Genomic DNA, 55,053 nt, shown 5'->3' on the forward strand with positions numbered 1-55,053 from the left:
GGGGGTGGGTGGGGCCAATGTGGTGGGCGGGGCCAACGGGGTGGGTGGGGTTTGGGGGTGTTGGGGCTGCACTGGTGGGACGGGGAGGTGGGAAGGGGGTGGGCAGGAGGGGGCGGGGTCTGTGGGTGGGGGGGTGGGAGGAGCCTGGAGATGGGCAGGACTGGGGTGGGCGGGGCCAATGGGGAGGGTGGGGTTTGGGGGGGTTGGGGCTGCACTGGTGGGACGGGGAGGTGGGAAGGGGGTGGGCAGGAGGGGGCGGGGTCTGTGGGTGGTGGGAGGAGCCTGGATAGGGACAGGAGAGAGGTGATTGGGGGAATGGGGGTGGGCGGGGCCAAGGGGTGGGCAGGGCTTGGCCAGCTGGGGGAGCACCAAGGGGTGGGTGTTCTTAGGGGGCACTGGGGACCCCCCGAGGTGGCCTTGGGGACACCCCAACTAAGTCAGAGTCCCCTTGGGGACATCCCTGGGGGGCCCCCCGGGACCTTGGGGACACGGGGGACGTGTGTGTGTGTCCCGTGTGTCCCCCCAACCTCTCCCTGTCCCCCCCCCAACCTCTCCCTGTCCCCCCCCAACCTCTCCCTGTCCCCCCCCCCAACCTCTCCCTGTCCCCCCCCCAACCTCTCCCTGTCCCCCCCCAACCTCTCCCTGTCCCCCCCAACCTCTCTCCCCCCCCAACCTCTGCCTGTCCCCCCCAACCTCTCCCTGTCCCCCCCCAACCTCTCCCTGTCCCCCCCCAACCTCTCCCTGTCCCCCCCCAACCTCTCCCTGTCCCCCCCCCAACCTCTCCCTGTCCCCCCCCCCAACCTCTCCCTGTCCCCCCCAACCTCTCCCTGTCCCCCCCCAACCTCTGCCTGTCCCCCCAACCTCTCCCTGTCCCCCCCCAACCTCTCCCTGTCCCCCCCCCAACCTCTCCCTGTCCCCCCCCAACCTCTCCCTGTCCCCCCCCAACCTCTCCCTGTCCCCCCCCAACCTCTCCCTGTCCCCCCCCCCAACCTCTCCCTGTCCCCCCCCCAACCTCTCCCTGTCCCCCCCCCCAACCTCTCCCTGTCCCCCCCAACCTCTCCCTGTCCCCCCCAACCTCTCTCCCCCCCCAACCTCTGCCTGTCCCCCCCAACCTCTCCCTGTCCCCCCCCAACCTCTCCCTGACCCCCCCAACCTCTCCCTGTCCCCCCCCAACCTCTCCCTGACCCCCCCAACCTCTCCCTGTCCCCCCCCCAACCTCTCCCTGTCCCCCTCCAACCTCTCCCTGTCCCCCCCAACCTCTCCCTGTCCCCCCCAACCTCTCCCTGTCCCCCCCCCCAACCTCTCCCTGTCCCCCCCCAACCTCTCCCTGTCCCCCCCCAACCTCTCCCTGACCCCCCCAACCTCTCCCTGTCCCCCCCAACCTCTCCCTGTCCCCCCCCCAACCTCTCCCTGTCCCCCCCCCAACCTCTCCCTGTCCCCCCCCCCAACCTCTCCCTGTCCCCCCCAACCTCTCCCTGTCCCCCCCCAACCTCTGCCTGTCCCCCCCAACCTCTCCCTGTCCCCCCCCAACCTCTCCCTGTCCCCCCCAACCTCTCCCTGTCCCCCCCCCAACCTCTCCCTGTCCCCCCCCCAACCTCTCCCTGTCCCCCCCCCCAACCTCTCCCTGTCCCCCCCCCCAACCTCTCCCTGTCCCCCCCCAACCTCTCCCTGTCCCCCCCAACCTCTCTCCCCCCCCAACCTCTGCCTGTCCCCCCCAACCTCTCCCTGTCCCCCCCCAACCTCTCCCTGACCCCCCCAACCTCTCCCTGTCCCCCCCCAACCTCTCCCTGACCCCCCCAACCTCTCCCTGTCCCCCCCCCAACCTCTCCCTGTCCCCCTCCAACCTCTCCCTGTCCCCCCCAACCTCTCCCTGTCCCCCCCAACCTCTCCCTGTCCCCCCCCCCAACCTCTCCCTGTCCCCCCCCAACCTCTCCCTGTCCCCCCCCCAACCTCTCCCTGTCCCCCCCAACCTCTCCCTGTCCCCCCCCCAACCTCTCCCTGTCCCCCCCCAACCTCTCCCTGTCCCCCCCCAACCTCTCCCTGTCCCCCCCCCAACCTCTCCCTGTCCCCCCCCCCCAACCTCTCCCTGTCCCCCCCAACCTCTCCCTGTCCCCCCCCAACCTCTGCCTGTCCCCCCCAACCTCTCCCTGTCCCCCCCCAACCTCTGCCTGTCCCCCCAACCTCTCCCTGTCCCCCCCCAACCTCTCCCTGTCCCCCCCAACCTCTCCCTGTCCCCCCCCAACCTCTCCCTGTCCCCCCCCAACCTCTCCCTGTCCCCAGGCCGACCAGATGAACCGGATCGTGGAGGTGCTGGGGCTGCCCCCCCCCCACATGCTGGATCAGGCCCCCAAAGCCAGGAAGTACTTTGAGAAGCTTCCAGAAGGGGGGTGGGCCCTCAAGAGGAACAAGGAGAGCAAGAAGGTACGGACCAGTAGGAACCAGTAAGAACCAGCACGCACCAGAAGTTCTTAAGGGCCTCCCAGTATAGCCCAGTAGCCAATCAGGACCTCCCAGGACCCACTTGGTTGCTCCTGGGAGACTTCCAGGATGCCCCAGTGGCTCTGAAGTGCCTCCCAGTATGGCCCAGTGCCTCCCAGTATGGCCCATTAGCCCCTTAGGGCCTCTCATGGACACCCAAGCCCCTCAGAACCCCCTTGGGGACCCCCCAAACCATCCGGTCTTTCCCCAGAAGCCCCCCAAACCCCTCAGATCTTCTTCCAGAAGACCCTGACCCCACTCATTCCCCCCTAGAAGACCCCAAACCCCCCCAGAACCCACCTAGAAGCGCTCAAACCCCCTCAGAACCTGTCTAGAAGACCCCCAACTTTCCAGAACCCACCCAGAAGCCCCCCCAACCCCCCCAGAACCCACCTAGAAGCCCTCAAACCCCCTCAGAACCCACCTAGAAGCCCTCAAACCCCCTCAGAACCCACATAGAAGCCCCCCAACCCTCTCAGAACCCACCCAGAAGCCCTCAAACCCCCTCAGAACCCTCCTAGAAGATCTGAAACCCCCCCAGAACCCACCTAGAACCCCTCAACCCCCCTCAGAACCCATCTAGAAGCTCTCAAACCCCCTGAGAACCCACCCAGAAGCCCCCCCAGCCCCCCAGAACCCACCTAGAACCCCTCAAACCCCCTCAGAACCCACCTAGAACCCCTCAAACCCCCTCAGAACCCACCTAGAAGCCCCCCAACCCTCTCAGAACCCACCCAGAAGCCCTCAAACCCCCTCAGAACCCACCCAGAAGCCCCCCCAGAACCCACCTAGAAGCCCTCAACCCCCCCAGAACCCACCTAGAAGCCCCCCAACCCTCTCAGAACCCACATAGAAGCCCTCAACCCCCTCAGAACCCACCTAGAAGCCCCCCAACCCTCTCAGAACCCACCTAGAAGCCCCCCAACCCTCTCAGAACCCACCCAGAAGCCCCCCAACCCCCTCAGAACCCACCCAGAAGCCCCCCAACCCCCTCAGAACCCACCCAGAAGCCCCCCCAGCCCCCCCAGAACCCACCTAGAACCCCTCAAACCCCCTCAGAACCCACCTAGAACCCCTCAAACCCCCTCAGAACCCACCTAGAAGCCCCCCAACCCTCTCAGAACCCACCTAGAAGCCCTCAAACCCCCTCAGAACCCACCCAGAAGCCCCCCCAGAACCCACCTAGAAGCCCTCAACCCCCCCAGACCCACCTAGAAGCCCCCCAACCCTCTCAGAACCCACATAGAAGCCCTCAACCCCCTCAGAACCCACCTAGAAGCCCCCCAACCCTCTCAGAACCCACCTAGAAGCCCCCCAACCCTCTCAGAACCCACCCAGAAGCCCCCCAACCCCCTCAGAACCCACCCAGAAGCCCCCCCAGCCCCCCCAGAACCCACCTAGAACCCCTCAAACCCCCTCAGAACCCATCTAGAAGCCCCCCAACCCTCTCAGAACCCACATAGAAGCCCTCAACCCCCTCAGAACCCACCTAGAAGCCCCCCAACCCTCTCAGAACCCACCTAGAAGCCCCCCAACCCTCTCAGAACCCACCCAGAAGCCCCCCAACCCCCTCAGAACCCACCCAGAAGCCCCCCCAGCCCCCCCAGAACCCACCTAGAAGCCCTCAAACCCCTCAGAACCCATCTAGAAGCCCCCCAACCCCCTCAGACCCCACCCAGAAGCCCCTCAAACCCCCCTGAGAACCCACCTCCCACCCCACCCCAGGAATACAAGGTCCCGGGGACGCGTCGGCTGCACGAGGTGCTGGGTGTGGAGAGCGGCGGCCCCGGCGGGCGCCGGGCGGGGGAACAGGGTCACGCGCCCTCCGACTACCTGAAGTTCAAGGACCTGGTGCTGCGGATGTTGGACTACGAGCCCCGGAGCCGCATCACCCCCTTCTACGCCCTGCAGCACAACTTCTTCAAGAAGACCAGCGACGAGGGGACCAACACCAGCAACAGCACCTCCACCAGCCCGGCCATGGAGCACAGCCACAGCACCAGCACCACCAGTTCCATCTCCAGCTCGGGTGAGGACACACTGGGCAGCCCCACAGGTCTCCAAACGAGGAGGTGCTGGGTTTGGGGGGGGGTCTTGAGGGGGTCGGGGTGGGATTGGGGGGTGCAGTCCCCTCCCAGGTTCATCCCAGTCACAAGCAGACACTGGGTCTTGTGGCTGCCACAAGCTCCAGGTCGTCTCCTTGAGGTTCTGTGTCCTGTTGGGACCTCCTTGTCCTCTCCAGTCCCCGTCCCAGTCCCTCCAGTCCCCATCCCAGTCCCTCCAGTCCCCATGTCCCGGTTGGTGGTGGCTCCTGGGGTCATCACGACCTCCTTGTCCTCTCCAGTCCCTCCAGTCCCCATGTCCTGGTTGTTGGTGGTGAATGCTGTGGCCGCCACAACCTCCTTGTCCTCTCCTGTCCCCATCCCAGTCCCTCCAGTCCCCATGTCCCGGTTGGTGGTGGCTCCTGGGGCTGCCACAACCACCTTGTCCTCTCCAGTCTCCATCCCAGTCCCTCCAGTCCCCATGTCCTGGTTGGTGGTGGCTCCTGGGGCTGCCACAACCACCTTGTCCTCTCCAGTCTCCATCCCAGTCCCTCCAGTCCCCATGTCCCAGTTGGTGGTGGCTCCTGGGGCTGCCACAACCACCTTGTCCTCTCCAGACTCCATCCCAGTCCCTCCAGTCCCCATGTCCTGGTTGTTGGTGGTGAATGCTGTGGCCGCCACAACCTCCTTGTCCTCTCCTGTCCCCATCCCAGTCCCTCCAGTCCCCATGTCCCGGTTGGTGGTGGCTCCTGGGGCTGCCACAACCACCTTGTCCTCTCCAGACTCCATCCCAGTCCCTCCAGTCCCCATGTCCCAGTTGGTGGTGGCTCCTGGGGCTGCCACAACCACCTTGTCCTCTCCAGTCTCCATCCCAGTCCCTCCAGTCCCCATGTCCCAGTTGGTGGTGGCTCCTGGGGCTGCCACAACCACCTTGTCCTCTCCAGACTCCATCCCAGTCCCTCCAGTCCCCATGTCCCAGTTGGTGGTGGCTCCTGGGGCTGCCACAACCACCTTGTCCTCTCCAGTCTCCATCCCAGTCCCTCCAGTCCCCATGTCCCAGTTGGTGGTGGCTCCTGGGGCTGCCACAACCACCTTGTCCTCTCCAGACTCCATCCCAGTCCCTCCAGTCCCCATGTCCCAGTTGGTGGTGGCTCCTGGGGCTGCCACAACCACCTTGTCCTCTCCAGACTCCATCCCAGTCCCTCCAGTCCCCATGTCCCAGTTGGTGGTGGCTCCTGGGGCTGCCACAACCACCTTGTCCTCTCCTGTCCCCATCCCAGTCCCTCCAGTCCCCATGTCCCGGTTGGTGGTGGCTCCTGGGGCTGCCACAACCACCTTGTCCTCTCCAGTCTCCATCCCAGTCCCTCCAGTCCCCATGTCCTGGTTGGTGGTGGCTCCTGGGGCCACCACGACCTCCTTGTCCTCTCCAGTCCCCATCCCAGTCCCTCCAGTCCCCATGTCCTGGTTGATGGTGGCTCCTGGAGCCACCACAACCTCCTTGTCCTCTCCAGTCCCCATCCCAGTCCCTCCAGTCCCCATGTCCTGGTTGATGGTGGCTCCTGGAGCCACCACAACCTCCTTGTCCTCTCCAGTCCCCATCCCAGTCCCTCCAGTCCCCACGTCCCAATTGGTGGTGGCTCTTGAGGCTGCCACGACCTTCCTGTCCTCTCCAGTCCCCATCCCATCCCCTCCAGTCCCCATGTCCCAGTTGGTGACACCTCCCCAAGCCACCCCAGTCCCTCTGGGGACCTCCCTGTCCCCCGCCAGCGGGGTTGACGCCCCCGTTGCCCCTGGCAGGTGGCTCCAGCGGCTCCTCCTCCAACGACAACCGCAGCTACCGGTACAGCAACCGCTACTACGGGGGCGCCGCCCCCCACCCCACCGACTACGAGATGCAGAGTCCTCAGGTACCGCCCCTGGGACACCCCGGCCACGGCTGGATGGGGGGCCTGGGCCTCAGGGACCCCTCAGGAGCCTCTGGTGACATTTGGCTGGGGGACATGGACCTCAGGGACCCCTGAGGAGCCTCTAGTGACATTTGGGTGGGGGACATGGACCTCAGGGACCCCTGAGGAACCTCTAGTGACATTTGGGTGGGGGACATGGACCTCAGGGACCCCTGAGGAGCCTCTAGTGACATTTGGGTGGGGGACATGGGCCTTGGGGACACTTGAGGAACCTCAAGGGACATTGAGTGGGTGACATGGACCTTGGGGACCCTTGAGGTCCCTCTAGTGACTCTTGGGTGTGTGACATGGACCTTGGGGACACCAGAGACCATGAGGATGCGTTGTACCATGGGATGGTGACCTTGGGGACACCGGGACCTTGACATCGGGACCTTGGGGACACGGTGACCCTGAGGTGGGGACATTGGGGACCCTGTCACAAGGAGACCTTGGGGACACTGTGACCATGGGGACACCGTGACCATGGGGACACCATGACCATGACAACCGTGACCTTGGGGGACACTGTGACCTTGGGGATACCATGACCGTGACCTTGGGGACACCGTGACCATGACACTGAGACCTTGAGGACACCATGACCATGGGGACACTGTGACCATGGGGACACTGAGACCTTGGGGACACCATGACCATGACACCGTGACCTTGGGGACACCGTGACCATGGGGACACCGTGACCATGACACTGAGACCCTGGGGGCTCCTAGACCATGGGGACACCATGACCATGGGGACACTGTGACCACCACACTGACACCCTGGGGACACCGTGACCTTGGGGACACCGTGACCTTGGGGACACCATGACCATGGGGACACCGTGACCACCACACTGACACCCTGGGGACACCAAGACCATGGGGACACCCTGACCTTGGGGACACTGTGACCATGGGAACACCGTGACCTTGGGGTCACCGTGACCTTGGGCACACAGAGACCTTGGGGTCACCAAGACCATGACACTGAGACCTTGGGATCACCATGACCTTGGGGACACCGTGACCGTGGGGACACCGTGACCTTGGGGACACCGAGACCTTGGGGACACTGTGACCATGGGGACACTGTGACCATGGGGACACCGTGACCACGGGGACACCATGACCATTACACTGTGACCATGGGGACACCGTGACCTTGGGGACACTGTGACCATGACACCAAGACCTTGGGGACACCATGACCATGACACCGTGACCTTGGGAGCACTGTGACCTTGGGGACACCGAGACCTTGGGGACACCAAGACCCTGGGGACACTGTGACCTTGGGGACACTGAGACCTTGAGGTTACCAAGACCATGGGGACACCGTGACCACCACACTGACACCCTGGGGACACCGAGACCTTGGGGACTCCTAGACCGTGGGGACACCCTGACCTTGGGGACACCATGACCACCACACTGAGACCCTGGGGACACCAAGACCTTGGGGACACCGTGACCTTGGGGTCACCGTGACCTTGGGCACACAGAGACCTTGGGGTCACCGTGACCGTGGGGACACCGTGACCATGGGGACACCCTGACCTTGGGGACACCGAGACCTTGGGGACACCGTGACCACCACACTGAGACCCTGGGGACACCAAGACCTTGGGGACACCCTGACCTTGGGGACACCGAGACCTTGGGGACACCGTGACCACGACCTGTCAACCCTGTAGACCCCATAACCACGTCCCACCTCCCCGAGGCACTTTGGGGACCCCCACAAACAAGGGTGGGGGGTGGGGGTGGGGGGGAAGTAGCCCCCGATTTGGGGGTGACACCACCCAACCCACCCCCCCCTCACTCTGTCTCTCTCTCTCTTCCCCCCCCACCCAGGGCCCCCCAACTCAACCCCCCCGCCCGTGGGGGGACCCGATCGTCCCACCGCCCGCCGTCACCGACGCCTTCACCCCATTGGGACCCCCCAAACTCCCCCCTCAAGGACCCCCTGGAGGAGGAGGAGGAGGAGGAGGAGGAGGAGGAGGACCCCCCCCTGGAGCTCCGCGCCCACCTCACCACCACCACCACCATCATCATCATCACCACCACCCGCCGCCGCCGCCGCTGCTGCCGCATCATCACCCGCCAACGGTTCCTCCCAACCCCCCCTTGGGTCCCACCAACGAACGGATGGATTTTGGGGGGCCCCCTCCCCCACCCCCACCCCCTCCACCCCCTCCTCCTCCTCCTCCTCCTCCCCCTCCCCCCCCACCCCCACCCCCGCCCCCCCCGCGGCATCAGCCGGACTCTTTCAGCCAATCAAATTACCGGACTCGAGGGGGGGGAGGAGGAGGAATTGGGGGTGGGGGGGGGGGTGTGATGAGCTCAGCGGGGGGTGGGGGAGGGGGAGGAGGAGGAGGAGGAGGGGGTGGGGGGGGAGGGGCGCACCCCTACCACGAGGACTCGGCTCTTTTGGGGGTCTGTGTCCCCCAGAGTACGGCCGCCAGCTCTTGACACCCACCCCCCCCCCCACCCCCATCCCCACCCCTCCCCCCCCCCCCCAAAAAACAAGGTGTGGCCCCTCCCCCCCCCACCCCTCCCCCACCCCCCTGCGGCGCTTTATTATTATTATTAATAATAATTATTAATTATTATTCAGGGGGGTGGTAGGAAGTTGGGGGAGGGGGGGCTGGGGGGAGCACCCCTGGTTTTGGGGGGGGGGGGCTTCCCTGGTTTTGGGGTGCACCCTCTTATTGGGGGGGGCTCCCCTGGTTTTGGGGGCTCCCTCTTATTGGGGGGGGCTTCCCTGGTTTGGGGGGCACCCCTGGTTTTGGGGTGCACCCTCTTATTGGGGGGGCTCCCCTGGTTTGGGGGGGCTCCCTCTTATTGGGGGGCACCCCTGGTTTGGGGGGGCTCCCTCTTATTGGGGGGGCACCCCTGGTTTGGGGGGGCTCCCTCTTATTGGGGGGGCTCCCCTGGTTTTGGGGCTTCCTCTTATTGGGGGGGCTCCCTCTTATTGGGGGGCTCCCCTGGTTTTGGGGGCTCCCTCTTATTGGGGGGGGCTTCCCTCGTTTGGGGGGCACCCCTGGTTTTGGGGTGCACCCTCTTATTGGGGGGGCTCCCCTGGTTTGGGGGGGCTCCCTCTTATTGGGGGGCACCCCTGGTTTGGGGGGGCTCCCTCTTATTGGGGGGGCTCCCTTGGTTTTGGGGGCTCCCTCTTATTGGGGGGGCACCCCTGGTTTGGGGGGGCACCCTGTTATTGGGGGGGTCTCCCCTGGTTTTGGGGGGGTCCCTCTAGGGTTTGGGGGTCCCTAGAGGGGATCTGTAGGGTTTGGGGGGTCCCTATAGTTTGCCCACCCCCCCCCCCCAGCCCCTCAGTGCCCCAACCGGGCAGCTTTCCATCCAGAATGGGAGGAACTGGGGGCAACTGGGAGCACTGGGGTGTCAAGGGCAGTGAGGCAGCTGGGGGCAACTGGAGGCAACTGGGAGCACTGGGGTGTGGGGACATTGAGGGTAGTGGGACAACTGGGAGGAACTGGGGGCACTGGAGACACCTAGGTGCAACTGGGAGCACTGGGGTGTGGGGCCATTGAAGGCACTGGAGGCAACTGGGAGCACTGGGGTGTGGGGGACATTGAAGGCACTGGAGGCAACTGGGAGCACTGGGGTGTGGGGGACATTGAAGGCACTGGAGGCAACTGGGAGCACTGGGGTGTGGGGCCATTGAAGGCACTGGAGGCAACTGGGAGCACTGGGGTGTGGGGGACATTGAGGGTAGTGGGGCAACTGGGAGGAACTGGGGGCACTGGAGACACCTAGGTGCAACTGGGAGCACTGGAGTGTAGGGACATTGAGGGCAGTGGGGCAACTGGGAGGCACTGGAGGCAACTGGGAGCACCGGGGCATCAAGGACATTAAGGTAACTGGGAGGAACTGGGCCCCTGGGGACAACTGGGGGCACTGGAGACACCTAGGGGCAACTGGGAGCACTGGGGTGTGGGGACATTGAGGGCAGTGGGGCAACTGGGAGGAACTGGGTGCACTGGAGACACCGGGAAGAACTGGGAGCACTCGGGCATTGAGGACATGAAGGGCACTGGGAGCACTGGGGACAACTGGGAGTGTTGGGATGGTGAGCCTCTGAGGGCAACTGGGAGGAACTGGGACCAGTGGCTCGTGGGGCATACTGGGAGGAGGGGACTGGGAGTGTTGGGCCAGGAAGCTTTTGGGGGCAAACTGGGAGTTGCTGGAGGCTACTGGGAGCGTTGGGGGCTAACTGGGAGTAACTGGGGGCACAACTCCCCACCCACCGAATCTCGGCCTCCCTGCCCCCCCCCCCCAGGTTAATTAGCACCAACTAATTAACCACCGTGAGGACTTGGCCTGGAGCTCAATTAACACCCGAGCTCATTAAGGGACCTCCTGAATAAGCCCGAAGCTGATTGGCTGAGGAGCCACCCAGGGCAAGTCTGGACCATCCAGGGGCAGCTGAGTCAGCCCAGCCCAGCCCAGTTCAGCCCCAGTGACTGGGTTAGGGTTAAACTGGGATTTCCAGAGAACTGGGTGGACTGGTTTCCAACCAGTTCCCTCCTGGAACTGGGAGGTTCCAGAAGGTCTTCTGGGGTTGGGACTGGAAGGAACTGGGAGGGTCTGGGGGGTCCGTGGGGGGGTCCATGTGTCCCCCCCCCCCAAGGCTTGAGCTTGGGACTGTGGTGGGGGAGGAAGAGGAGGATGGGAGGAGGAAGATGAGGATGGGAGGAGGAGGAGGAGGAGGAAGGCTTGAAAGACCCAGAGGAGACATGGAGGACTTGGGGGGGTTGGGGGCTTCTTGGGGGGTGCGTTGAGTGTCCAATGAGGAGCCGCGGTGTCGGGGTCCTGCTGGAGGGACGGGGGGGGGGTCTTGGGGGTCCCTCATGACCAACTTCTCCAGCTCCAGCCGTGAGGAGCCGCGTTCTGGGGGCCAGACCCCCCCTGGGACCCCTCTGGGACCCCCCTGAGGTGGGTCCTGGTGCCCCTCAACCCCCCTCACCCACCCCCAGGTCCCCCTGCCCACCAAGGGGATGTGTTTTGGGGGGTCCAACCCCCCCTGAGACCCATCCTGGTGCCCACCAAGGGGGTCCAACCCAGGTCCCCCTGCCCACCAAGGGGACGTGTTTTGGGGTCCAACCCCCCCCGAGACCCGTCCTGGTGCCCACCAAGGGGGCGTGTTTTGGGGGGTGACCCCCTGAGGTGGGTCCTGGTGCCCCTCAATCTCCTTCTCCCACCCCCAGGTCCCCCTGCCCACCAAGGGGACACGTTTTGGGGGGGTGACCCCCTGAGGTGGGTCCTGGTGCCCCTCAACCCCCTTCACCCACCCCCAGGTCCCCCTGCCCACCAAGGGGACGTGTTTTGGGGTCCAACCTCCCTGAGGTGGGTCCTGGTGCCCCTCAACCACCTTCACCCACCCCCAGGCCCCTCTGCCCACCAAGGGGACGTGTTTTGGGGGGTCCAACCCCCCTGAGAGACCCATCCTGGTGCCCCCCAACCCCCTCCACCCACCCCCAGGCCCCCCTGCCCACCAAGGACCCCCACCACACTCTTCCTCCCACCATCCCTCCACCTTCCCACCCATCCTCATCCTCATCCCACCCTCCACCTTCCCACCCCAACCTGAGGTGCCCCCCTCGCCCCCCACCCCCAGGGCCCCCTGCCAGGCCGTTTCCTTGGCGGAAGGTGCCGGAACCTGGCCGGGATTAGAGGGGGAAGGCGGAGGAAGCCGCTTCCTCCTCCGGCTGGGGATAAAAACCCGGCGCTGGCAGGAGGAAGAGGACGACGCGCCCGCGGCCCCGGCGCCTCAGCACCCTCCCCACGGCACCTCCCACCCCCCACCCCACCCCCCACGGTAGGAAAACGGGTCCTTGGGGTGGGGGGTTGGGGTTGGGGTTGGGAGGTGACACCTGTTGGGTGGGGGAGGGGGGGGGTCAGGGGTTTGGGGTGGGGGTCAGGGCGGCTCCTTGTCTTCCCTCCTTCCTCACGGCCCTTCCCTCTCCCTCCCTCCCTCCCTCCCTCTGGGCTTTCTTGTTCTCCCTTCCCCCTTCCTCATCTTCCTCTCCACTTCCCGTCCTCTCTCCCCCTTCCCCTACCCCTTCCTCATCTTCCTCTGCCCTTTCCCATCCCCTTCCCCCTTCCCATCCCTTTCCCCCTTCCCTTCCCTTTCCCCCTTCCTCATCTTCCTCCTCCCTTTCCCATCCCCTCTTCCCCCTTACCCTCTCCTTTTTTCCTTCCCCCTCCCCCCTTCCTCATCTTCCTTCCCCCTTCCCATCCTCCCTGCCCCCTTCCCATCCTTCCTCACCATTTCCACCACCTTTTCCTGTCCTTCCTTCCCCCTTTCCTGTCCTTCCTACCCCTTCCCCCTTCTCTCATCCTCCCTTCCCCTTCCCTGTCCCCTTTTCCTTTTCCCTTCCTCCCCCCTTCCCTGTCCTCCTCCCCCCCACTTCCCTGTCCTCTCCTCTTCCTCATTTCCCTTCCCATCCTCCCTTCCCCATCCTCCTCCCCCTTTCCCATCCCCCTTCCCATCCCCTTTTCCTTTTCCCTTTCCCCTTCCTCATCTTCCTCCCCCTTTCCCATCCTTCCCTCCCCCCCTTTTCTGTCATCCTCCCCCCTTTCCCACACTTCCTTCCTCTTCCTCCTTTCCCCCCTTCCTCCCCATCCTCATTTACCTCCCGTCCCCACACCCCATGTCCCCAGAGTTCCACATCCCCACCCGTGACACCCCCACCCCACGGACCACCCACCCTCACCCCCCTCGCTGTCTCCCCGTAGCTTCCGGCCCTCCGGTATGAAGGTCCTGCTGGTGATGCTCCTGGCGCTGGTGGCCACAGGTAGGAGACCCCACGGGACCCCCGTGCCCACCCATGGGGACCCCCGTGCCCACCCATGGGGAACCCCCCCACACCCACCTTGGTGGCCCCTGTCGTCCACCTGGGTGACCCACGATCACCCACGAGACTCCTCAGGTCAACCTTGGGTGCTTCACATCTACCCCTCTCCTCCCCCAAAGACCCCCAGCCCCCACCTCCACCTGTGGGACCCCAAAACCTACCGTGGGGTGACCCGTGTCTCCTTGTGTCCACCCCACAGGCCCCACATCCACCCTGGGGATGGGACCTCCCTCCATTCACCCCAGGGACCTCCATCTGCCCCACGTGTGTCCCCCTGTCCACCCCAAAGACACCCCCCCCCCCACCACAGCCAAGCTGGGCCACCCTCCTCCTCCTTGTCCCCACCTCAGGGGACGTGGGGATGGAGCCACCAGACGTCCCAGCCCACCACCCACGTCCTGGCGGTCGGGGACATCAAGAGAAGGTTCCGGACCACCCCTTGTCCCTTGTGCCATGTCCCTTTTGTCCCCACAGCTTCGAGGAACGTCCTGTGGGTGATCGAGGGGACCTCCTGCGACCTGCCCTGGCAGGCTGCCCTCTTCAAGGGCGAGAAGTTCATCTGCGGGGGGACGCTGGTGGACAAGAACTGGGTGCTGACCGCTGCCCACTGCCACGTCCCGGGGTAGGAGGCTGCTGGGGCAGGGGGTGCCCGGTGGGGTTGGGTGTGGATGGGCTGGAACCCACCCAAAATAGGTGCCGGGTGGCACCTGGGTGTGGGGGGGTGGGGGGTGTTACTTTCCAGCCAGTCAGGTTGGGAGGGTTGATGGTGTCTCGGTGGGCTTCACCACCTGGTTGGGACCATGGACCCGGATTCATGTGGGTCCCTGTGGCCCCTCCCCATGTCCAACACGGACCCCCTCCCCCTGTCGCGCCACCAACCTTGGGCTCCATCAGCTTCATCAGCGTGGAGCTGGGAGGCCGAAGGCACAAGGACTCAGGGGACACCAAGCAGCAGCGCTACTCCTCCAAGGTCTTCAGGTACCCCCACTACAATGAGACCAACAAGGACGGTGACCTGATGCTCATCAAGTTCCTCCTGCCCGTCCACATCAACAAGCAGGTGAAGCCGCTGCCCTTGGCCACCCGCTGCCCCGTGCCCGGCAAGACCTGCCAGATCTCGGGTTGGGGGTCCACCACCAGCCCTGAAGGTATGAAACGGTTCACCTGGGGACCCCTCCCCCCCAAGATGTGTGTCCTGTTCCCCAGAAGTTCCCCTCCCAAAGTCCCCTTTGGTCCTACTCGAGGGGAACCCAGGGATTCAGGACACCAGGAAGCCTTGGAGATCCCACCAACAAGATGGGGGGGGGTGGGATGAACTCCAAGGCGAAGGGGATGAGGTATCCAAGCTGAGTCACTTGGTCTGTGTCCCATGGGTGACCTCCTGCCCTCCACCACCCGCAGTCACCTTCCCTGAGGACCTCCACTGCACCAAGGTCACCATTGTCTCCGAGGAGGAGTGTCGGCGCATCTACCCGGACTCCATCACCCCCAACATGGTGTGCGCGGGCGAGTCCCGCAGTCGGGCTGACTCCTGCCAGGTAGGTGGACATTGGAGGACCCCTGGATGGGAATGAAACCCCTTCCAAGAGTTGGGGGGACCCCCTGGATGAGATCCCTTCCGAAAGTTGGGGGGGGGGGGAACCCTTGGATGAGATTCCCGTGAGGGAGAGTTTACAGGCTGAGAACGGGCACAACTCGCTCCAGAGGACACTGTGGTGGGATTTGGTGGGTGGAGGTGCCAGGTCAACCCTGGAATGGCCCCGAATTTGAGGTGTTTCTGGGTCATGAGCCCCAGAACCTCACGCGTTCTCGTTCTTACCTCATCAGGGTGATTCTGGGGGACCCCTCATGTGCGACGGGCGGCTCCAGGGTATCGTATCTTGGGGTCCGGGCATCTGCGGGGACCCCAAAAAACCCGGCGTCTACGTCAACCTCTGCAAATACACCCGATGGCTCCAGGACACCATGAGAAGGAATTGACCCCCCCAACCCAAAGCCATCCCCAGCCCGGAAGGCCACGGGATGGACCCTCCCCCCCCCCAACAGCGCCTCCTCTTCCTCCCTGATGAAGGTCCCCCAGAGCCGGCAGGTCCGAGCGCTGGAGCACACGCCCTTGCAGGTGGGGCAGGGGTTGACCTCTGGGTCATCTCAACCTCTGGTTGAGATGTTGATGAATAAAGGTGGTTTTTTGACGTGGCTTTTCACCACGTCGCCATTGGATGGAACGCGGGTCAAGGTGTCCTGAGTTGCCCCAGACCTCAAAGGGGGAGGTGAAAACTCAACTCACCGTCCTGGGGAGCAGATCTGGCAGCCCAACCGTGGGGTAGAGCGATTGGGAGTTAGACCTGGTGACCCCACTGCAGGTAGACCTGGTGGCCCTACTGCGGGTAGACCTGATGACCCTATTGGGGTAGACCTGGTGACCCTACTGCAGGTAGATGTAGTGACCCTACTGAGGTAGACCTGGTGACCCTGCTGGGGTAGACCTGGTGACCCCACTGTCTTGGCTGGTTCGGGAGTCACCCCTGGGCCCTTTGCACCACCACGGGGTAGGATGGAGGGGTCAAAATCCATCTCGATGTCCCCTCAAAAGAACAACAAGCCCTTGTGATGCCCCAGGGCCAGAGCTTCCCTCTTGACGCCTCCATCCCAGGTCCATGGGTCAACGTCTGACCAGGGGAGAACTTCCCATCCCCAGAGGGGAAAAAAATTTCCCCATGACTCAGCGGGAGCAGAAGGGGCCAAATTTCCCCACCTGGGGTAACTTGGCAGCAGATCAGGATGGTTTTACCTCCCCAGAGGGGATCATCCACCCAACGCTGGTTGGTGAGCAAGAAGAAATCACCCACTGGAGGCCAAATTTCATGGGGAGGTGTGGGGTGGATGGTGGGGGCAGGGGGTTCCCCTCCGTGGGATCATCACGGACCTGTTTTGGTTGGTTGGGGAGTGGGATGGAGAGCGGTTCCAGCCTGGCTTCACCATGAGGTGGTCTACAGGAGGGGGTTGGTGGGTCTCCAAAGCACCTCGATGCTTTGAGAGGGGAACTGGCAAGGTCACGCCATCACGTGTCGTCCCCCGTGGCGCGACAGGGCAGGGAGCGACGCGCCGGTGGCCTTGCGCAAGGTGTCACCCTCCCTCTTCCCCCACGTGTCCGAGGCCCGGTGTGTTGGAGGGTGTGGGCCCTGTCTGGCCGCTGCGGTGGGGAAAGAGGATTTGGTCCAGGTCCAAATCCCCAGGGAGGTGGAGAAGGGATTGCTTGTGGCTGCTGGGGCCAACAGTGGCCGCTGGAGACTTCCAGCTCTCACCCAGCCTTTCAGTGAGGAGGCTCAACCACCTTTCGGCATCCCTCGAAGGAGGTTTGGCTTGGAAGGGTCCTTGGTGGTTTGGTGGGCTGCTTACCTGGGTTCCAGCGCAGGCAGCTTCAGCTTGTCCATCATCTGTGGTCAAGGTGCCTACTGGGATCTCATCAATGTGTCCCTGGGACTCTGGTTAGGGTGTCCTTGGGGCTCTGGTCAGGGTGTCCATGGAGATCTGGTCAGGGTGTCCATGGGGGGACCTTCAACACGCTGATGAAGGCGCAGTCAGGCACCCGCTGAGATCCACCTAACGTGTCTCTGGAGGCCTGACAAGGTCTCCTCGTGCCCATGGAGGGTTGGTCATCACATTGCTGGGGTCTGCACGAGGCGGTGGGAGCCCCTGGGGTGAAGCCAAGACGTTCGCGGTGGCGTAGGTGGCACCGCCAGCTCCATGGGGTCCAGGAGGTCACCGCGTCCATGGAGGTAGCGTTGACCCCACGCCAGGAACAGCTGGAGCGTGGCCACTGCCAAGGAACCCGGCACCGTTGGCACCCACCACCACCCCCCTGTGTCACCCATGTCCCCTGAGCCACCCCCTGTGTCACCCAGGGCGCCGCCACCCGTGGTGCTGCCAGCCCGTGCGTCACCCAGGGCCACCCCCCCCAGGGTCACCTGGGGCACTGCCACCCCCTTGTGTCACCCAGGGCACAGCCACCCACAGTGCTGCCACCCCCGTGTGTCAACCAGGGCCACCTACCACGTCACTTGGGGCACTGCCACCTCTTGTGTCACCCAGGGCCACCCTGGACCCAGGGCTCCCAGGGCTGTGAGGACATCTGGGAGGGGTTGGGGGGTGGTGGTGGCGTGTCCCCTCCCTACCACTGCAAATGGTGGAGGGGAGAGGGGAGGGGGACGAGCAGGAGGTCCTGGGTGGCCCTGGCAGTGGGTGGCAGGCCCAGGCTGGCTCTGCCTAAGCCCGCAGGGTAATTGGGTAATTAGCACTTAATTACGCCCTGAGAAGGGAGCTGAGGAACTGGGAGAACTGGTTGGACCCAACCCCAGCCCCCAGCGCTGCACTGATGATGTCATCACACACCCCCCCCCCTCCTTCTCCATCTCGTTCTCCAGGGGGGTCTGGGGCCCCTCATGGGTTCCTCTGTCCCTCCCCAAGATCTCTGTTCCCCTTGGGAGACCCCCTGTGTCACCTTGTGATGTCCCCTCCTCCCTTCATGTCCCCCAGGGGATCAGGGATCCTCAGGGATCCTCAGGGATCGGATCTCTCTGGACCTTCACAGCCAAGGACGTCTACAGAGCAGATCCCCATGGGTGGGATCTCTGTGGGTGGGATCTCTGTGGGTGGGATCTCTGTGGACCAGCTCTCTGTGGCTGTAGGGAGATGGGGGTCCCCAAGGGTGGGCTCCTCACGCTTTGGAGCCCTGCAGAGTTGATCTCCATGGTCTGGGATCACCGTGTCCCACCCCTTCATGGGTGGCACCTCCCTGGATACCAGTGGGTGAGATCTCTGCCCATCACACCTCTCCACCAGGATCACCATGGCCCGAGTGCTCCCTGGGTGGGATCCCCATGGACGAGCTCCCCAAGTGCTCCCTGGGTGGGATCCCCATGGATGAGCTCCCCACAGATGATCCCTGCAGCCGACCCCTCCACGGATAAGACCTCCACTGGTGGGATCCTTCTAGATGAGACCAACATGGACCAGGCCTCCAGCAGTGGGGTTTCCACAGCCCAGCTCTCCACGAGCAGGTTCTTAGTGGGCCAGATGTCCCTGGTCTGAGATCCTGGTGGGCTGATCTTCGTGCACTGAGCCTCCACAGGGAGGAGGTGGCCGTGGGTTAACCCAGGGGATTGGATCTCCACCGACCAGACCTCCACAGGCTGGGATCTGCAGGGAACGGCGTCCCGGTGAGATCTCCAGGTCTCCACAGAGGGCTGCCCAAAACCCACAACCTGGGCTTCCCCAAGGCCACAACCTCCTCGCTGAGGATCCCCACAAACCAAATCTCCACGGGGACAGCTGCCCTTCCAGGAGCTCCAGCTTCACCTCCAGGTTCAGGACCAAACCCAGCCCCAGGCTTCCTCTTGCCACCAGCAGAGAGCGAGATCAGCATCTCCAACCCGTGATTCATCCCAACCCCGGCCTTTCCTTTCGTCAGGACTCAGCTCCCCGGGTTCTTCTCCACCCTTAATTGCTCGTCAAGCTGTTAATTGCCTTGAGCTGCTCCCGATTTTGTCTCCTCTCCTGGCCCTGCTGGAGAAGGGGCCCGTTGAAGAGGCACAGAGGTGCCTTCAAACCACCCCCTGAAGCTCCTGCACCCGTGTTGCAGCTTGAGTCCCACCAGCATCGAGGATGGTTGGACCCATCGTGGCTTTAGGGGACCCATCGGTGCCACAGGGCACGCCAGAGCTGAAAGGAGGTTCCCCCAGGGGAGGAGAACCATCGGTGAAGATGGCTTGAGCCTCCTGGAAGGACGAGCCAGGGGCCCGGCGATCGCCCCTGAGCTCAGCAGGAGTTTGGGGCCACCCGCCCCATCCACCCAGCACCCGTCCCACACCCCAACACGCACATGACACCCACTCTGGGAAGGACTGGGAGACGTTGGGGGTCCTTCAACTGCTGCCACCACCCCAGGAGGAGAGGGTGGGGTGACGCTGGTTGCACCTAGGTCACCCTCTCTGGGCATGGAGGGTGGTGACCTCCCACCTCGGAGACCTCCCAAGCCCCTGTGTCGCTGGGGGACGGGGGGAGGTGACACCCCTCCAGGGTTGGGGGTTGAAGGGGGGGGGGGTGACAAGTGGCACCTCCATCCCCGGTGTCCCCTTGACTCACCAGAAGCGACTCGCAGGGCTCAGCTGGGTTGGCAGCGGGACGTGGCCTCGCCCATCGCTCACCCACGTCCGCGGTGTGACTCACCGGGGACGTGCCACCGGCGCCGGGCGCCAAGGGAAGGTGGCACGTAGGTCCCTGGGGACCTCCGCTCCGGTGACGTCCTCCAGGGGCGAGCGTCTTACCCCCCCAAATGTGAGGGTCACTCCTGGGAGGTGGCATCTCAACCAGCGTCCCTCGCTGGGATGGAGGGATGGAGGGAGGGATGGAGGGAGGGATGGAGGGATGGATGGACAGCTAACTGCAGAGATGGATGGAGGAATGGTTCAATGGACAGACGGACAGATGGACGGACGGATAGGAGGATAGATGGACAGACAGCTCTCCATCTCACTGGAAAGACAGTCGGACAGACAGAGGGACAGCTATCTAGGTGGACGGCCAGATGGACAGAGGTGGGTACGGACATGGAGGTGAAGGGACAGAGGCAGGAGCCGGCAGGTTGGCTGCTCGCAGAGGGACAGACAGACGGGCTGATGGGCAACGAGATGGAGAGGTAAATGGATGGACAGGCGGACAGGGAAAGGACGCAGGGATGGATGGGACAGGGAGACGGACGGAGAGGCTGACAGACAGGCGTGCTGTCAGATGGACAGAGCTAGGGATGGACGGACAGGTGGACGGATGGATGGATGGATGGATGGATGGATGGATGGATGGATGGATGGATGGATGGATGGATGGATGGATGGAGGGAGGGATGGAGGGAGGGATGCCCAGGCGGACAGACTCATATTGGATGGACAGAAAGGGAGATGGATGGGGGACAGACAGACAGACCTAGAGGAGTTGGATCCCCAGAAGAGCAGTTGGACAGATGGATGGATGGATGGATGGATGGATGGATGGATGGAGGGAGGGAGGGAGGGAGGGAGGGAGGGAGGGAGGGATGGAGTGACGGACAGGCAGGTGGGAGGCTGGACAGACAGATGAGCAGCCAGACACCCAGACAGACTCACAATTAGACAGACAGACAGGATGGGCAGCAGACAGCACTCAGGGTCTGACTCAGCACCCCGACACCCCCATCAAGCCTCGGGGGGGGGGTGTGTGGAGCAGTAGGAAGGGATGCCCCCCCCATTTGATCCCCCTACTCAACCAGGACACGTGAAGGGGGGGGGTTGAACCACCCAGTTCCCCCCCCCATCTGGGCTTCAACTTCAATTTTGGGGTGGGGTGGGGTGGGGTGGGGAAGGGAGGGGCGAGGACACCCCGTGTCCAGGGCGGCTCTGAGGACGGACGGACGGACGGACCGGGAGGATCGGGCGTTTCCCTCGTGCCCAGGAACCCGTCGGTGTTTCCTCCAGGACATCAAAGCCGTAATCACCTCCCGGGGCCGGGGAGACACCCACGGGCCACGCTCGGCCCGCTGCCGCGGCGGGACCCAACCGCTCTTGACTCACCTTGGCGGAGACACGGCCTACTTTCCACCCCGGGTATAAATATACCCCAGCCAACGGCTTTCGGCTTCCCGACGCTCCGAGCCGGCCCCGTCCTTCTCCTCTGGCAGGTGAGTCCATCCTCCCCCCTACCCCGTTGGCCCCAGGAAGGAAGACATCCCCCCCTGGGAGGGAGGGAGGGAGGGAGGGAGGGATGGATGGATGGATGGATGGATGGATGGATGGATGGATGGATGGATGGATGGATGGATGGATGGACAGACGGATGCTGCGGGGGTGGCGTGGGAAGCAGGTGTCTCCATCTCTGCGTGGATGGCTGCCACGGGTGGGAGCCGCCCATCCCCACGTGCTCAGCTGGGTTTTGGGGTGGGTTTGGTGGGAAGACCCTCTGGAGTGTCCCGGTTTAGCTGGGATCTCCTGGGTTTCGTGGAGGTCAGGAGGGGGGAGGTGGTCCTTCCTGAGCTCCCACGGGTGGGCTTGGTGCCACCGGAGAGCTGAGCTCAACCAAACCAAAGTGGAGAGGAGGGTGCAAGCTCACCCCCCAAGGGTGGTGTCTAAGGGTGAAACATCACCACCCAGCCACATCACCTTCATCCCACATCACCTCCATCCCACGTCACCTCCATCCCACGTCACCTCCATCCCACGTCACCTTCATCCCATGTCACCTCCATCCCACCTGGGAGGCCAACACCCCCCCTCCCCCAACCAAGGACCTTCCCCGCAGCCCCCAGCGTTGCTCTCCCAGGGCTGATCCCCTCACTTGGTTTCTCTCCATCCAGGAATGGCTCATGATGGCCACGGGTCCTTCAGCTTCATCCCCATCCTCATCCTGGCGGGCGGGTTGCTGCTGACCGCCCCGCCGCCTGCCCGTGCTCAGGCGAAGGGCAACGGAGGCAACGAGCGTAAGTCACAGCGGTGGCCAAGGAGGTGGGAGAGGTGTCCCACGGGATGGGATGAGGAGCTGAGGAGATGCCTCCTCTTGGCTCACGGGGATTTGGCCGGTGGGAAGGTTTGGGCAAGGCCCTGCGGGTTTCGAAACGTGTTTTGGTTTCCAGCTGAGATAAAGGAACCCCCCCTGTGAGCTGGAGAAATGAGCCCAAAAGGAGACACAAGGCGGGGAATTTTGGCATCCCCTTGGAGGTGGTGGTGGTGGTGGGGTCTCCAGGACATCTTCTGCCCTTCCTCTGGAAGTTCCTACAGGGATTTCTGTCCCGGGTGCAGACACCTCACCCGGGGTGAGGGAAGGGAAGCAGAGGCTTCATCCCCATGGGAACGGTCCCTTCCTTTCTCCTGGCCTCCAAAAGGATCTTCTGCTAGAGGACAACCCAATGGAGGAAGAGGAGCCCCCCTGACTGGCTGATTGTTGGGTGCAAAGTCCTTGGATCTGACCCCCCTACACACACCCACCCCCCATCTTGGCGCTTCTTAACCCAAACCTGCGACCCCGGAGCTGAATCCCAAACACCCAGGTCCTGGGTGGCTGGATAAGTGTCCCAGTGACCTTCCAGGAACTGTTTTCTGGTGGGCAGGAGGTACCATCAGCTTGGCAGGAGGCAGCTGGTTACCCGCAGCCTCTGGAAATCCAGGAGATGGATCCAACCTCCCTGACCCATCATCTCCCGTCGCTCCATCGCCCTTGACCGATTGATGGGAGGTTGGGGAAGCTGCTGAGGTGCCTCCAGGGAGTTCCATGGGATCTAAACCCGTTGGCTGGTCGCTAGAGACTCTTGGGTGACCTTTGGGGCCACCAGGGATGCTTCCCCGATGAGCCCTGGCGGGAGGATTGGTTCCCACCCTTCGGCTTTGGCAGCGCTGCCGGGACCGGCCAGTGGTACATTCCAGGCGGTTTGAAATTCGGGCGTCTCCCATCGCCACCCCGTCACCGGGCTGTAATCCCCACCAGCACAAACCAGTCCCACTGGTAAATTCCAATGTCCCAACCTGTGGTGGGAAAGGCAATCGTCGCAGGAGCCGTGGACCGAAGCCACCGCACGTTGGGATGGATGCAGGGCTCCAGCAAGGTGGCCAACAGCTCTTCCCAACCCCCACCCTTCCCAAAACATCTGGAATGCCCCAAAACACTGAGTGGAGGACCCCTGAGGACAGCTCGGGGAACAAGGACTTGATATCTTCCACTTGAAAGACCTGCTGGATGGTTTTTTGGGGTGGGAGGGAGGTGTTTTTCCTGGAGAGAAGAAGAAAAACCCTCCTGATTCTCCTTTTTCCTCCCTTTTCTCTTCTCTCCTCCCACTGGGACACAACCCAGCATCAAGGGTCAGAGGTGCCACCTGAGGTTTGGCTGGATGGAGCTGAAGGTGGAGGCTGGGAGGGACGCTGGGAGCACGTGGCAAAGCTTTGGATTCCCTCTTGTGTGGACACCCCGACAAGGGAGGAGGGGGAGGCCCCTTGTCTTGTGCCTGAGGGTGGCTTGGGGTGAGGTTGGGCCTTCAGAAGGCTCCTTCCAACGTCCCCACCTTGGGCAGCCCCAGCAGGCACCCACCAGCCGCAGCCACCGAAAGCCAAGGCAGATGCCTCCAGGTTTGGGAGAACCATGGCAGTAGTAGGGGGGCTTCAACCAGTGAGACCCCCCCACCCCACAACCCAAGCTGATGACCTCTTTCTCCTCAATCAACCTGATGGGACCAAGACCCCCTCAACAACTCCAGCAGGATCCACGTTCCTGAGGGTGTTTTCCCCCTGGGTCAGGGCTTCTCCTGCTGGGGTTGACGCAACCATCTCCAAGGCCAAGCCTTAACAACCTCCCCGTGAGCCATCCAGGGGGCAGGAGGCTCTTTGAGCTGGTCCTACCAGCTCCCTCACCAGCTGAAGACCAGGGAATCAGCTCTTTTCGGGGTGCGTCACCTCCGTCTCCAATCTTGGGCTGGGAGGGATCTCCAGTGGTGGGACCGACGCCCCTCCCAGAGGCCCCTGGCCGAACCAGGGGAGATAAGAAGTGGCTGCTGGTGACTTCCTGATAACAACACCATTTCCAGGACAACTCGTGCAGCCCAACCCCCAGGGACAGGTCGCCTTCTTGGGAGGTCCCACCCCCCAGTTAGATAACTGGGATGGGTGGTCCATGGTGGGGTTAGGAGCACCAGGAGGAAATCAGCTCTTCAAGGGGCGGTTGGAGTTCAACTGGTCCAACATCATCTGGGTCCCATCAGAATTAAGTCGTTCATTCAACCCCCTCGCTGAATTAATTAACCCCCTTCGTTAGTTTTAGGTCTTCAAGGTGGGTTTGGATGTTTCGGGGGGGGGGGGGGGGTCTGAGGCTGAACGACTGAGACTTTGCCCTCTCCTCTTCCATCTCACCTTCTTCAAGACCCTTTCGATCACCTTTCCACCCCAAAAATGGGTTTTTTTCCCTGGGTGGGGGGCTTCACAGGTGGTTAGCAGCCCCCCACCCCATGATGGTGGTGACCTCTGTGGTCCTCTGTGTTACAGTGCCGGGGGACGAGTCCCGTATCATCGGTGGGAGACCTTGTTCCATCATCCAACGGCCCTTCCAGGTCGCCCTTATCAAGAGGGGTCAGATCCTGTGCGGGGGCAGCTTGATAGGCGCCCAGTGGGTGCTGACGGCCGCCCACTGTAAGCAGGCAGCCAGGTAAGACGGCGTCTCGTGGCCCTTTCCCACCACCAAGGGTGAGGGGTGGGTCTCCAGGGGGGTCGGGGTCTCCAGGGAGCTGGTCCCTGGAGGTGTCAGAGCCCAGATGTTGGCGTGTCCCAAGGATGATGCCTCCAAAGGGTTGTATCCAGAGAGAGATGCTCCAGATGTTGGTATCTCCACAGCCTGTTGCCTCCAGATGTGAACATCTCCAGATGTTGGGGGTCCAGAAGTGGGACCTCCAGAGTTTGGTAGCTCCAGAGGTCCGTGTACCCAGATATTTGCACCCCAGATGTTACCTCCAGAGCTCTGGTGTCCCTACGGCTCCAGAGGTCGATGTGGGGCATCTCCAGATGTTGATGTCTGGGTGCTGGTACATCTGGAGGGCAACTGAGGCAGAGTCATCCCCCACGGAGACCGGCGGAGCTGGTGGGTCCTTTAATGGGTGGCAACCTCCACCTAGGAACACCGAAGGAACCCAACTGTGTGTCCCCCTCCCCCCCCAAAACTCACTCTGGGGTCCAGCCAACCCCTTTTTCCAGGTTCCCTCCCACCTCCAGCTTCTCCACAAGGTCCCACGGAGAGGAAGCCGGATCTTTTGGAGGGGGGCTGGGGGGTGGGGTGGGGGTGGGGAGGAATTTAGGGAGAAATTGGGTCAAGGCAACACTGCTGAGGTGTTGGGGGTGAGGAAGATGAGGAGTGGAAGTCAGGAGCCACAGGAGTGCGTTCCCCATGGGGATGGAAGATGCCTCCAGGGTACCAGAGCCACTGAGGAGTTTTGGGAGGTGGATGGTGAATCCTCAAGGAGTCCTTGCCTCCTCTTCCTCCTCCTCTTCCTCCTCCTCTCCTCCTCCTCCTCCTTCTCCTCTCCTCCTCTCCTCCTCTTCCTCCTCTTCTCCTCTCCTCCTCCTCCTCCTCCTCCTCTCCTCCTCCACCTCCTTCTCCTTTCCTCCTCCTCTTCCTCCTCCTCTCCTCCTTCTCTTCCTCCTCCTCTCCTCCTCCTCTTCCTCCCCCTCTCCTCCTCCTCCTCTTCCTCCTCCTCTTCCTCCTCCTCTCCTCCTCCTCCTCCTTCTCCTATCCTCCTCTCCTCCTCCTCCTCTCCTCCTCCTCTCCTCCTCCTTCTCCTCTCCTCCTCTCCTCTTCCTCCTCCTCTCCTCCTCCTCCTCCTCCTCCTCCTCCTCCTCTCCTCCTCCTCTCCTCCTCCTCCTCCCCACCAGGGATAGGGCAGCCCTGCCACCGCGTCACCTCAACTCCACCCGCTGATTGGTTCTTCATGGAGAAGCGTCAAGGTCTCAACCAGCTCCGCGATGGGAGCTCCAGGGGGTCTCCCCTGGGGGACCCACCGCTGACTGGTTGGGGTGAGGGGGGTTTATTCGGGCTCTTCTCCTGGCAGGGACGTCAGCGTGTTGATCGGGACGGACACGTTGCGGGACGGGACGGGGGAAGTCAGGTCCATCGCCAGGTCCATCGTCCACCCGCAGTACAACCCCCGGCGGAACGACAACGACTTCATGCTCCTCAAGCTGGACAGGCCCGTCCAGTTCAGGAGCAGCATCAAGATGGTCAGACTGGCCACCAAGTGTCCCATGGGCGGCATGAGGTGCAGCGTGTCTGGCTGGGGAACCACCAAATCTCCTGGAGGTACCTGGAAGGGGGTGGGATGGGGGGTACTGGTCTGTGATGGAGGCCGGGGTGGAAGGGGGTGGGATGGGGGGGACCTGGAGGTATTGTGTGTGTGTGTCCCCCCCACCTTTAGGGTTGGCTTTCCTTTGTGTTGGACAACCCCTGATGGGCCACCATCTCCATCACACACCTCCCAAAGAACCTTGAGCGAAAGGTGTGATGAAGTCTGCTCAGGCCTCAGCCTTTTAGGAGACCCAACCTTCTCAGGACCCCCAACCTTCTCAGGAGCCCCAATCTTCTCAAGACCCCCAATCTTCTCAGAAGACCCAATCTTAGGAGGCCCAACCTTCTCAGGACCCCCAATCTTCTCAGGACCCCCAATCTTCTCAGGAGCCCCGATCTTCTCAGGACCCCCAACCTTCTCAGAAGGCCCAGTCTTAGGACCCCCAATCTTCTCAGGACCCCCAACCTTCTCAGGAGCCCCAATCTTCTCAGGACCCCCAATCTTCTCAGGACCCCCAACCTTCTCAGAAGGCCCAATCTTAGGACCCCCAATCTTCTCAGGACCCCCAATCTTCTCAGGAGCCCCAATCTTCTCAGGAGGCCCAATCTTAGGACCCCCAATCTTCTCAGGACCCCCAATATTCTCAGGACCCCCAATCTTCTCAGGAGGCCCAATCTGAGGAGGCCCAACCTTCTTAAGAGGCCCAATCTTAGGAGGCCGAATCTTCTCAGGAGGCCAAATCTTCTCAGGAGCCCCAATATTCTCAGAAGGCCCAATCTTAGGACCCCCAACCTTCTCAGGACCCCCAATCTTAGGAGGCCCAACCTTCTCAGAAGGCCCAATCTTAGGACCCCCAATCTTCTCAGGACCCCCAATCTTCTCAGGAGCCCCAACCTTCTCAGAAGGCCCAATCTTAGGACCCCCAATCTTCTCAGGACCCCCAATCTTCTCAGGAGGCCCAATCTTAGGAGGCCCAACCTTCTTAAGAGGCCCAATCTCAGGAGGCCGAATCTTCTCAGGAGGCCAAATCTTCGCAGGAGGCCCAATCTTCTTCCTAGGAGGCCCAACCTCCTCGGGAGGCCCGACCTTCTCACCACCTCCTCTCTCTCCATCCCTCCTCCTCCTGCAGCAAGGCTGCCCAAGGATCTGCAGTGCGCCGCCATCCAAACCTTCGGGCGGAACGAGTGCGCCAGGGCCTACGGCAGCGCCATCACCCCCAACATGTTCTGCGCCGGGGTCCCCCAGGGGGGCATCGACTCCTGCCAGGTACGGGTGGGAGGGGAGGTGACCCCCAAGCCACCTCCCGGGCTGGTTCCTCGGGGAGGGGAGAGTCGTGGAGTGGCTTGGAGTTGGAATGGGAGGTGAGATGAGGTCACACAGGCCTTGGGTTCCTCCCAGCCCGGGAAACCAGGGCTGGAGGGTGATGTGAGGGGTGGGGCGTGAAGGTTTGGGTTCCCACCACCGTCCTGCCCCAGCCGTGGAGCTTGGGGGTGGGTAGGTGGGTCACGCAAGGGTTGGGTTCCTCCACCGTTACCTCCAGCCCAACCCGGAAAGCCAGGGAAGGGCCACAGCACGTGGGTGGGTCAGCCCAAGGTTGGGGTTCCCACCAAGTGGGTGAGTAGGCCAAGGTTGGGGTTCCCAAGAGGATGAGTCAACCCAAGATTGGGGTTCCCACCAACCAAAGGGGTCAGCCCAAGGTTGGGGTTCCCAAGAGGATGAGTTAGCCCAAGGTTGGGGTTCCCACCAACCAAAGGGGTCAACCCAAGGTTGGGGTTCCCAAGAGGATGAGTCAGCCCAAGGTTGGGGTTCTCATCAAGTGGGTGGGTCAACCCAAGGTTGGGGTGGTTCCCACCAAACAAAGGGGTCAACCCAAGGTTGGGGTTCCCACCAAGTGGGTGGGTCAACCTAAGGTTGGGGTTCCCATCAACTGGGTGGGTCAACCCAAGGTTGGGGTTCCCAAGAGGACAGGTCAACCCAAGGTTGGGGTTCCCATCAAGTGGGTGGGTCAACCCAAGGTTGGGGTTCCCACCAACCAAAGGGGTCAACCCAAGCTTTGGGTTCCCAAGAGGACGAGTCAACCCAACGTTGGGGTTCCCACCACCCCCCTTCTCCTCCCCAAGCCACGTTGCTGGGGATGGACCACAGGGAACACCCCACCTCAGGTCCATCATCATCTCCCCCCCCACCCCCACCTCAGCCTCCTCACCCACCCGAGCCCCACCACGGTGTCTTCTCCCCACAGGGTGACTCGGGGGGGCCGTTGGTGTGCAACGGCGTGCTCCAGGGGGTGGTCTCCTGGGGCATGGCCGTCTGCGGGCAGCGGGGGCAACCCGGCGTCTACTCCAACGTCTGTCGTGCCACCCCGTGGATCAGGAGATACGTCAAGGAGGCGTGAGGGCCTCGCCCAGACCACCCGCCGTCTCCACCCCCCCAACCCCAACATCTCCACCCCCCCATCCCACCATCTCATCTCCATCCCCATCCCTCCATCTCCACCCCCACCCCACCATCTCCACCCCCACCCCACCCCACCATCCCCATCCCACCATCTCCACCCCCACCCCACCATCTCCACCCCCACCCCACCATCTCCATCCCCATCCCTCCATCTCCACCCCCACCCCACCCCACCATCCCCATCCCACCATCTCCACCCCCATCCCACCATCCCCATCCCAACATCTCCACCCCCATCCCACCATCTCCACCCCCACCCCACCATCTCCACCCCCCATCCCACCATCTCCACCCCCACCCCACCATCTCCACCCCCCAACCCCAACATCTCCACCCCCACCCCACCACCCCCATCCCACCATCTCCATCCCCATCCCACCATCTCCACCCCCCACCCCATCATCTCCACCCCCCAACCCCATCATCTCCACCCCCACCCCACCATCTCCACCCCCATCCCACCATCTCCATCCCCACCCCACCATCCCCATCCCACCATCCCCATCCCCATCCCACCATCCCCATCCCACCATCCCCATCCCACCATCTCCACCCCATGGTGGGGGGGGAGGGGAGGGAATTTCCCAGGATGCCCCTGGGCCGGGGGCCAATAAAGGACAAGAGCGGAGTCGCAGAGTGGATTTTTGGGGGGAGGGGGGTGTGGGGATACTGGGAGCACTGGGAGGGGGTACTGGTAGGGCAAGGGAGGGGGAATGGAGGTAACAGGATTGGGAGGTATGGGGCACTGGGAAGGGGGTGCTGGGAGCACTGGGATGTGGGAGGGAGTGGGAATGGGAGCACTGGGAGGGGGTACTGGGTGTACTGGGAGGGAGGGGCAGTGGGGATGATGGGGGGGGTGCAGTGGAGTACTGGAAGTAACTGGTTTGTGGAGGAGTGGGAATGGGGTAACTGGGAGCACTGGGAAGCGGGCAGTGGGAGCTGGGGGTGGTAACTGGTTTGGGAGTGACCAGCTGGATCTCCCTCGTTAGCGCTAACGAGCCCCCCCCCCCTTTCCCCCCCCCCCCCCGTTAAGGAGGCAGCATCAAGCCCCCTCCCCCACTGGGGAAAGGGCTTAATTAATGAGCCCAATTAACGGGGCTAATTAATACCCAGCTCCCCCGCCCTGGCTAATTACCCAATTAATTAATTAATGAATTAATTAGCGAAGGCAGCAGCGCTAATTAGGAGCCTTGTTGGACACCAAGGTCACCCTGTGGGGGGGGGACACACACGACACGGTGACACCAGGACGTGGTGGAAGGTCTGGGGAGAGCTCGTTAGGGTTAATTAATATGCTAATTAGCTGCTCCCCTGGACATAGACCTCGGATGGTCACGTGTCCCCGTGGTGGCGTCACGGGGTCCCACCACCCTGTCCCTGTCCTGCCCCCGTCCCCGAACCGGCGCCGCGGCTCCTCCACGGTGACCGCGAGGAGGAGGAGGAGGAGGAGGAGGATGGTGGTGACGAAGATGAAGATGATGATGACAATGATGGAGGAGATGATGAAGATGAAGAAGAAGATGACACTGATGAGCTTGAAGGTGAGGATGAAGGTGATGATGAAGGTGAGGATGAAGATGAGGATGAAGGTGATGATGAAGGTGAGGATGAAGGTGAGGATGAAGATGAGGATGAAGGTGAGGATGAAGGTGAGGATGAAGGTGAGGATGAAGATGGCAATGATGATGATGAGGAGGAAGATGATGATGACGATGATGACGATGAAGATGATGATGATGACAAAGGCAACAATGATGATGGCGAAGATGAAGGTGATGAGGATGAAGATGAGGATGAAGATAAGGATGAAGATGAAGGTGAGGATGAAGATGATGACGAAGATGATGAGGATGAAGATGATGAGGATGAGGATGAAGACGAAGATGAAGATGAGAATGAAGGTGAGGATGAAAATGAGGATGAAGGTGAGGATGAAGATGAAGATGAAGCTGATGATGAAGATGAGGATGATGATGAGGATGAAGGTCAGGATGAAGATGATGATGATGATGAAGATGAAGATGAAGATGAAGATGAAGATGAAGATGAAGATGAAGATGATGATGAAGATGAGGATGAAGATGAGGATGAAGGTGAGGATGAAGATGATGATAATGATGATGATGATGAAGCTGCTGATGACGATGAAGCTGCTGAAGATGATGAAGCTGCTGCTGCTGAAGATGATGAAGCTGATGATGAAGCTGATGATGAAGCTGATGAGGACATGGAGAACCTGCCCAATGACCTCAAGGACCTTCCTCCCCCAGCCTCCATCCTCCTCCTCCTCCCCCCTCTCAACCCTGCCCCATCGTTAAGCAATTAATTCCCTGGTGTTAATTAGGCCCCACCCACTCCAAGTGGGAGGGGCTTTGAGGGGGGAAAGCCACGCCCCCCACCACCCCCACCCCCCGAGGGATTGTAGGTAATATGGGCTGCAGAGAGGAAGGGCACTGGGAGTTACTGGAAGGAACTGGGAAGGGTGTTGGGGTGGACTGGGAAACACTGTGAGGCACTGGGAAGTACTGGGGTAAGGCAGAAGGCACTGGCAGGTGCTGGGAGGCACTGGGATGGCACTGGGAGGCACTGGGAGACACTGGGATGCCCCAGGGAGCACTGGGAAGGCACTGGATGGCACTGGTTTGCACTGGGTGGTTCTGGTTGGCACTGAGAAGGCCCCAGATGGCACTGGTTTGCACTGGTTTACACTGATTGACACTGGGAAGGCACTGGTTGGCACTGGTTGGCACTGATTGGCACTGGGAATGAACTGGATGGCACTTGTATGGCACTGGGTGGCACTGGTTGGCACTGGGAAGGCCCCAGTTGGCGCTGATTTGCACTGGGAAGGCCCCAGTTGGCACTGGTTCGCACTGGGAGGCACTGGGAAGGCTCCAGTTGGCACTGGGATGGCACTGGGAGGCACTGGGAAGGCCCCAGTTGGCCCCAGTTGGCACTGGGAAGGCCCCAGTTGGCACTGGGATGGCACTGGGAGGCACTGGGAAGGCCCTGGGAAGGCCCCAGTTGGCACTGGTTCGGCACTGGGAGGCACTGGTTGGCAACTGGCCGCCCTGGGGCCGGGGTGTGGCGCGGGATGCGACCGCCCCAACCGGCCCCGCGCCCTCGCGGGTGGCCCCAGCCCAGGCGGGGCCCCGCCGGGATTTAAGGGGTTGGGCCCCGCACCCGCCACCCTCCTCTTCCTCCCTCCACCCGCCATGGAGCGCCTCCTGCCGCTGCTGCTGCTGGCCGCCGGTGAGGGCACTGGGGGGCACTGGGAGGCACTGGGAGGGCAGTAGGGGGAACTGGGAGGGCACTGGGGGGCAATGGGAGGCACTGGGAGGGCAGTAGGGAGCACTGGGAGGGCACTGGGGGGCATTAGGGGGCACTGGGAGGGCAGTAGTGGGCACTGGGTGGGCACTGGGGGGCATTGGGAGGCACTGGGAGGGCAGTAGGGGGCACTGGGAGGGCACTGGGGGGCATTGGGAGGCACTGGGAGGGCAGTAGGGAGCACTGGGAGGCACTGGGAGGGTGCTGGGAGGGCAGTAGGGGGCACTGGGAGGGCACTGGGGGGCATTGGGAGGCACTGGGAGGGCGGTAGGGGGCACTGGGAGGGCAGTAGGAGGCACTGGGAGGGCAGTAGGAGGCACTGGGAGGCACTGGGAAGGGACTAGGGAGCTAGGGGGGGTACTGGGGGGTACTAGGAGGCACTGGGAGGGTGCTGGGAGGGCATTGGGGGGCACAAGGGGCTGCTGAGAAGGTGCTGGGTGCTACTGGGGGGCACTGGGAGGGCAGTAGAGGGCACTGGGAGGACAGTAGGAGACACTGGAAGGACACTGGGAGGCACTGGGAAGGGACTAGGGGGAGCCAGGTACTTGGAGGTACTGGTAGGGCACTGGGAGGGCACTGGGAGGGTGGTAGGGGACACTGGAAGGCACTGGGAGGGAGTTGGGAGGTGCTAAGGGGCACTGGGGTGGCACTAGGGGGTGCTGTGAGGGTGCTGGGGGGTACTGGGAGGATACTGGGAGGCACTGGGAAGGGACTAAGGGGTGCTTGGGGAGGGCAGTGGGGGTGCTGGGAGGGCACTGGGAAGCACTGGGAGAGTGCTGGGAGGGCATTGGGGGGCACAAGGGGCTGCTGAGAAGGTGCTGAGGGGTACTGGGGGGCACTGGGAGATACTGGGATGAGACTTGAAGGCACTGGGTGGGAACTGGAAGGTCACTGGGGACACTGGGACAGCACGGGGAGGTGGTGGGTGGCCATGTGGGCCCTTTAGGAGGGAACTAGGAGGGACTGGGAGTGCACTGGGAGATACTGGGAGGGCACTGGGAGGGCACTGGGAGATACTGGGAGATACTGGGTGACACTGGGAGACACTGGGTGGGAACTGGAAGGTCACTGGGAACACTGGGGGGGTCACAGTGGACACAGGGAGGTGGTGGGTGGCCATGGGGACCCCTTGGGCTGTCACTGGGAGGTAACTGGGAGGGCACTCGGAGGGCACTGGGAGATACTGGGAGACACTGGGAGGCACTGGGTGGGAACTGAAGACACTGGGGGGGTCACGGGGGACACAGGGAGGTGGTGGGTGGCCATGGGGACCTCTTGGGCTGTCACTGGGAGGTAACTGGGAGGGCACTGGGAGGCACTGGGAGGTAACTGGGAGGCACTGGGAGATACTGGGAGATACTGGGAGACACTGGGAGGCACTGGGTGGGAACTGGGGACACTGGGGGATCACGGGGGACACAGAGAGGTGGTGGGTGGCCATGGGGACCCCGTGGGCTGTCACTGGGATGTAACTGGGAGGGCACTGGGAGGCACTGGGAGATACTGGGTGGGCACTGGGAGATACTGGGAGACACTTGAAGGCACTGGGTGGGAACTGGAAGGTCACTGAGGAGACTGGGGGGTCATGGGGGAAACAGGGAGGTGGTGGGTGGCCATGGAGACCCCTTGGGCTGTCACTGGGAGGTAACTGGGAGGCACTGGGAGATACTGGGAGGGCACTGGGAGGCACTGGGTGGGAACTGGAGACACTGGGGGGGTCACGGGGGACACAGGGAGGTGGTGGGTGGCCATGGAGACCCCTTGGGCTGTCACTGGGAGGTAACTGGGAGGGCACTGGGAGGCACTGGGAGGTAACTGGGAGGGCACTGGGAGATACTGGGAGACACTTGAAGGCACTGGGTGGGAACTGGAAGGTCACTGAGGACACTGGGGGGTCACGGGGGACACAGGGAGGTGGTGGGTGGCCATGGAGACCCCTTGGGCTGTCACTGGGAGGTAACTGGGAGGGCACTGGGAGGCACTGGGAGGTAACTGGGAGGGCACTGGGAGATACTGGGAGACACTTGAAGGCACTGGGTGGGAACTGGAAGGTCACTGAGGACACTGGGGGGTCACGGGGGACACAGGGAGGTGGTGGGTGGCCATGGAGACCCCTTGGGCTGTCACTGGGAGGTAACTGGGAGGGCACTGGGAGGCACTGGGAGGTAACTGGGAGGGCACTGGGAGATACTGGGAGACACTTGAAGGCACTGGGTGGGAACTGGAAGGTCACTGAGGACACTGGGGGGTCACGGGGGACACAGGGAGGTGGTGGGTGGCCATGGAGACCCCTTGGGCTGTCACTGGGAGGTAACTGGGAGGGCACTGGGAGATACTGGGAGACACTGGGAGGCACTGGGTGGGAACTGGAAGGTCACTGGGGACACTGGGGGGTCATGGGGGACACAGGGAGGTGGTGGGTGGCCATGGGGACCCCTTGGGCTGTCACTGGGAGGTAACTGGGAGGATACTGGGAGACACTGGGAGGCACTGAGTGGGAACTGGAGACACTGGGGGGGTCACGGGGGACACAGGGAGGTGGTGGGTGGCCATAGAGACCCCTTGGGCTGTCACTGGGATGTAACTGGGAGGGCACTGGGAGGCACTGGGAGGCACTGGGAGGCACTGGGAGGCACTGGGAGGGCGCTGAGCCCCGTGTCCCCCACCCCAGCGGCCGTGGGGGACGAGAACCGGATCGTGGGCGGCCACAAGTGCCAGAAGAAGCGTCACCCCTACCAGGTGGTTCTGCTGGGCCCCCAGAAGAACATCCACTGCGGGGGGGTCCTGATCGCGGCGTCCTGGGTGCTGACGGCCGCCCACTGCGACACCAGGAGGTGGGGGCACCCCGCGCTGCGGGTGGGGGGTCCCATCCCAGTTTGGTTACTGGGAAGAGCCCCTGAGTTGGGTGCTGGGAGGTGGAGGTGGTTGGGATGAGCCTGGGGGCGGGGGGGGGTCCCATCCCAGTTTGGTTACTGGGAAGAGCCCCTGAGTTGGGTGCTGGGAGGTGGTTGGGATGAGCCTGGGGGGGGGGTCCCATCCCAGTTTGGTTACTGGGTGCTGGGAGGTGGTTGGGATGAGCCTGGGGGGGGTCCCATCCCAGTTTGGTTACTGGGCGCTGGGAGGTGGTTGGGGTGAGCCTGGGAGGGGTCCCATCCCAGTTTGCTTACTGGGAAGAGACCCTGAGTTGGGTGCTGGGAGGTGGTTGGGATGAGCCTTGGTGGGGGGGTCCCATCCCAGTTTGGTTACTGGGAAGAGCCCCTGAGTTGGGTGCTGGGAGGTGGTTGGGATGAGCCTGGAGGGGGTCCCATCCCAGTTTGGTTACTGGGTGCTGGGAGGTGGTTGGGATGAGCCTGGGGGGGGTCCCATCCCAGTTTGGTTACTGGGCGCTGGGAGGTGGTTGGGGTGAGCCTGGGAGGGGTCCCATCCCAGTTTGCTTACTGGGAAGAGACCCTGAGTTGGGTGCTGGGAGGTGGTTGGGATGAGCCTTGGTGGGGGGGTCCCATCCCAGTTTGGTTACTGGGAAGAGCCCCTGAGTTGGGTGCTGGGAGGTGGTTGGGATGAGCCTGGAGGGGGTCCCATCCCAGTTTGGTTACTGGGCACTGGGAGGTGGCTGGGATGAGCCCTGAGGTGGATGAAGAACCTCAAGAGTAGAGCGGGTGGGGGGTGTCCAGTTCAGGTCCTCCTCCCTGTTGGCCACCCAGTTGGGCTCCCAGTATGGCCAGTTCATTGGTTTGGCCACCATGACCCCCCAGTTGGGCTCCCAGTATGACCAGCTCACTGGTTTGGCCACCATGACCCCCCAGTTGGACCCAGTTCGTCCCCCAGTTGGGCCCAGTTCTTCTCCCAGTTAAGCCTGGTTCTTGTCCCAGTTGAGCCTGGTTCTCCCAGTTGAGCCTGGTTCTCCCAGTTGAGCCCAGTTCTTCTCCCAATCAGGGCTGGTTCTTCTTCCAGTTGAGCCCAGTTCTTCTCCCAGTTGAGCCTGGTTCTCCCAGTAGAGCCTGGTTCTTCTCCCAGTCAGGCCTGGTTCTTCTCCCAGTTGAGCCTGGTTCTCCCAGTAGAGCTCGGTTCTTCTCCCAGTCAGGCCTGGTTCTTCCCCTAGTTGGGCCCAGTTCTTCCCCCAGTTAAGCCTGGTTCTTCCCCCAGTTGGGCCCAGTTCTTCTCCCAGTTGAGCCCGGTTCTTCTCCCAGTTGGGCCTGGTTCTTCCCCAAGTTGGGCCTGGTTCTTCTCCCAGTCAGGCCTGGTTCTTCCCCCAGTCGGGCCCAGTTCTTCCCCCAGTTGAGCCTGGTTCTTCTCCCAGTTGAGCCCAGTTCTTCTCCCAGTTGAGCCTGGTTCTCCCAGTTGAGCCCGGTTCTTCTCCCAGTCAGGCCTGGTTCTTCCCCCAGTTGGGCCCGGTTCTTTTCCCAGTTGGGCCCAGTTCTTCCCCCAGTTAAGCCCAGTTCTTCCCCCAGTTAAGCCTGGTTCTTCCCCCAGTTGGGCCCAGTTCTCCCCCAGTCAGGCCCAGTTGGCCCCTCAGGATCTCCTCCCCACCTCCGCGGCCGTGGGGCCTTCCCCGTGGCCAGCAGAGACCCTCCCCTCAGCCTGGGCCCCTCTCCACCTCCCCCCCAGGCCCATCCCCATCCGCATGGGCGACCACAGCCTGCAGGCCAAGGAGGGGACGGAGCAGTGCATCCACTCGGCCAGGGCCTTCATCCACCCCGGCTACGACCCCACCAGCCACGACAGCGACATCATGCTCCTCAAGCTGCAGAAGCCGGCGCGCTTCACCGACCACGTCCAGCCCGTGGCCCTCCCCAGGCGGTGCCCCCCCCCCAACAGCGAGTGCGTCGTCTCGGGCTGGGGAAGCACCAGCAGCCCCGAAGGTGGGTGGAGAGGCCTGCTGAGCGCACGGGGGAGGGGTCTGGGGGCACCCCGGGGACGTCTGGGGGTCTTGGGGGACATCTTTGGTCTTGGGGACACGTCTACTGGGGGCATCTCAGCTCCTTGGGGGTGTCTTGGGGACATCTTTGGTCTTGGGGACACGTCTACTGGGGGCATCTCAGCTCCTTGGGGGTGTCTTGGGGACATCTTTGGTCTTGGGGACACGTCTACTGGGGGCATCTCAGCTCCTTGGGGGTGTCTTGGGGACATCTTTGGTCTTGGGGACACGTCTACTGGGGGCATCTCAGCTCCTTGGGGGTGTCTTGGGGACATCTTTGGTCTTGGGGACACGTCTACTGGGGACATCTCAGCTCCTTGGGGACGTCTTGGCTCCTTGGGGACATCTTTGGTCTTGGGGACACGTCTACTGGGGGCATCTCAGCTCCTTGGGGGTGTCTTGGGGACATCTTTGGTCTTGGGGACACGTCTACTGGGGGCATCTCAGCTCCTTGGGGACGTCTTGGTGTCTTGGGGACATCTCAGCTCCTTGGGGACATCTTGGCTCCTTGGGGACATCTTGGTGTCTTGGGGACATCTCAGTTCCTTGGGGACATCTTGGCTCCTTGGGTTATGTCTTCTGGGGACATCTTGGCTCCTTGGGGACATCTTGGTGTCTTGGGAACATCTCAGCTCCTTGGGGACATCTTGGCTCCTTGGGGACATCTCGGCTCCTTGGGGACATCTTGGTGTCTTGGGGACCTCTCAACTTCCCTGGGGACATCTCAGTGCCTTGGAGATCTCTCTTCTGGGGACACCTCGGGTTCTTGGGGGGTGTTTCTGGTCCGGAGACATCTCAGCTTCTTCCTTGGGGACGTCTCACCTTCATGGGGACATCTCTGTCCTGGGGGGCATCTCAGCACCTTGGGGACACCTGGGGACCTCTCTCTTTTTCTGGAGACAGCTCAGCTCCTCCTGGAACGTCTCAACACCTTGGGAATATCCCCCCCACCCCCCTTGGAGGAGACCTGGGTCCATCCATGGGCCGTGCAGGTCACCAGGGGCTGGCACACGTGTCACACGCCCCATCACCGTGTCCCACCACCCCCCAGGTTACTTCCCCGACGTTCTCCAGTGCGGCGTGGTCTACACCATGGCCAACGAGGAGTGTGGGAAGCTCTACCCCAAGGGCATCACCAAGAACATGCTCTGCGCCGGCACCAGCGCGGGCGGCACCGACTCCTGCCAGGTAGGTCTGGGGTGGGCACCCACCACCCACCCCCACAGGGTGGTCTCCACACCCCAACCCACCTGGGCATGGTGGTCTCCACACCTTGACCCTATAGGGCATGGTGGTCTCCTCACCCCAACCCACCTGGACATGGTGGTCTCCACACCCCAACCCACCTGAGCATGGTGGTCTCCACACCCCAACCCACCAGGATATGGTGGTCTCCAAACCTTGACCCACCAGGACATGGTGGTCTCCACACCCCAACCCACCTGGGCATGGTGGTCTCCAAACCTTGACCCACCTGAGCATGGTGGTCTCCACACCCCAACCCACCAGGACATGGTGGTCTCCACACCCCAACCCACCAGGCTGCACCTGAGATGTCTCCCCCCCCCCCCCCCCCCCAGGATGGGAACGGGTTGATTTGGGAAGAACCCAACCCTGGGTCCATCTCATGGGGTCCTTCTCTCCACAGGGTGACTCGGGGGGTCCTCTGGTGTGCCGGGACGAGCTCCAGGGCATCGTGTCCTGGGGGATGCAGGTCTGTGGGCAACGGGGCAAACCGGGCGTCTACACCCGCGTCTGCGAGTTCACCGGCTGGATCCACGAGACCATGAAGAGGAACAAATGAGTCACCCCCAAGAAGAAGGGTCCTTCTCCCCACTCCCACCCTGATGCCCCCCCCCTCAAAAAAATACACCAGGGGTCTTCTTCTCCCTCCTCTCATCCCCTGCGCCGGGGAAGAGCCCCTGGAATAAAGTCCTCTGAAACGTGGTGGCCTCCCATCGTCACGTGGCGGCTCCACCGTGGAGATGGAGACCATGGGGTTGGTGTGGGATGATCAGGGTCACTGTGAGGATGGTGAGGAAACTGCCACGGGTTCTGAGGGGCGGTGGCCACGGGTGTTTGGTGGTGGTGGGAACCTGAAACCGTGTGTCTGGGGGATGTTTCATGGTCACACGGTATCTGGTGCTGGTGGTCACAGTGGAGAACTCATGGCCACGGGTGTCTAAAGCTGGTGGCCACAGTGGAACAACCTCCAACCATGTGCCTGGTGCTGACAGACAACCCGTGTCCAGCCCTAGAAGAGGTATGTTGAGGTCTGGAGACCACACGTGTCCACATCTGGAGGCCACGTATCCCCACGCAAGAGAACACACGTGTCCAAGCCTGGAGGACACACGTGTGGCTTGGGAAGCCCCAGACAGACAACCCACCACCCCCCGGTGACCAGGGCTGCCGCGGCCCCACCACACGTGCCCACCACCATCTCACCACCTTCCGTGTCCCCACCATCACCCGGGGCCACCCGGGGTTACCGTGGGCCGTGTAAACCAGGAGTACAGCAGGGAGCAGCCTCTTTCTGGCAGCGCGTGGGCGTCCTAATTGCAGCTCAATTAAGAGCTCGCTAACGAGGCGGCCGCTAACGAGGAGGCCCCCCACCGAGAGAACCAGTCGGGCCAAGCCCTTGGCGTGCAGCTCCGCCCGGGAAGCCGCCACGCCCTGTTTACACCCACTTGGGATTTACACGGGGGAGTAAGCCCCGCCCACCGCACCCCACAAACCACGCCCCCTTCCCACCCCCCACCCCCCCCTCCACACAGGAAGCCCCGCCCCCTTGAGGGACACAGGGTGACAGCACCCTCTAGCGTGACACGGCCGGGTGCGGGTGTGCGACGGGCTCCAAAGGGTGATTGGCCAATCAGATGGTCTCTAAAGCTGGCCAGCCAATCAGCTGATGGCTTCATTTGGTTGGTCAACCAGCATTTTGTGGTCTCCCAAGCCAGTTGACCAATCAGAATGTCCAGATCTCCCAAGCCGGTTGACCAATCAGAATGTCCAGGTCTCCAGAGCTGGTTGACCAATCAGAATGTCCACGTCTCCCAAGCCAGCTGACCAATCAGAATGTCCAGATCTCCCAAGCCAGTTGACCAATCAGAGTGTCCAGATCTCCCAAGCCAGTTGACCAATCAGCACGAGGTGGTCTCCAAAACCAGTTGGTCAACCAACACGTGCTCCTCTCCAACCCCGGCTGGCCAATCAGAACTCCCAGGTCTCCAAAGCCAGTTGACCAATCAGAATGCCCAGGTCTCCAGAGCTGGTTGACCAATCAGAATGCCCAGTTCTCCAAAGCCAGTTGACCAATCAGAACTCCCAGGTCTCCCAAGCCAGCTGACCAATCAGCAAGCACTGGTCTCCAACGCTGCCCAATGAGACTTGTCGCCTCGCAAAACCAGCCGCCCAATCACACGGTCCGGTCCCCGAGCCCATCAACCAATGGAACCCAAAGCCAACTGACCCATCCCCGCACGCGAGTCCCCCCAGCCCCGCCGGCCAATCAGAGCCCTCCGCTCCCCAACCCCCCCCGCCCCACCAACGCTCTTCCCTCCACCCCCATCCCACCAATCCCCTTCCTCACCCCCCACCCCATCCAACCCACCAATCCCCCTCCTCCTTTCCCCCAGCCAACCACCACCCCCCCCCAACCCCATCACCCCTCAAGCGACCAATCCCGCGGCGCCGCCGCCCTCCCGGCGTGAGGCAAGGCCTAGGCGGCGGCTGAGGAAGCGCCGAGGGATTAAGGAAGGAGGTGGCCAAGCGTCTCCTTCGCCACCCCGTCACCGCGACGCCTCCGGCTCAGCCCTGGGGTGGGACGGGCCCCGTGGAGCCCCGACGCCGTTATAAAACCGGGTGGCGCTCACGTGGGCGGGGCGGGCGCGGCGGCGGTGGCGGTGGAGGAGAAGACACGTCGGAGCTGGTTGGGAAGGGATCGTGCCTCAGTTTCCCTCTTCACGTCGTTATTTTGGGGGGAGGGGCGAGGGCGGGGGGTGGGGAGGGGGGTTGGGGGGTCGGACGGACGCGCGGACGGATCGTCGCTGTCGGACCGGGCGACCATCGGAGGTTGGGAAAGGAGAGGGGAGGTCCCCAGCGCCCCTCCTCCCTCCCACCCCGCGAGGCGGCGGCCACCGGCGGGGCGCAGCGGGGACCTGCGGAGAGGTTTGTCTGGGGGGGGGAAGGGTGGGGTGGGGTTGGGGGGTGGGGGGTGACAGGGACCTTTCAGCGGGAGGTGGCGGTCCGGGGTCATTCCTTCTGATTGCTGGTCCGGTGTCCCCCCACCCCTGGTGTCCCCCATTCCTGGTGTCCCCCCATCCCTGGTGTCCCCCATCCCTCCATCTCTAGTGTCCCTCTGTCCCTCCATCCCCCCATCCCTGGTGTCCCCCCACCCTGGTGTCCCCCCACCCCTGGTGTCCATCTATCCTTCCATCTCCAGTGTCCCTCTGTCCCTCGTGTCCCTCCATCCCTCCATCCCCATCTCCCTCCATCCCTCCATTCCTCCTCCTTTCTTGCTTCATCCCTGACCTCCCTCTGTCCTTCCTCCCCCCAACGCTTCCTCCTTCCCCCCATCCCTGGTGTCCGTCCGTCCATCCAGCCCTCCTTCTCCATCCTTGACCCACCCCGAACCTCCGTCCCTCCCTCCTTCTCCACACTTGCACCATCCCTGAGCTGCATCCTTCCTCCTCCACCCCGTCCCCCATCTCCATCTCTCCATCCTCAGCCTCCCTCCCTCCGCACCCCCCCCTCAGCCCCAGGGACCCGCCATGCATGTCCATGGGGCCACCACCTCCTGTGTCCATGGGGCCACCACCTCTATCCATGGGGCCACCACCTCTATCCATGGGGCCACCACCTCCTGTGTCCATGGGGCCACCACCTCTATCCATGGGGCCACCACTTCCCACATCCATGGGGCCACCACTTCTATCCATGGGGCCACCACTTCCCACATCCATGGGGCCACCACCTCTATCCATGGGGCCACCACCTCTATCCATGGGGCCCACCTCCCACATCCATGGGGCCACCACCTCTATCCATGGGGCCACCACTTCCCACATCCAATGGGCCACCACTTCCCCCATCCATAGGGCCTCAACCTCTATCCATGGGGCCACCACCTCCCACATCCATGGGGCCACCACCTCTATCCACGGGGCCACCATTTCCCACATCCATGGGGCCACCACCTCTATCCATGGGGCCACCACCTCCCACATCCATGGGGCCACCACCTCTATCCACGGGGCCACCATTTCCCACATCCATGGGGCCACCACCTCTATCCATGGGGCCACCACCTCCCACATCCATGGGGCCACCACCTCTATCCATGGGGCCCACCTCCCACATCCATGGGGCCACCACCTCCCAAATCCATGGAGCCACCACCTCCCACATCCATGGGCCCCACTTCCTTTATCCATGGGGCCCACGGCACACATCCACAGGGAGTGGCGCCCCACACCCATGGGTGGCTCCAACCCATGGCCATGGGAACCGTGTCCCACAGTCACGTGGCCTCCTGACCCACTTCTATGGGGCCCACAACCCTCTCCCATGGGGAGCAGTGACCCACTGCCACGAGGAACCACGACCCACGTCCCCGGGGAGCGATGACCTTGGGTGCCCCCAACCCACAACCGTGAGAACCCACGACTCAGGACCACGGGGCCCTCCGACCCACGGCCATGGGGAACCCTGACCCACAACCATGGGGTACCACCACCCAAAACCAGCAGGGAGCAACACCCCATGTCCTCAACGACCCACCCCACCCCCAACTCCACGGGGAGCAACCACCCCCCACCCAAGGGTGCCTCCGATGAAGATCCCTGTGTTGGGGGGGGGGCACCACCCCGTATCTCCAGGGGGTTTGACCCACAGCCTGGCGCCAAGGGAGGCATCCAAGGGCAGCGTGAGGTGCTGGGAGGTCAATCGCCTGGAGACAAGGAGGGGGGAGGCGGAGGAGTTGGTGGAGCCCGTAATTAGGGGCCTCATTAACGATGACTCTGTTGATTGCCGCCGTGGCGCTCGGGGTGATGATGTCATCGTTGCAAAAGCGCGATGACGGGGCGAATTGTGCAGCTTCAGCTGCTGGGTGGGTGGAGGGGGGACACGAGTGTGGGGGGGGGGGGTGGTGTGGAGACCCCAAAACGATGGAGACCTGCCACAGTGTGACACCCCGCCACGAGGTACCACCATCCCCCCACCCCCCAAAAAAGAACCATCTCACCTTCTCCTGGAGCTGAGGGTTGGCCAACGGGACCCCCCCAAACCACCACCCCCACCCCAATGTGGTTTCTCTGCCCCACAGCGGCCACGATGATGGAGGTGGGAGCCACGGTGGCCCCGAGGCTACGGGCCACGGCCAAGCTGCTGGGAGCCTTGGTCTTGGTGGCATCAGCGGGTGAGTAGGGGGAGGGTTTGGGGGGGGTGGGGGAGGCTCCAAGCAGAAGGTGCTGGTGGTGGCACTGACGTCTCCTTGGTCCCTCCACCCCTTGCAGCGTCCTTGGCGGCGGGTGACACGCGCGTGGTGGGGGGCATGGACTGCCAGCCCCACTCCCAGCCCTGGCAGGTGGCCATCCTGGACATGTACAAGCTCTACTGCGGCGGCGTCCTGGTGGCCAGGCAGTGGGTGGTGACGGCGGCTCATTGCACCACGCCGGGGTAAGGGGGGCGGCGCGCCTGTCCCTGGGGTGGGGGGGTCGCGGGGACACGCGGCGCCCACGGGTCAGGTGGGTCCTGGGGGGTGGTGATGTGGTGGGTGTGGCCATAGGGTGGTCTGGCTGTGGCGGGTTCCACAGGCGTCACGTGGGGACCACGGGTTCATAGGTGGGTCGTGCTGTGACCCACACATGTCCTGGTCATGCCGTGACCCACACGTGGACCATGACATGTCCCACACGTGGCCCATGGCCATGCTGAAGGACCCCATGTCCCACACGTGTCCTGGTCATGCCATGTTCCATACGTGTCCCATGGCCATGCTGAAGGACCCCGTGTCCCACACGTGGCCCCTGGCCAGGCTGCAGACCCCGTGTCCCACACGTGGGCCATGACATGTCCCACATGTGTCCCATGACATGTCCCACATGTGTCCCATGGCCACTCTGAAGACCCCATGTGGACCATGACATGTCTCACACGTGGCCCATGCCACATCCCACCACGCGCCCCGGCTGGGACACGGCCACATCACGGTCTCCACCTCCCATTCATGGGCCACACCGTGTCCCCCCCGTGTCCCTCACCACCCCCCGCCGCCTCCACCTCCCTTCCACCACCCCCCCACCGCGCCCCAACCCCCCCATATCCCACAGAACCCACCCCCAACGCCCCACTCGTCCCATCCACCCCACCCCACGCCCCACAAGCGCGGTGGCCACGCCGTGGCCTCCTCAGCGCCCCCCTCCCCACCCCCCCGTGAGAGCCGTGGTCTGGTGGTCCCAGCCCACCCCGTGCCCCGCCGCTGCAGGATCACCACCATCCGCCTGGGCAAGCACAACCTCTACACGCGGGAGTGGGGCGAGGTGCAGAAGATGGTGCAGAAGTTCATCGCCCACCCCGACTACGACCCCACCACCAAGGACAACGACATCATGATGCTGAAGCTCCTGACGCCCGTCGCCCTCACCAGTAGGATCCAGCCCGTCCCAGTGGCCTCCTGTCTGCCGGAGCCTGGCACCACGTGCACCACGTCAGGATGGGGGGCCACCACCTCACCAGAAGGTACCCAGTACCCGCGGCCTCTTCTGGGTGCCTCAGTCCCTTCCTGGAGGTCTGAGTTTAACCCCCCCCACCTGCCCTGGAGATCTGGGTCATCTCCTTGGCACCTTGGTCAGCTCATGAGGACCCCTCCTGGACACCTAGGTGGTCTTCTGAACATCTGGGTCTCCTCCTGGAGGTCTGGGTCCCCTCCTGGACACCTGGGTCCCCTCCCAGATTCCCAAGTCCCATCCTGGGCACCTGTGTCCTCTCCTGGATGACTGGCTGGCCTGGCCCCATGGACATCAGGGTCCTCTCCTGGACACCCCAAATCCCATCCAGGAGCACCTGGATCCTCTCTCAGATACCTGGGTGGTCTCCTGGACACCTGGGTCCTCTCTTGAACATCTGGGTCCCCTTCCAGGTGTCTGGGTCTTCTCCTGAATATCCAAGTTCCCTCTTGGGCATTGTCCTCTCCTTGCAATCTGGGTGGTCTCCTTGAGATCTGGGGGGGGGTCTCTCAGCATCTGGGTGGTCTCTTTGAAATCTGGTTCCTCTAAGAAATGAAGAAACACCCTAAAAAAAAAACCCACCTCAGGTCTAAGAAACACCCTAAAAACCACCTAAAGTCCAGAAATGTCCTAAAACCCACCTAAAGTCCAAGAAGCTTCAGGAAAAAAAAAACATCTAAAGCCCAAGAAATGTCCCCAAAATCATCTTTAGTCCAAGAAATGCTCTAAAAAGCCCCATCTAAAGCCCAAGGACCACCAAAAAACCCATCCTTAGGGCAAGAAATGTTCTAGAGAACCATCTAAAGCCCAAGAAAAGCCTCAAAAATCATCTAAAGCCCAAGAAATGCCCCCCAAAAACACCTAAAGCCCAAGAAACACCAAACCCCCCCCCCTCAAAACCCATAAAAAGCCCTAAAACTCAATGGTGGGGTGACCCAAGGAACCTTCTGGAGTTCCACCAAGTGGAAAGAACAGAAGTGGGGGGAGAAATTAAGGACACCACCCCCAAAGACTCATTAACTGGGGGGGATTAACGAAGCAGAGCAGGTGGGAGGTGAAGGGCTGTGGTGGAACCGGGGGTAGAGAGGTGCTGAGGTGAACCCCCAAGCCGGTTGGAGGGGATAGACCCAGGTGGCCAACCCAGTGAGGACCTCTTGGCCAACCTCAAGAGGAGCACCAAGGAATCCACTTCCTTCCCCCTCTTCCTCCTCCCAAACTCCCTCCCCAGCCCCCACCAGGAATTCAAAACCACCCCCCCACCAAACTCCACCTTTTCCACCCCAAAATCCCTCGGAGAAGCTCCCATCCACCGGTGGGGTGGGGTGGGGTGAGACGAGTCCCCTTCTTCTCCATGGTCGTTGTTTGTGGGGTGGTGGTGGGGGCGGGGGTGGGGGGGTTTGGTGATATTTTTGGGGTGGGGAGGGTGAATTTCTGCCAGTTTTGGGGTCGATCGCTCTGGTTTCTTTCTCCTCCCGTTCCCTGTCCCACCGGCTCCCGTCTCAGTCTCTTACCCGGACGTCTTGCAGTGTGTCAACGTCACCATCTTCTCCATGGCCGAGTGTCGCCAGCTCTACCCCGGTTCCATCACGGAGAACATGTTGTGCGCCGGGAGTCTCCAAGGCGGTAGGGATTCTTGTCAGGTAGGCTCCAAAGTGGCTGCTGCTTCTTCCTCTTCTGGCATCGCTGGGGCAGGGCGAAGGGGTGGGGGGGGGGGTGTTGGCACCATGGGGGACACCTGGGGTGGAAGGAGATGGGTCGTGGCAATGGGGAGGTTCTTCTGTTGGTTGGTCTAAGGGTGGGTTGTGAACACAGTGAGTGTTGGTTGATGAGGTGGTGGTTCTTCAGCCCAACAAGGGTTGGCCAGCCAGTCAACCCAGGAGGAGATGAATGGCCTCATGGTGGTCCTCAACCCAACAAGGGTTGGCCAACCAGTCAACCCAGGAGGAGTTGAATGACCCTGTGGTGGTTCTTCAGCCCAACAAGGGTTGGCCAACCAGACAACCCAGGAGGAGTTGAATGACCCTGTGGTGGTTCTTCAGCCCAACAAGGGTTGGCCAACCAGTCAACCCAGGAGGAGTTGAATGACCCTGTGGTGGTTCTTCAGCCCAACAAGGGTTGGCCAACCAGACAACCCAGGAGGCGTTGAATGACCCCATGGTGGTCCTCAACCCAACAAGGGTTGGCCAAGTCAACAACCAGTCAACCCAGGAGGAGCTGAATGACCCTGTGGGGGTTCTTCAACCCAACAAGGGTTGTCCACCCAACAACTGGTCAACCCAGTTGGACTTGAACGAGCCGGCGATGGTCCTTCAACCCAGGAAGGGGTTGGGCAGAGCCAATGACAGTTGGCCAACCCAACGAGGACCTCTTGGCCAACCTAGAGAGGTCAATGGACCCAATGAGGTCAATCCAACCACGGGCTGCTGGCCAACTCGACAAGGGTTGGGTCACCCAGTGGTGAGCGGTGGGTTCTCACCGGGGGTCTTTTCCCACAGGGGGACTCCGGGGGACCACTGGTTTGCAACGGGACCCTCCAAGGTATCGTCTCCTGGGGCATGGAGAAATGTGGGCAACCCAAGAGGCCTGGTGTCTACACCAAGGTCTGCAGATACGCCCAGTGGATCCAGAAGACCATGAAGGACAACTAGAGACCCTCCAGCCACCTGCCAAACGGTCGGCGGGGGGTGGGAGGACCATGTCCGCGCTACAACCGCTCGCCCCGGGGATGGGGGGGGGGGGGGGGACAGGGTGCAGGACGCTGGCACAACCAGCAGAAGGTGTGGAGAGGTCGTTTGTTGGTGGAGCTGGGTGGGGGTCACCTGGTAGAGCTGGTGAGAAGGTGGGTGGGGAGGCAGGAGACATTAAAGCGCTGTGATGTCTGGTGGGAAGAGTTTGTCCTTCTCAACCTCTGTGGTGTCCCCGTCCCACCCCACAAGGGACCTTCCAGGGAGGAGGAGGAGGAGGTGGTTGGGTTGGAAGCCACACCTCCTTTCCATCCACCCCCCCCCGCCCCGTGGGCTGTGACCACCTCCCAAGGTGGGTTTTTTGGTGGCAACGTGGGGCGGTGGTGGATCTCCATGACCTCACGCAGGCGTGGCGGTGGCCTGTGGGGATGAAGAAAGGGTCTTCCCATCCCATGAGGCTCACCCAACCCAACGGCAGTTGGCCAACCCAACGAGGCTCAGCCAAGCTGGCGATGGTTGGTCAGTCTATGGGAGGGTCACCCATTCAACCCAGCGAAGGTCACCCACCCGACCCTACAAGGGTTGGACAACCCAAGAAGGGTTACCCAACCCAACTCAACCGTGGTTGGTCAACCCAAGGGTTACCCAGCCCAACCATGGTTGGTCAACCCAAGGGTTACCCAACCCAACCGTGGTTGGTCAACCCAAGGATTACCCAGCCCAACCATGGTTGGTCAACCCAAGGATTACCCAACCCAACCGTGGTTGGTCAACCCAAGGGTTACCCAGCCCAACCATGGTTGGTCAACCCAAGGGTTACCCAACCATGGTTGGACAACCCAACAAGGGTTACCCAACCCAACCATGGCTGGTCAACCCAAAGGGGACTTCCCAACCCAACCATGGTTGGTCAACCCAAAGGGGACTTCTTGGCTGGTGGCCCCCCAAGACCGTGGTGCTGGTGGAAGGGGAGAGGTGGGGGGGAGTGTGTCACCTCCTCTGGTGGTCCTCCAGGAGGAAGGCTCGGTGGCCACCAAGGAGGAAGAGGTGGCAAGGGCGAAGGTCGCCCTCCTCCTGGTGGAGGCATCTGGAGGCGCCTCAGGGGATGTCCCTATGGAGGGGACAGGAGGGACCTTTATGGGGAGGGGATGGAGACCCTCAACCCTTGAGCTTCAAGGAGAAGAAGTCCAAACCCACCCACCCAACGCCATTGGTTGGGAGGTCCCCAGGACCCGCCTCCCTCAGCTCAGGGAGACACCATTGGCTGGGAGATTCCCCCCCCCCCCCCTCAAGATCTCAGATCCGGGAAACGCCATTGGCTGGGCTCTGGCTAAAGACACGCCCACTCCAAAAGCGGAGCCACCCCATTGGTTGGCTTCTTCCCAAGACCCCACCCCCAGTCCCCCCCCCCCTCCCCTTCCTGAACTGGAGCCACCCCATTGGTTGGGTCCCCCTGCGTGTGACGCCGCCACCTCCCCCTTGGTGGGGGGTGGGGGTGGGGGGCGTGGCCAGCGCTGCCACCAACCAATCCCGTGCGGCGAGCCGAGGCTGTTTGTTGCCTCGTTCTGAGGGTAATTAGCATTAGTGACGGCCATCCCATAATACGCCCTCGGCGCCACGCCCAGGGCGCGGTTGTTGTCGCGCCGCGTCGGGGGGCGGGATTCCTTAATCCGGGGTTAATCTGGGGGGGGGAGGGGGGAGGGGAGAGGGGGGGCAGGGCCCAGCCCCACGTCACCCCATAGGTGGCGTAGGGGAACCACACTGCCCCATAGATCCCATAGGGCACCCCTGTGCCCCATAGATATACCACAGGGGACCCCCCTGCCCCATAGATATACCATGGGGGAACCTCCCTGCCCCATAGATCCCCCCTGTGCCCCATAGATATACCACGGGGGAACCCCCCTGCCCCATAGATATACCACGGGGGGAGCACCCTGCCCATAGATATACTATGGGGGGAACCCCCTGCCCCATAGATCCCCCCTGTGCCCCATAGATATACCACAGGGGACCCCCCTGCCCCATAGATATACCATGGGGGAACCTCCCTGCCCCATAGATCCCCCCTGTGCCCCATAGATATACCATGGGGGGACCACCCTGCCCCATAGATCCCATAGGGCACCCCCTGTGCCCCATAGATACACCACAGGGGAACCCCCCTGCCCCATAGATATACCACAGGGGACCCCTGCCCCATAGATATACCACGGGGGGAACCCCCTGCCCCATAGATCCCCCCTGTGCCCCATAGATATACAACGGGGGGAACCCCCCTGCCCCATAGATATACCATAGGGGAACCTCCCTGCCCCATAGATCCCATAGGGCACCCCCTGTGCCCCATAGATATACCACAGGGGACCCACCCCATAGATATACCACTTGGGACCCCTCCCCATGCCCTACAGATCCTATAGGTGACCACGTCACCCCATAGATCCTATAGGGCAGCCCCCATGCCCCATGGATATACCACAGGGGACCCCCCCACGCCCCATAGACCCTATACACCCCCCCCCTATCACCCTGATCTCCCGTCCTCAGCCCCACAGCGACCCCCCCACCCCCACCCCACCTCCCGCCGTGGGGCAGGGGTGCAGTGGGGGGGGGGGTGGGGGGTGGGGTGTGAACGTGGCACCTGCTCAGTTAACGAACCCCCGTTAATTATTAACACGAAGCCTTGATATGGGGGTCACGGGCCCCCCCCGGCCCCCTCCCCCCAGCCCCCCAGCATGGCTGCCCTTCACCTCCTCCTCTTCCTCCTCCTGGCGCTGGTGACCCCCGGTGAGGGGGGGGGTGGGAGAGCTGGGGGGGGGGGTCTTTAGGGTGGGGGATCCTTGGGGTCCTGGGGGGGGGATAGAGGGTCCTTGGGGGGGGGGGTTAAGGGGGGGGTCCTGGGTCTGGGGGGGGCTGAGGGGGGGGTCTTTAGGGTGGGGGGGTCATTGGAGTGGGGGGGACAGGAGGGCTCTTGGGGTGTTGGGGGGGGGTCTTAAGGGTGGGGGGTCACTGGGGTGCTGGGGGGAAATGGGGAGTCCTTGGAGGGGACACAAGGGGGTCCCCGGGTGGGGGGAGCTGGGGGGGGGGGAGCATCTTTAGGGTGGGGGGGTGGGGTGTGTCCCTGCAGTGCTGGTGGGAGGAGAGGGGGTCCCTGGAGGGGGGTGTACAGGGGGGTCCCAGGGTACCCCCAACCCCCATCCCCCTATACCACACCCCCACCCCCCCTCACCAGGGCGTCCGTGGGGTGAGCGGATCCTGGGGGGCAGCGAGTGCCCCCCCTCCACCACGACTGGGCTCGTGCTGCTCTTCTACTTCGACCGGCCCCAGTGTGGGGGGGCCCTGCTGAGCCCCCGCTGGGTGCTCACGGCCGCCCACTGCCGCACCAGGTGGGACTGGGGGGCACTGGGGGCACTGGGAGGAGGCTGGGGCCACCAGGAGGGGACTGGGGGGGGGCTGGGAGGGGCAATGGGGGACACTGAGGGGACTGGGAGGGGCTGGGAGGGGTGGTGGGAGAACTGGGAGAACTGGGAGCATGGGGAGGGGAACTGGTGACAGTGGGAATTGCTGGGTGGGGAACTGGGAGCACTGGGAGGGAACTGGGAAAGGAACTGGGAGCGCTGGGAGACATTGGGAGGGGTACTGGGAGCACTTGAAAGTATTGGGTGGGGAACTGGGAAGCACTGGGAGGAACTGGGAAGAGAACTAGGTCACCATGACGGGTGCCACGGACACGGACACGCTCCCCCCATGTCCCCCTGATGTCCCCCCCGATGTCCACCCGTGGCCACGTCCCTCGTGTCCCCCACCCGTCCCCCGTGTCCCCAACCCCTGTCCCCCGTGTCCCCCCTGTCCCCACCCGTCCCCCGTGTCCCCACCCTGTCCCCCGTGTCCCTACCCCTCCACAACCACGTCCCCCGTGTCCCCAACCCCTGTCCCCCATGTCCCTCGTGTCCCCACCCCTGTCCCCCGTGTCCCCACCCCTCCGTGTCCCCCATGTCCCCAGCTCTCAGTGGCTGTGTCCATCCATCACCACGTCCACCCTGTCCCCACCCACCCCGCCGTGTCCCTTCCCACGTCCCCGAGGTGCCACCACTCGTGTCCCCCGTCACTCCCCAGCCACATCCAGGTGCGGGCAGGGGAGCACAGCCTGGAGACGGTGACGGGCCACGAGCAGTACGCCATGGCCGTGGAGGTGTTTGAGTACCCCTCCTACAACACCGTGGAGGGGGACAGCGCCTACGCCGATGACCTCATGCTCCTGCGCGTGGACCCCCCCTTCGCCATCACCCCCTACGTCCAGCCCGTGGTCCTGCCCAGCGCTCCCCCGGCCACCAACACCAGCTGCACCGTCATGGGATGGGGAACCACCACCAGCCCCGAAGGTACCGGGGAGGAGGAGGGGAGGGGGTGTCCAGGGGGGGGTTGTGGTGGTTCCCCATCCCACCCCGGTGGGTCTTCTCCGTAGGGAAGAGTCAGGTGGGCAAGGGTTGGGCACCTCAAGCTGCGTTGGGTGGGTGGTGGCACCTCCGTGGTGGCCAAGGGTTGGACACCTCAACCAGCACTGGGTTGGGTGGTGGCACCTCCATGGTGGCCAAGGGTTGGGCATCCCAACTGGCATTGAGTAGGGTGGTGGCACCTCCATAGACAAGGTCCAGGTGGCCAAGGGTTGGGTGGGTGGTGGCACCTCCATGGTGGGTTGGGTTGGGTGGTGGCACCTCCGTGGTGGCCAAGGGTTGGACACCTCAACCAGCACTGGGTTGGGTGGCTGGTGGCACCTCCATGGTGGCCAAGGGTTGGGCATCCCAACTGGCATTGAGTAGGGTGGTGGCACCTCCATAGACAAGGTCCAGGTGGCCAAGGGTTGGGTGGGTGGTGGCACCTCCATGGTGGGTTGGGTTGGGTGGTGGCACCTCTGTGGTGGCCAAGGGTTGGACACCTCAACCAGCACTGGGTTGGGTGGCTGGTGGCACCTCCATGGTGGCCAAGGGTTGGGCATCCCAACTGGCATTGAGTAGGGTGGTGGCACCTCCATAGACAAGGTCCAGGTGGCCAAGGGTTGGGTTGGGTGGTGGCACCTCCATGGTGGGTTGGGTTGGGTGGTGGCATCTCCATGGTGGCCAAGGATTGGGCATCCCAACTGGCATTGAGTAGGGTGGTGGCACCTCCATAGACAAGGTCCAGGTGGCCAAGGGTTGGGTTGGGTGGTGGCATCTCCATGGTGGGTTGGGTTGGGTTGGGTGGTGGCATCTCCATGGTGGGTTGGGTTGGGTGGTGGCATCTCCACGGTGGCCAAGGGTTGGAGACCTCAACCTGCGTTGGGCTGGGTGGGCCAGGCCCACGGTGACCCACGTGTCCCCCACCCCAGAGTCCTACCCCGACACCCCGCAGTGTGTCAATGTCACCGTGCTGAGTGACAGCCAGTGCCGGGCCGTCTACGGCAGCAAGGTGACCGCGGACATGCTGTGCGCCGGCGGCACCGTGGGCGGCAAGGACTCCTGCCAGGTGCCTCCACCTCCCCATGGCCCCCACCAGCACCCACCCCCACGTCCCTGCCACCCACCCCCACGTCCCCGTACCCCATCCCACCTCCCAGCAGCCCATCACCATGTCCCCATCACCCACCCCCACATCCCCATCACCCACCCCCATGTCCCCGTGTCCCACCACGTCCCCATCACCCACCCCCATGTCCCCCTGTCCCATGGCCACGTCTCCATGTCCCACCGTGTCCCCACCACCCATCACCACGTCCCCGTGTCCCACCACGTCCCCATCACCCACCCCCACGTCCCCGTACCCCATCCCACCTCCCAGTAGCCCATCACCATGTCCCCATCACCCACTCCCACATCCCCATCACCCACCCCCATGTCCCCGTGTCCCACCACGTCCCCATCACCCACCCCCACGTCCCCATCACCCGTCACCCACCCCCCACATCCCCGTGTCCCACCACGTCCCCATCACCCACCCCCACGTCCCCGTACCCCATCCCACCTCCCATTAGCCCATCACCACGTCCCCATCACCCATCACCACATCCCCATCACCCGTCCCCACGTCCCCACGTCCCCACACCCCCCCCATTGTCCCCTGCACATCCCCACCCCCATGTACCCACCTCCCCTGCTCCTCCTGGTCCCCGTCCCTCCAGACGTGGCCCTTGTCCCCGTGTCCCATCGCCGCTGCCACCCGTAACCAGCCCCCTGTCCCCTGGGCTTCAGGACCCCCCCGTGGGCACCCCCCTCCCAGGTCCTGTCACGGTCCCTTTCTGTCCCCAGGGTGACTCGGGGGGACCCCTGATCTGCAGCGGGGTCCTTCAAGGCATCGTCTCCTGGGGTGACCACCCCTGCGGGCAGGTGGGGAAGCCGGGGGTCTACACCAGGGTCTACAACTACCTCCCCTGGATCCAGGAGACCATGGGGGAGGGCTGAGGCCGCCTCAGACCCCCCCCCCGACCCCACCTCAGACCCCTCAGCCTCACCTCAGACCCACCTGAGACCCCCAACCCCACCTCAGAACCCAACAGGGACCATCTGACCCCCACCACAGACCCCCCCAACCCCACCTCAGACCCCCCCCCGACCCCACCTCAGACCCCTCAGCCTCACCTCAGACCCACCTCAGACCCCCCAACCCCACCTCAGACCCCCCAACCCCAACACAGACCCCCCCAACCCCACCTCAGACCCCTCAGCCTCACCTCAGACCCCCAACCCCACCTCAGAACCCAACAGGGACCATCTGACCTCCACCACAGACCCCCCCAACCCCACCTCAGACCCACCACAGACCCCCCAACCCCACCACAGACCCCACCACGATGGACCAAGACCACCAGAGACCCCACCATGATGGACCAACCCCCCCCCCCCAGACCCCCAACCCCCCCCCACAGATCCACCTTCCCCCCACAATAAACCCCCCCAGCATCTCCCTGGCATCTCCTGGCTCTTGGGGGGCACCAGGGGCACAGGAACGGGCCAAAACCCAGCAAAATTGGGCAAAAATGGGCAGAAATGGGCAAAATTGGGCAGAAAAAGGGCAAAAAAAATGAGCAAAATTGGGTAGAAATGGGATTAAAAGGGGCAGAAACTGGCAAAAATGGGCAAAATTGGACAAAATTAGGCAGATTTGGGCAAAATTGGGTGGAAATGTCCCCAACATTGAGAAAAATTGAGCAGAAATGGGCAAAAATAGGCAGAGTTGGGCAAAATTGGGGAGAAAGGGGCCAGGAATGGGCAAGATTGGGTGGAAGTGGGGAAAAAATGGGCAGAAACAAGCAAATACGGGCAAAATTGGGCAGAAGTGGGTAGAAATGGGCTAAAAATGGGGAAAATGGGCAAAAATGAGCAGAAATGGGGAAAATTGGGCAGAAACGAGCCCAAAAACGGGCCGAACTGGGCAAAACTGGGTCAAACTGGTGGAAATTGGGTAGAAATCAGTCAAAGCCTGTCAGAATTGGGCAAAACTGTGGATACTGGGCCAAACTGGGCCAAACTGGGCCAAACTGGTCCCAGCGAGGCAGGAGCCCAGCACAGGTGAGAGGTGTTCCAAACTGGGCCAAACTGGTGCGAAGCCCAGTACAAACTGGGCCAGGTTTTTTTCTTGGGGGGGGGGTGGGGTGGGGGGTGGGGGAGGGGCAGGCGCTGAGTCCCGCGGGTGAAGGTCCGTCCCCGCCCCCCGCTTCAATCTGGGGGTTCGTTAGGGCAGATAACGAGGCCGGAGGGAAACTGAGGCAGGGGAGTGGGGG

The 55,053-nt window shown here is 62.9% G+C and overlaps 5 protein-coding genes across 5 annotated transcripts in view; all 5 read left to right on the forward strand.

Moving 5' to 3' along the window:
* The window catches only part of LOC311203202 (uncharacterized protein), a 27,828-nt gene extending 18,869 nt beyond the window's left edge, over window positions 1–8,959 (forward strand). Inside the window, exons 9-12 of the mRNA XM_084277851.1 lie at window positions 2,281–2,421; window positions 4,204–4,507; window positions 6,318–6,427; window positions 8,326–8,959. Of these exons, the coding sequence (XP_084133977.1) occupies window positions 2,281–2,421; window positions 4,204–4,507; window positions 6,318–6,427; window positions 8,326–8,943 (1,173 nt within the window). The 3' untranslated portion in view covers window positions 8,944–8,959. The remainder of the gene's footprint in view (window positions 1–2,280; window positions 2,422–4,203; window positions 4,508–6,317; window positions 6,428–8,325) is intronic.
* Window positions 8,960–13,162: 4,203 nt separating this feature from the next.
* Window positions 13,163–28,582, forward strand: LOC311203203 (transmembrane protease serine 9-like; the record flags this gene model as incomplete). The annotated part of the gene is made up of 14 exons (XM_084277852.1): window positions 13,163–13,289; window positions 13,824–13,971; window positions 14,244–14,497; window positions 14,751–14,887; window positions 15,177–15,328; window positions 15,396–15,468; window positions 18,288–18,434; window positions 19,497–19,620; window positions 21,004–21,060; window positions 21,733–21,855; window positions 24,401–24,560; window positions 25,954–26,201; window positions 27,317–27,453; window positions 28,430–28,582. The coding sequence occupies exons 1-14, from the start codon at window positions 13,247–13,249 to the stop codon at window positions 28,580–28,582; spliced, it is 1,956 nt and encodes a 651-aa protein (XP_084133978.1). The 5' UTR covers window positions 13,163–13,246.
* Window positions 28,583–31,859: 3,277 nt separating this feature from the next.
* Window positions 31,860–38,692, forward strand: LOC311203210 (trypsin-3-like; the record flags this gene model as incomplete). Its single annotated transcript, XM_084277861.1, has 5 exons — window positions 31,860–31,896; window positions 34,643–34,805; window positions 36,577–36,830; window positions 37,938–38,074; window positions 38,535–38,692. The coding sequence occupies 5 exons, from the start codon at window positions 31,860–31,862 to the stop codon at window positions 38,688–38,690; spliced, it is 747 nt and encodes a 248-aa protein (XP_084133987.1). The 3' UTR covers window positions 38,691–38,692.
* Window positions 38,693–42,961: 4,269 nt separating this feature from the next.
* On the forward strand, window positions 42,962–47,261 carry LOC311203204 (kallikrein-14-like; the record flags this gene model as incomplete). Its single annotated transcript, XM_084277853.1, has 6 exons — window positions 42,962–42,995; window positions 43,212–43,304; window positions 43,402–43,564; window positions 44,373–44,626; window positions 46,117–46,253; window positions 47,109–47,261. The coding sequence occupies 6 exons, from the start codon at window positions 42,962–42,964 to the stop codon at window positions 47,259–47,261; spliced, it is 834 nt and encodes a 277-aa protein (XP_084133979.1).
* A 2,774-nt stretch (window positions 47,262–50,035) lies between these two features.
* On the forward strand, window positions 50,036–53,734 carry LOC311203205 (serine protease 1-like; the record flags this gene model as incomplete). The annotated part of the gene is made up of 5 exons (XM_084277854.1): window positions 50,036–50,087; window positions 50,533–50,686; window positions 51,417–51,682; window positions 52,666–52,802; window positions 53,582–53,734. The coding sequence occupies 5 exons, from the start codon at window positions 50,036–50,038 to the stop codon at window positions 53,732–53,734; spliced, it is 762 nt and encodes a 253-aa protein (XP_084133980.1).
* Window positions 53,735–55,053: the final 1,319 nt, after the last annotated feature.

This window comes from Gallinula chloropus (assembly GCF_964237585.1).
Source record: "Gallinula chloropus genome assembly, chromosome: 37".
Taxonomy (NCBI): Eukaryota; Metazoa; Chordata; class Aves; order Gruiformes; family Rallidae; genus Gallinula; species Gallinula chloropus.